General features: G+C 43.2%; 2 protein-coding genes across 4 annotated transcripts; one reads left to right on the top strand and one right to left on the bottom strand.

The window, feature by feature from the left end:
• Nucleotides 1-5,358: 5,358 nt before the first annotated feature.
• Nucleotides 5,359-25,529, bottom strand: SNX33 (sorting nexin 33). Of its 2 annotated transcripts, none has more exons than XM_089538460.1 (3): nt 24,794-25,529; nt 21,566-23,600; nt 5,359-6,707 (listed from the first exon to the last, which is right to left on the bottom strand). In XM_089538460.1, exons 2-3 carry the CDS (start codon nt 23,004-23,006, stop codon nt 6,454-6,456), a joined length of 1,695 nt encoding a protein of 564 aa, XP_089394586.1. In that variant the 5' UTR covers nt 23,007-23,600; nt 24,794-25,529; the 3' UTR covers nt 5,359-6,453. The 2 variants fall into 2 exon arrangements, with proteins under 2 accessions (XP_089394586.1, XP_089394587.1); XM_089538461.1 differs by having other exon boundaries at nt 21,566-23,509.
• Nucleotides 25,530-27,925: 2,396 nt separating this feature from the next.
• On the top strand, nt 27,926-51,261 carry SNUPN (snurportin 1). Of its 2 annotated transcripts, XM_089538459.1 has the most exons (9): nt 28,098-28,178; nt 28,867-29,032; nt 33,020-33,173; nt 37,347-37,451; nt 39,639-39,735; nt 40,121-40,218; nt 40,869-40,946; nt 41,795-41,875; nt 50,328-51,261. In XM_089538459.1, the coding sequence occupies exons 2-9, from the start codon at nt 28,875-28,877 to the stop codon at nt 50,655-50,657; spliced, it is 1,101 nt and encodes a 366-aa protein (XP_089394585.1). In that variant the 5' UTR covers nt 28,098-28,178; nt 28,867-28,874; the 3' UTR covers nt 50,658-51,261. The 2 variants fall into 2 exon arrangements, with proteins under 2 accessions (XP_089394584.1, XP_089394585.1); XM_089538458.1 differs by lacking the exon at nt 28,867-29,032 and having other exon boundaries at nt 27,926-28,178; nt 33,024-33,173.
• Nucleotides 51,262-59,656: the final 8,395 nt, after the last annotated feature.

Raw genomic sequence — 59,656 nt, 5'->3', positions numbered from 1 at the left:
CCGTCTTGGTGCAACCTTGTTTTGGGACTAGGAAGCAGAGCTTGGAAAAGTGACCTTTGGGGACCACAGCTCCCAGTATTGTCCAGTATTTTAATTGTCCAGTCTTCATGGTTACATACTAGGAACTATGGTTCCAAAAAGTAACTTCCCCAAGCTTTTTAGATGTTTAGTCCTCACAGGTGTGTGCATGTGCCTTCAAATCGTGTGTCAATTTATGGTGACCCTGTGAATTTCGTAGGATTTTCTCAGGGAAGGAATACTCAGAAGTGGTTTTGCCAGTTACTCGCAAAATGTAGCCTACAGCATCTGGTATTCATTGGCAGTCTCCCATCCAAGTACTAACCAGGGCTGATCCTGCTTAGTGGTTGCAGAAAGTAAAATTTCCAAGCTGTGTTTAAGTTTCTACTCACCCCAAAGGAGAACATTTTCAAGCTGTTTTTTAAAATGTCTAGTCCTCACCATTTACATTCTAGGAGCTGGAGTTCCCAAAAATAACTGTCCCAAACTGGGTTTCTTTAGTATGTAATCCTCAGAAATTGAGATCTTCAATAGTAACCTTTTCAAGCTTTTAAAAAAGTTTCTACTCCTCATGGGAGTTGTGGTCCCACCCCAAAAAATAACTTCCACATGTTTAGTGCTAATGGTTATATAAAAAGTTCAAATGTATGCAGTCAGAAATGGTGACATGATCCAAAACAAGGAGCGTGAGTCAAAACAAAACCTGCATTTGGTCACTTCTGGCACCTCTTTTATTCTGAGTCAACATACCCTCCAATTGCCCTGATTTTTCCCATTAATCCTTTGCCATCCCACTTTTCCAGCCAGTTTTAAACCATTCTCTCTCCTTCTCCCACCTTCCTCTTTATCCTTGGTTTACATCAGTTGCTGCAAGCTGAGTTCAAAATGCAAAAATAGTTTGTGCTCAATTGAACTCAGTGGATCGGGAGAGGAGAGGAGAGGATGGGGAGACATCTCACCCTTCCCAGTTGGCTCAGGCAAAAGCAAACTGCTGCAGCTCCTCCTAGCTTGTGTCTTTTTCCTTGTTAGTAACTTTTGCTCCACTCTGATGTTGTTCCTAGTTTTAAATCTCTCAAATGTTCAAAGGTATGGCCAGCATGGCGTAGTGGTTTGAGTGGTTATCACTCTAGAGACGAGCGTTAAAACCCTATCCAGACTTGGAAACCCATTGGGTGAACTTGAGCAAGTCACACTCTCTTGGCCACAAAGGAAGGCAATGGCAAATCTCCCCTGAAGAAAGCTTGCCCATAAAGCCCCATGATAGGTTTGCCTTAAGGTCACCATAAGTCAAAAATGACCCAAGAAGGCACACGATAGCAACAACATGGTCCAATAGGCCAATGTTTTCAGAGCCCGCATAATGTGGCGTAGGTATGCGTCAGTCCTGCGTGGTTTATGAAAACGGTATGGAAGCAAACCTTGATTTTTCCCTTTTATATGAGGGTCGCCATAACGACTTGAAGGCACAAAACAACAGTGTGAAAGGGCCCCTAGCGCAGCATCCTTGCACTCCCATTTCGCAGCAGGCCCATGAGAGCATCACTAAGGGCTACACCCAGGATGATAGTCTTTTTATTGTTTCGCTTTCTCTTGCTGGCAACAAGAAGCTTCTTCCTCCCTGCGTCTCTCTTTGCAAACAGAAGGGTCCAGCGTATTCCATCAGAGCAGAAAAATGCTGAAGAAAATGTGGTTTTGGAACATCTGGGGTCAACATGCAGCAGAGGCAAAATAAAACTTCCTCTGGTCTCCCTGGGACAAACTGCATCCCAAACCATGCGCCTCATCATCATCCAGGACGCAAGCAAACCATTAACCCGTCTTGGTGCAACCTTGTTTTGGGACTAGGAAGCAGAGCTTGGAAAAGTGACCTTTGGGGACCACAGCTCCCAGTATTGTCCAGTATTTTAATTGTCCAGTCTTCATGGTTACATACTAGGAACTATGGTTCCAAAAAGTAACTTCCCCAAGCTTTTTAGATGTTTAGTCCTCACAGGTGTGTGCATGTGCCTTCAAATCGTGTGTCAATTTATGGTGACCCTGTGAATTTCGTAGGATTTTCTCAGGGAAGGAATACTCAGAAGTGGTTTTGCCAGTTACTCGCAAAATGTAGCCTACAGCATCTGGTATTCATTGGCAGTCTCCCATCCAAGTACTAACCAGGGCTGATCCTGCTTAGTGGTTGCAGAAAGTAAAATTTCCAAGCTGTGTTTAAGTTTCTACTCACCCCAAAGGAGAACATTTTCAAGCTGTTTTTTAAAATGTCTAGTCCTCACCATTTACATTCTAGGAGCTGGAGTTCCCAAAAATAACTGTCCCAAACTGGGTTTCTTTAGTATGTAATCCTCAGAAATTGAGATCTTCAATAGTAACCTTTTCAAGCTTTTAAAAAAGTTTCTACTCCTCATGGGAGTTGTGGTCCCACCCCAAAAAATAACTTCCACATGTTTAGTGCTAATGGTTATATAAAAAGTTCAAATGTATGCAGTCAGAAATGGTGACATGATCCAAAACAAGGAGCGTGAGTCAAAACAAAACCTGCATTTGGTCACTTCTGGCACCTCTTTTATTCTGAGTCAACATACCCTCCAATTGCCCTGATTTTTCCCATTAATCCTTTGCCATCCCACTTTTCCAGCCAGTTTTAAACCATTCTCTCTCCTTCTCCCACCTTCCTCTTTATCCTTGGTTTACATCAGTTGCTGCAAGCTGAGTTCAAAATGCAAAAATAGTTTGTGCTCAATTGAACTCAGTGGATCGGGAGAGGAGAGGAGAGGATGGGGAGACATCTCACCCTTCCCAGTTGGCTCAGGCAAAAGCAAACTGCTGCAGCTCCTCCTAGCTTGTGTCTTTTTCCTTGTTAGTAACTTTTGCTCCACTCTGATGTTGTTCCTAGTTTTAAATCTCTCAAATGTTCAAAGGTATGGCCAGCATGGCGTAGTGGTTTGAGTGGTTATCACTCTAGAGACGAGCGTTAAAACCCTATCCAGACTTGGAAACCCATTGGGTGAACTTGAGCAAGTCACACTCTCTTGGCCACAAAGGAAGGCAATGGCAAATCTCCCCTGAAGAAAGCTTGCCCATAAAGCCCCATGATAGGTTTGCCTTAAGGTCACCATAAGTCAAAAATGACCCAAGAAGGCACACGATAGCAACAACATGGTCCAATAGGCCAATGTTTTCAGAGCCCGCATAATGTGGCGTAGGTATGCGTCAGTCCTGCGTGGTTTATGAAAACGGTATGGAAATTGCATTGCATAAATAAGCAAATTTCGCTGTCGGTTCTTCCGGTCGCTGTATGTTTTTCACAAGGCTAGCCGCTGACTTCTGGTTTATAATGACACTTTGGAGTGAGTCCAAGCCAGGCCTGGTTTCCTTTCTGTGTTTTTAATTTATTCTCAACATTTCCCTGTGAAAACAAAGCCCACGCACTGGGCCAATTTATTACCCAGCGGGTGTTGACAGTAACTGCTCCTTTATCCCCCTAGGCTCCCCATCCACCGACCGACCAACCGAAGGAGGAAAACAATTTATATTAGGGCAAGGATGGGCCACTCTCCAGCTGCTTTCCCAGAATCCCCTCCTTTGCAATGTTGCTTGAAGAAACACAACAACAAAAGGGAAGAAGAGGTCATGATCCACATACAGACACACACACCCCTCCAGAAGTGCTTTTTGGTTCCCGTTCCTGAATCTCCACCATTACCCTGGATGGATAGCTTTGAATCTGCTGGTTAAAACAAGGTTAACAAAACATGAGGACTAGATACTTGAAAATAGCTTGGGAAGGTTACCTTCTGAGGGTGACAGCTCCCAAAGTATAACCGTGAGGATCAAATGCTTCAAAAGAGCTTGGGAAAGTTACCTTTCGGAAACCACCACTCCCAAAGCATAACCATAAGGAACAGACACTCCAAAACAGCTTGGAAAAGTTATCTTCTGGGAACCGCGACTCCAAAGTATAGCCATGAGGACTTGACACTTCAAAAAACAGATGGGGAAAGTTACATTTTGGGGGACCACAGCTTCCAAAGTAGAACCATGAGGAACAGATATTATAGATTTCAGCTCCCAGAATGGCTATCCATTGGTTATGCTGGTTTGGACTTCTAGGAGCTCAAGTCCAAAATATCTGATGGACCAAAATTGGAGAGCTCATGAGCCAAAATTTGCTGGTCTTTTTGGCACCCCTCCTTTTGTGTTTGGCTCCACCAACCCACAAAATTTGGCTCAAAGGACCTATCTGCACTGGCTTAAGTCCAATGCCAGTCCACAGCATTATGCTCCGGAAACAGCCCCAGATTGACCAAGATGGTGGCCACATCTGGAGTGGTGGTGCAACCATTGGCATGGCTGGCCAATTTCCTGTCTCCAGAGCCACCACTTCCATAATTGCAGAAGCTCCATGGACACGCCACCTTGTGCGTCACCACTTCTCCTGAGGGTAGGCTTGCCCATGCAAACCAACAATAAGAGAGGGTAGAAGGACCTCCAATAACATGGCTAGGGCCTCCAGGACCAGTCTTCGGGGGATCCAGCCATGTCATTGGGGATCCCTCTACCTCCCTTCTCACGGGCCGCATGGGTGAGCCCACACTCAAAAGAAGTGTCAGTGTGCCAGGCAGCTTATCCACAAAGCTCCTGCAGAAGCAGCAGCGGTGGCTCTGGGAACAGGGGATCCCCTTTCCCTGTGCTGCACAACATGGGGAAGCGAAATGGTGCGACACTTGGGTCCAATCCATTGCATGCCACAAAACTGTACACTAACCCAGGATTTGGGGGAAACACCAGTGTTTTCCCTGGCTTTGCCAACTCCAGAACAAAGCTGGGTTAACAGGGATAACCCAGAAGTTGCCATATTACACCGGAAGTCGCTATGCATGATGCAAATGGGCAGCACTGGCATTGGGATGAGGATGGGACTTTCGCTCATGTAGACATAGCCATAATCTTCCCCAGAAATTGAATGTAACCTTCAAGTTGAAAGAGGTTCCCCACCCTTGAGCTCAAAAAAGATGACAGTCTCTCCTTCCCTCTTCCCATGAATACGATTAGCCCAAATATGAGTCAAACCCAGGCTTCTTTGAAGATGAAAGGACGAATTGATAGTGTGTTCAGGGGAGAATTATACTTGAACGGGGATCTTTTCTTTGCCGCTTCTGCTTGTCAACGCATAACACTGACATGTTTGAAACTCCACATTCCTGTCGTTTGTGCCCCATTTCACATTCACGACAGCTTCCAAAAAAACATTCACAACCCGTTCAAAAAGCAGCAAAGAACCTCATCCAGAACCAAACCCCCAAGTCCTTCAGAAAACAAACCAAGTCAAAGACACAAGTGCCGTTTCCAAGTGTTGTTTTGATTTCGGAATACAAAAAATAATTATTATTCTTCAACAGTTACCTCTATGTGCGATTTTTTAAAAAACAAAACAAACACCCAACCACTTACAAAGAGATCAATACCTTTTGTGTGTCTGTGTGTGTGTGTGTGAGTTCCCTAAAATAACCATTTTGGTGTGCCAACATTTAAATCCAACCCCTCCTGCCTCCCTTCTGCTTTCTTTCCTGTTTTTGTTTTTAAAGTTATTACAATCCTTCCAGAAAGCGCTGAAACTGTGCAAAACAATCCTGATTTCATTTATTTGTGGGAGGGGGAAGCAGGAATTATAACCTCTTCGATTTGGATGGTGTAATTCTAGAAAATCAAGCCTGAGAAGAAGGAGGGGAAATCCCAATCGCAAGAAATGTTCTGTTTGTTTTCTACGAGAGATCGCTTTCCCATCTCTCTGTAAACAGTGTAACTGGGGAAATCGGAAGACCCTGTCTTGAAGCAGAAGAAAGTCCTACTTCCCAAAATGTCACTCATATCCCATTTCTTGGCTTGGCATCCTTGGGACTATATGCTGATGTTTCAATGTGTGGTCAGGTCGCTAGGGCAAGAACCGTCCCTTGATTATTATTATTATTATTTGCTCAGTGTTGTAATCTTGGTATGCCTTTAAAAGAAAACCCTGGATGCTCTACCTTACATTGGGAGACACCCCATTTCTGAAGCCCCAACTCTCAGCAGCAGACAGGGGTTTCCACTCCAGGTTGTACTTCAAGGTAATATATCCACTCTGGGTTTTACTCTTCAGCTTTCAAGAAGCCTTCCAAGAAGCTGAACCCTATCCCCAAAATAGGTTCGTCATGTCTGACTGTATTCAAGTTCAGACTATAAACAAGAGCAGATTTACATGTTCCCATGGCAGCTTCTACAACCCTACAAAGATAGGCCTGGATGTCAAACGTTAAGGTACACTCCCCATGTTCAGAGTGTAAGAGCTCACAGCTAATAATCCTGAATTTGGGGCTGGGAGTGAGTTCTTTCTTTTAGACTCAGCTCAGTTCAAAGGACAGACAAGGCAAATGGAGCACCACCCCTCAAGGGATGCTAGAGGTTGTCATACATCTTTAAAGTCTTCTCCAATTGCTGGCTGACCCTCTGGTAAAAGATGATCTGCTGCTTGAGGTAAGACTGCATCATCTTCTTGAAGTCCGATACCCGCCGCTCATGGAAGTGGTTCATTTCCGCCTGCAGGGCAAAACCCACCACGCGGCAACGCTTCCGGATCCCATCCGCCTCGTCCTGGTCCATCTTCCCTTCATCGCTCATCCGCTGGCTCTCCTTCACCTTGGCAAAAGCCCCTGAAAGCAAGGAGAGAGAGAGAAATCAAAATGGTGGACATTTTCCCTGCAGCAATATGTGGAATCAAAGACATAGAACAGCCGTTCTCAACCTGTGGGTCGCAACCTATTTGGGGGTCAAATGACCCTTTCATATGTGTCACCTATGACCATCTGAAAACACATATTTACAATGGTCTTAAGAACCGAGACACCTCTCCTCTATCTGTTGGGGGTCACCACTACATGAGGAACTGTATCAAAGGATCACGACATTAGAAAGGTTGAGAACCACTAATCTAGAACCAACATTGGAGTTTTGCAGTATAAATTTTACGCACCATCATTGTTCTGTGCCTTCAAGTTGTTCCAAATTGCAAACCTGGGTTTTGCCATTTTATATCAGGGGCACTATTTTACTATGCCATTGTATTTAACGGGACTTGGGCGACCACGGATTTTGGGATCCACGGGGGGTCCTGGCACCAAACCCCAGCAGATACCAAGGGACAACTGCATACGGATGTGATGTATCTTCATTGCTTTTTCTAATACTGAAGTTGGTGTGTGGTAAGTGCCAACAGAAGTAGTGGCAAAAATGGAAGCATTGAGAGGGGGGAGTAAGCATAGCAGTGCAAAGCCCCTAGGATTTGCAAAAATACCAATTTTTGGGGGGGGGGGAATCTAAAGTACATTGAGAGCGAGGAGTAAGCATCCCTCTTCAAAGCCCCTAAGATCTGCATAAATGCTGAGTTTTGAAAAAAGTCTAAAGTGCCAAATAACAAACAGTCAAGTTCAATGGCAATAAAACATGTCTGGTGTTCATCCTTCTTATCCGATCCTGACACATTCTTATCTTACACTAAAATAAAGACTTATTCAGAGATGCTAGCATTCTCTGGTCCCATGTTTCACATTCCGGTGCAGTAATGATTAGCATGATGTTTGCAGTGGCTTTAACCGCTTACTGATTTCTCGCTTATTTGTCTCTGTTTTGGAAGCTAAGAATTGCAAAATTTCTATGCCTTGCTCTTGTTTGGCTTCAGCCAGCTGCGAATCAGTTTTGTCTGCAAGGACCTTAACATATGTCCTCTGCTAGAGCTTAGAAAAGTTACTTTTTTGAACTGCCCAGAATCCTGGGCCATGGTGTAAATAATCTGGGAGATACATTTTTAAAAAGTAATATTTCCAAACACTGGTTAGAATATTTGACTATGATTAGAGATCCAATGAATCCCATTATGAACCTTCCAGGCTTCTCTTGGGCCAGTTACTATTTCTCAGCCTAATCTACCTTGCATGGATGCTTAATACACATTTCCGTCAGCTCCTTGAAAGAAATTGGGGGATGTCAAATGTGATGTTTCTCTGATCTCCCACAACACACAAAGCATTCAAAAGTACATGTTAATAACAACTTAACAGCATAAATTATTGCTGTATTTGAAGAAGTGGGATGAAGTCCACAAAAAACTTGTGTGAAAATAAGTCACTCTCAAAGGTACTAGTAGATCCTGCTATTCCTCTTCATTTCATTTATTGAGTGATATAATCTAATCCAACCAGGGACGTAGCCAAGGGGGGGGAGGGATCTTGGGGTCCGGACCCCCCCCCCTTCCATTAGAAAAATGAATGGTGTGTGCTGCTGCGCTGCTGCACTCAAGCCCCATTATAATGGTGGCACTTAGTCTGGACCCACCCCTTCCCAAAATCCTAGCTACATCCCTGATCCAACGCTCAACCAATAACACCACACAAGTCACATTCTCTTTCACATTCAGAGGAAGGCAACTTCTTCTGCACAAATCTTGCCACGAAAACCGCATAATAGTCCGAAAGGGCTTGAAGGGGCACAACAACAAAATGGAAACACACTGGGTGACCCTGGGCAATCCACACTCTCTCAGCCTCAGAGGAAGGCAAATGCAACCCCCTTTTCAATAAATCTTGCCAAGAAAACCCCATGATAGATTCTTAGGTCGCTGTGAGTTGGAGACTTCCTGATTTGGAAGAAAAAAGGCTCTTATATATGGGCCTAATGCAGACAAGGAGCAACAAAAATGATTTGAACCCTGCTCTTTGAAGTCATAGTCCAGTGTTCAAACCACTATGCCATGCAATTACACTCTCTCAGCCTCAGAGGAAGGCAAACCCCCCTCTGAACAAACCATACCACAATAGGTGGGTAGCCATAACTCAAAAACAACATGAGCGCACATGACAACAGCAGAAGACTGCAAAATCAGCAAGTGTGCTTGTCACTCATCTACCAACACTTGCAGAAATTCCTTCTTCTACAAAGTTACAAGTGCCTTCTCTAGTTTTCACTCTGGGAATCCTGCATACATCGCTGGCGACAGGCTGCAGCAAGGTCAAAATAAAACTGCTTCCGGTCTCTTTGGAGGTATGCTATTTAAATGACACACACATTTTAAGAGGTCAGAAGTTGCACCAAAGCTACACTCCAGCCCTTAGGGCTGGACCATGGCTTTGGTATGGCTTCCAGCCTCTTAAAACGCATGCATCATTTAAACAGCAATAGCTCCAAAGTGACCCGAAACAGCTTTATTTTGGCCTGTCTGTATGGGCCCATTGCAACGGTCTCATTCTGTTCGACTTTTCTTGAGATCTTAAGACTTGAACCCAGGGAAAACACAGCCATGAATCCTAAAGATTCAACTGACATCCCCACTAATGCAAATGAAGGAACAACCTAGTTTTTTATGAAAGCAATAAATAATTCAAACAGACCACTTAATGTACCGAGCTGTCACTGCAAACAGACTGCTTGGCTTTCCCCACAAAATCCTTCTACGCCCCCCCTCCTTTGCACACTGGACTTACTCATGTGTAAAATTGCATCTGTTCTGAGTGTGTATGTGTGCAAATGCGCACACAAGAGAGAAACAGAGGAATGACATTGTCAGAGCACAGAATCCAGGTCATCCGCTGTTGAGACCGGTCTAATCTGAAGTGTACTTCCATGTCTATAATTAATTAGCTGCTCTGTTTTCTCAGGGCACTTTGTACTCATTCTGGGTCTGTACACCCTCCAAATGTTTCTATTATATATATATGAACACACACACACACACACACACACACACACACATACGGTATATACTCATGTATGTCTAGAAATTTTAGTCATATAGTGACCCCAAAAACCTGAGTTGATTTATCCATGGGTCAATGTAAGTATTGTACTTTGACTTAAATATATACCATCCCCTAGTAAAAAGCAAGAGAGTAATCTGTCCTGGAAGCACTGACTTCCCTCTATTCTCTCATCAATCCAGTTTTTATTATGAATACAAACAGTTATGCCTTCTGCAGTTTTGTAAGTCTTTTGGCATTGTTTTCCTTTGCTTCATCCTTTGTTGCATGGCCCTAAATTTTGCCCTCGACTTATCCATGGGTCATATCAAAATCCATAATTCTGGCCCCAAAACCTGCCCTCGACTTATAATAATAATAATAATAAATTTTATTTCTACCCCGCCCTTCCATGGAAATGATCAGGGCGACTTATACATGAGATCAAATTATAGTCCAGTATATACGGTACACACACACAAACACACACACACACACACACACACATATATATATATATATACATACACAGACACATTCAATTTAAGTCAAAACAAAACTTTGTCACATACATTCTGTTCATGAATTATTAAATCTTTGTCAATGCTGGGCTATTCAAATTTTAATAGTTTGTATTTTAATATATTATATTTTAATTTATAACTTGTTTTAGTCGGTAAAATTGTTTAATTTTTTAAAAATAATATATTTATGTATTTTAATATTTCATATTGTTTTAAATTGTATTGCTTTATACTTGTTCGCCTCCTTGAGTCCCTATATTGGGAGAAAGGTGGGATATAAGAAAATATGATGATGATGATGATGATGATGATGATGATGATGATGATGATGATGATAAACATAATGGTATCATAAGGATATCATAATGATGACATCATAATTAGACAAATGAAATGTTTAGTTTCCATTCAGCAATCCATTGTGTTGGTTTTCTCTAGCTAGGATTTTAGAGTACTGTACTGCAATTGGATTTAGATAATAATTGGATATAGATAATAATAATAATAATAATAATAATAATAATAATAATAATAAGCCACTCTGAGAGCCTTTAGGACTGAAGTGTGGAGTATAAATACCACAAATAAACAAATAAATAATGTGTGGGAATCCTATGCTGTTGTAACTGCAGCTCCCAGCAGCCCCAGCCATCGTAGCTGATAGTGATGAATGCTGGGAGATACAGTCAAACCACATTTGGGGACCCACATGCTCCAATCCCGGTCAAAGTCTACATTTTAAGTAGGTGTGCAAATAATGCACATTTTTGGCAATGTTATGAAGCCCCTTTAAGACTACTTTGCAACAGACCTTAGAGTTTTGGGCAAAACAGAAGGAAAGCTCTGCTGAAACGTGAAGTGGAATGGATTTTGCAATTAAAATTGAAATGACAAAGCTATCTCCCAGACTTATAAAACCTCTCTTAGACTTCAGACAGTCCTTTCCATCCAGATATCTATGTGTATGTGTGGGTGTCCATGAACGTTATTTATATTTTCTACCATCTGCTGATAGGATATTTAAAAACTTCAGGCTTTATTTATATGCTTTCATTCTGCTAGTAATGGTCTTTGGAATTCCTGGCTCAAAAATGTCCGTAACAGTTTTGATTTGAAGTGGATAGGCTATAAACAATAATAATATATGTTCCAATGCAATAAATGTCCCCATGTATGTACAGGTGCGTTGTCCTCTTGCAATATTTTTACATAGCCTCCTAAGAAGGCCAAAACATGTCAGGCTTTCTAGCTAATAAAAGTCTAATCTTCCAGCATCCTGAAGGATGGATGGATATATATAATTTTATTATTTCCTCTCGTTGTTTTACCTCTCGAAGCCATGGCTGCACAGAGATTTTGTCAGTTGGTCTTTTAATGAATAACAGGCCCATCATTGGAAGGCATGTACATTCGCCGGGTCCCAAAATCACTATGTAGACAAGCTTAATTTGCTTCTGAAATCCCAACTTGGCCAGCCAAGCAGAAGAACAAGGACGCTCCTTTCCAAAATAAACGGCCGAATGTCAAAAAATAAAATGTCTAGACGGAGGAGGGATTGTGTAAGATTTTGCAAAGCCTGGTGATGCTTCCTTGCCATTTTTCGACAAGGATGGGGCAACCCAGACGACAGACAGGGGATGGCGCAGTATGGAAAATATTCCCTCCTGCCACCCTTGTCAGATCCAGCATGGGGTAGTGGACTGAGTGTTGTATGAAATATATACAGTAGCTCCTTCTAACTCACGGATTTGAGATCCGCGACCTCGAAAATCCATGGGGGCTGATTATTTCCAATGGTGCGCGCACCCACCGCGCACCCCAGACTGCATGCATGGGGGGAGCGTCCCATTCAAGTCTATGAGGCTTGAATATGTGTGAACCTCCATTTTTGTGGGGGGCAGAGAGGTCCGGAACGGATCCCTCGTGAAAATGGAGGGCCAAATCTGTGTCTGTGTGTGTGTGAAATATTGTATAAAATTGCCTTCAGGCTATGTGTATATAATGTGTGCAGGAAATATAAATGATTTTTTTGTTGTTTGTTTAGACAAATCTCCAGGATATCTCATTGTGTGGTTTGAGTGTTGGACATCGACACTGGAGACCAGGGTTCAAATCCCCGCTGAGCCATGAAACCCACTGGATAGCTTTGGGAAAGTCACACTTTCTCAGCCTCAGGAGAATTCAGTGGCAACCCTCCTCTGAACAAATCTTGCCAAGAAAATCCTGGGATAGGTACGCTTTAGGGTCACTGGAAGTCAGAAACGACTCAAAGGCACCCAACGATGGCAACAACAAAGCCACCCTTGTCACCTGAGCCACTTTTAAGCAATGTGTGATGCAGCTTCAGCGTCTTGTCCTCCCACTGTACTTCTCCTCTTCTTTCAACCTTGCCTGGCATGTAAACAGGATCTAAGAGTTTATCTCCTCATGCAACTGCCCTGACGTTATAATCCTTTAACCAGGTACTGGCTACAAAGCTACTCGGAGACACTACAGTGGTTCCCTTGCTATCCACTGGAGTTTGGTTCCAGGACCCCCGTGGATACCAAAATCCGTGGATGCTCAAGTACCATTAAATACAATGGGGTGGTGAAATATATAGCATTATATCACTCAATCACTCATGCCTCTTCAACCTACAAATCCCAGGATTCTGTAGGACAGAGTCATGGCAGATGAGGCACTAGAGCTCTCTAGTATATCACCAAGCTACAAATCTCAGGACTCTGTAGGAGAGAGTCATGGCAGTCAAAGCAGTGAATAAATTCCTAGAGCAGATAGCAAGCACCAAGTCCAGAGCAAGCTTCACTAGGGCAGAGGACAACATTCAGGAAAATCAAATGTCTGCTAACTTACGGATCTCAATTCCGCGACCCTGGAAATCCGTGGAGGGACAATCTCTGCTATTTTTAATGGGGTGTGCCCATGCACAGGTGCGCACATGGGCACGCACCCCATTCAAGCCTATGGGGCTTGAATATGTGTAAGCCTCAGTTTTTGTGGGGGGTACGGAACCAATTGAATAAAGAGCTTTCCCAGGCTGCATGGCCAGTTTATATTAGCTGGGAGATTGCAAGAGTTACACCTTGAAGCACAGGAATCTGTGCAATCACAGATATGGCCTCCAAACTTTCTTACATCCTCTGCCCAATGCCATCTTTCATATAACTGCCTGTCCATGTCCTCCATCTCCACTTTTTATACAAAGACAAGACGGAGTTTGCAGTTCCATCTGCACTGATTCATAAAAGGGAGAGAGAGCATCAAGTTACTCCAAACCCCACCTTTAAGCCAGAGGTGTGCCTCATGCGTCATCCCATCACCACAGAGACAGATGAACAATAGAGCCATATAGAGTTGCAGCGAGTCATAAGGAAGTCCATGGGGGGGGGGGGGAATTGTACCACGCATGGTACAGGTTGTGGCTCCTTTATCCGAAATGCTTGGAACCAAAAGTGTTTGGGACTCTGGATTTTTGGATTTTATTTAATGAGATATCTTGGAGATGGAACCCCAGTCTAAACACAAAATTCACGGTCGAGGCAGAAGTGTTTTGGGACAGCAGTGCTTGGGATCCCCCCCCCCCAGATTTTGGAATATATGGATCTACATAATGAGATATCTTGGAGATGTTACATAATGTCATAATGTATATATGTGAAGTTGAAGGCTTTCATGGCCAGCATCCATAGTTTTTTGTGGGGTTTTCAAGCTATGTGGCCATGTTCAAGAAAAGTTTATTCCTGACGTTTCACCAGCATCTGTGGCTGGCATCTTCAGAGAATGCCATCTCCTTTGAGAATGCCATGTTCTCTGAAGATGCCAGCCACAGATACCAGCGAAACATCAGGAATCAACTCTTCTAGAACATGGCCACATAGCCTGAAAAACCCACAACAAACTATAACGTCTATGCATGATGCTTCTTTACCCGTCTCCAAGATGGGTCATTATGTATAGCCAAGTATTCCGAAATCTGGGGGGGAGGGGGATCCAAAATCCCAAACACTTCTGGTGCAAAACATCTCCAAGATATCTCATTGTGTATGCTATATGTATTTGTGTTTCATATACACCCTATACCCATAGCCTGAAGGTTATTTTATACAATGTTGTTAATTATTGTGAGTACACTAAACCATCAGAAAACAAAGAGGTCACTATCTTGGCCACCCATGAAAAAAGTTTTGGGTTTGGGGGTATTTCAGATTTTGACATTCCTGATAAGGAAGACTTAGTGAATTTCACAGAGAGCCAGCACGGCATAGAAGTTTGAGTGTTGGACTATGACTCTGGAGATCAGGGTTTGATTCCCGGATCAGCCATGAAACCCATTGGGTGACTTAAGGCAAGTCACACTCTCTCAGCCTCAGGGGACAGCAATGGCAAACCTCCTCTGAACAAATCTTGCCAAGAAAACCTCATGATAGGTTGACCTTAGGGTCCCCATAAGTTGGAAATGACTTGAAGGCACACAACAACAATCAACAAAGTACATTTCGTACAGTTTCCTTAGGCAAGGAATACTCAGAGGAGTTTCAAAAGAACACATTTATTATAGTTTGATGCCCCTTGAACTGTTATAGTTCCATCCTTTATGATAAGCAGCTCACAAAAGAAATCCGTTAAAACCCAACAATGCAATTTAAAAATAAAATTAAAATCAACTCATTTAAAACAGCCCAAAATTATTTCAAAAGGATGGACAAGTTTTAAAACTAAAGCAATAAACATCCCGATAAGAAGCCTCTCTGGGGGAGCGATTCCATATTGTAAGCCTGCTTAAAACAAAATTGCGAACTTAATTTGATTACATATTTAATTTGATTAAACTGCACAGATTTGCATCCCTGCGCTGAGAAAACAACGGATGGGATGGTGCCGTCGACGTCTAAGGGATTAATCACTTAAACGTTGCAACTCAGACTATATATAAAGATGATTAAAGCAGGGATGAGGATCGTATAGCCTTCCAGATTGTTGTTGAACTGAACTATGGGCATCCCTCAACTCTAATTATGCCACCTAAGGCTGATGGGAGTTGCAGTCCAACAGCATCAAGGTTTGCATGATCTCCCGAATCAGAGCATCTGACCTACCTGGGACAATAGATTCCCAAATTATCCTTGGTCCAAATGCCAAGCTCCCACAGTCAGCATGGCATAGTGGTTTGAGTTTCGGACTAGATCAGGGTTCGAATCCTGGCTCGGTCATGTAAACCCACTGGGTGACCTAGCTCAAGTCACATTCTCTCAGCCTCAGAGGATGGCAATGGCAAACCCTCTCTGAAGAAATGTGCCATGAAAACCCCATGACAGCTTCACCTTAGGGTCGGCATAAGTCGGAAACTACTTGACAGCACACAACAACAACAATCAACAAAGAAAATAAGGAGCCAACACAGTGTAATGGTTTGAGTGTTGGACCAGGACTCTGGAGATCAGGGTTCGAATCCTATTCACCTTAGTTGGAAATGACTTGAAGGCACGCAACAACAACAAGAACCCAGTGCCAAGGCCTGTAACAGGTTTGCAGCAAAGCCATCTCTGCAGCGCCCTGAGAAATCGCCTCACTGCCGTGAATGCAATGCCCTCGCCAAGCCTTGGCACCAGGTCCAAGGATTACGCCAGCGCTGTTCTTTGTGACTAGCACTCTGTGTAACCTGGCTCTGCCATCCCCATGAACGGTCCGTCTCTGTGCAAGCTTTGGGTCTTTCTCTCTCCACATCCAGGCAATGCGCCAGCGAGAAGAAGAAGACGATGATTCTGGAGAATCCTGGCACAGAAAAAGAGAGGGCAGCTCTACCCACTACATACCCACTGGTCTCTCTCTCTGCGGCGGCTAGAATTCCTTTTAGAACTGCTAGCTATAAAATCTGATTTATGCTCCAAAAACCTTTTCCATGGGTGGCTGAGAGAGTGATCCCTTTGCTTTCTGATGGTTCAGTGTACACAAAGTTTTGTTTCATGCACAAAATTATTCAAAACATTGTATAAAACTACTGTTGGGCTCTGTGTATAAGGTGTATAGCAAACTTAAATGTATTTCCAAATTATCTCATTATGCAGCGTAGTAGTTTGAGCACTGGACAATGACTCTGGAGACCAGAGTTCGAATCCTGGCTCAGCCATGTAAACCCACTGGGTAGCGTTGGGCAAGTCATACTCTCTCAGCTTCAAAGAATAGCAATGGCAAACCCTCTCTAAAGAAATGTACCAAGAAAACTCAATGATAGGCTTGCCTTAGGGTCACGACTTGAAGGTGCACAGCAACAAAAGATATTCAGCTTTCTCTGTTAAAAGAGCTCTGGTGCCACAACAAACTACAAATCCCAGGATCCCATAGCAATGAGCCAGAGCAGTTAAAGCGGTGTCAAACTGGATCATTTCTGCAGTGCGGATGCAGCCAAAGGCACATACAGGCAAACATAAATGCTAAGAAAAGTTACTTTGTGAGAGGACAGCTCCAAGGATACCCCACGTAGTGGCCAAATTTTGGGAGCTACAGTATTAAATTCACAGCTAGCTATCCTCCCTGCTGGCAAAATCTCTAATAGGAACTGCTGAAGACAGATGGTAAGCTAACTGTAGGGCTTTTTCCCCCCTTGCTAGCATTTCTCAACTCAAAAGAACAAACGTCTCCTTGGTGTTTAAACACTAGTTGATTTGTTAGCAGCATTTAATTCCACCGGTTACAATGATATAAATAGCCTTTGAATTACCTTGCTGTACTTAAAAGCAGGATTATAAAAATAATTACTATATGTCCAAAGACCTTTTTGCCCATCCTTTTGTGGCCATCGTAGGTACCGGCGATAGAACCGCATCACTGGTTTACCACAATCAAACACCAATGTATTATTTAGGTCTTGGGGAAATGCATGTAAGTAAGTAATAAAATTTATTCGGTCTTTGACCAGTATAAGGGGGGGGGATGCATTGTTTGGACTACAACTCCCAAAATCCTACAGCCAGCATGATCCAGCGGCCACGCTGACTGCAAGATTTTGGATCTCTTATAATAGGATATGCTATATATTTGCTATGAGCCAATGCAGCGCAGCAGTTTGAGCATTGGACTTTTAACTTTGGAGACCAGGGTTCGAATCCCCACTTGGCCATGGAAACCTATTGGGTAAGTCACACTTTCTCAGCTTCAGAAAACCCTGAGATAGGTTCGCCTTAGAGTCATTGTAATTTGGAAACGACTCGAAATGAGCACAGCGACGGCAAAACACTTATTCCTATGGTTTAAAAGAGCGTTTTAATAGGTTGGCTTATTTTTTGGACAGTCTGTTGCTCACCTGAAAGTCAACCAAAGAAGTTGCAAGGCAGACTCCAGGGTGAAATCACTGAAACCAGGAAGTCACTGAAAAGTTTGATTTTATTTCTTTAGGACTCACAGGCAATCCGCATTACAGAAATAATCCAAGTTGGCATCACTTTATTTGCCATGGCTTAATGCTATGGCATTCTGGGAATTGCAGTTTGCTGTGGCACTAGAGGTGTCTGACAGAGAAGGCTAAATACCTTACAAACTACAGTTTGCAGATTTCCACAGCATTGAGCCAAGGCTGTTAAAGCAGTCTCAAACTGGATTATTTCTGCAGTGCAGATGCAGCTCCAGTCAAGAGGAAGGTTCTCTCTTGTGTTTCATGAACTGTGGATCCAGTCACTGACATTTTCCCCTCTCTCTGCTTCTTGTGTTGGGCTACAGCTCTCACAAGAGATGCTGAAATTGGTGTATTAGTTTAAAGGTGGACTACAAACAGCATTTTTCGGCATCTTATGTGTCTCCCACTTCTCTCTTCAATGCTCTCTTGGATGCTCTCTCATTTTTCTTTTTCCTCTTTTTCTTCTATATGGTCTACAACTGTCATCACAACCAGCTGGCTGGGGATGATGGTAGCAGTGGTCAAATGTATCTAGCAAGCTCCAGATTGGGGAAAGTTGGTGCAGAGGACAATGCCCTGCATCTGATGAAATGAGCCATGTATTTATAAAGAAATGGTTCCCAAACTTTCATTCTTCAGATATTTTAGTTTCCAGAATTCCTGACTATTGGTTAAGCTGGCTGAGGCTTTGGGGAGTTGAAATTCCCAAAACCTAGAAAACCAACATTTGGGAATCCCTGCTTTAAAGTATGCTCCGCAGTAAATGTACTGGCCTTTCAGTTGCCACAACAATCTTTCTTTCTCTCTCTTACTCCCAGTTTTTACTGAACTTTGTGTCCTTAACACCCACAAAAATATGTATTCTCAATGAAGATCCAGAGTTGAGCAAGAACATGCTCAGCGCCAATCAAAATCCCACAAAAATGTGCAGACTTTCATCTTCTCCAGAACTTTTCATCAGGCCCCGAATTTTGCTTTGCTTAAGAGCTCTGGAGGACTCAAAAACTTGGGATGGTTGAGTCTCCCTTATCTGCAATGCTTGGCACCAGACATGTTTTGGATTTCGGAGTTTTTCAGAATTTGGATTATTTCCATATACATAATGAGATATCTATGAGCTGGGACCCATGTTAAGCCACCTTGAATCCCATTTTGGGGGGAAATCCGGATATAAATCCCATAAATAAATAAATAAATAAATAAAGCATGAAATTCATTTGTTTCATATACATCTTATACAAATAACCTATAGAGAATGGTTTGAATGTTAGATTATGACTTTGGAGACCAGGGTTCAATTCCCTGCTCAGACAGTAAACTCACTGGATGACCCTGGGCAAGGCACACTCTCTCAGCCTCAGGGCAAGGCAATGGCAAATGGCAAATCTTGCCAAGTAAACCCTGTGATAGGTTTGCCTTAACGTTGCCATAAGTCAGAAATGATTTGAAGGCACACAACAATAACAACAACTGTTTCATACACGGTGTTTTTAATAATTCTGTGCATGAAACTAAAGTACGTTTGCGTACATGGAACCACCAGAAAAAGCAAAGGTGCCACTACCTCAGCCACCCAATTTTGGAATTCTAGATAAGGGAGACTCAACCTGTGTTGCCCAAAGGTAGATTTTGTGCTTTATCCCTAAGAGCTCAACTTAGCTACTTTTGACATTTATTCATGCTCTGTTTCTCTAGGAACAAATTCTTGAGATCAGTGGTTCCCAGACTTTGGTCCTCTAGATGTTTTGGACTTCAGCTCCCAGAATTCCTGTTGGCCAATCTGGTCAGGGCTTCTGGGAGTTGAAGGCCCAAACACCTGGTCTTCAGCGTCATAGTCCAATGCTCAAAACACAACACCATGTTGGCTTCTCCTGTAGCTCCGTTCTATTTTGGGATCCTTTTCTAGGCCAACATTTCTGCCACAAGCTACTTTTTCTTTTCTTGGAGCTGTGATGCATTCCTCAACCACACTAACAACTCACCATTCCCACACAGAAACAGGACCTAAGGTGAGCATCTTGGATGTTTGCAAACATCCCATGTCTCCCCAACCCTCTGATCTCTGCAGAATGTACAGTGGTCCCTCCACATTTGCTGGGATTAAGGATAAAGGACCCCATGAATGTGGAAAAACCACAGATTTAAAAAAAATACTATTCATTTTACAGAAATGAACACCTCTCTAAAAATCCTCAAGTCCTCCAGTGCAACTCTATGGTCAACATCTGCCAGAGGTTGATCATAGAATCATGCTGGAGGACCTACAGATGCCTAGAGAAGGGTTTTCTCTAGAAACATCTAGGTTCTCCAGCACAACTCTATGGTCAACTTCTGGCAGAGTTGTGCTGGAGGACTTAGATCAGTGATGGTGAACCTATGGCACTCAGAGCCCTCTCTGTGGGCACATGTGCCATCATCCCAGCACAGAGTTTGTTACTAGAAAGCCAGAGGGACATGGCACTTTGCAATAAATAAGTGAGGTCTGAGTTGCAATTTGGGCACTCAGCCTCAAAAAGATTCACCATCACTGACTTAGGCGGGTTACATACCGCCATTTGGGACATCCCCAGGATGTCCCAGTTTAAAAAAGGGGCGTCTCTTCTAGACGCCCCTACTCCTGTTACGGACTCTGTCTGTAACAAATGGTGGCAGACGTTCCACACGGCCGCTGCCATCTTGACGTAGCGGACGCTGTGCGTCCGCACCTTGCACGGTGCTTATGACGTCGCGAGGGCGCCATTGGTGCCTCGCGGCATCATAACTGCGACGCGAGAAGAAGCTCCCTTTTGGAGCTTCTTTTTTGCTCCGTGCGGGAGCCGCAGCTCCCTCACGGAGCAAACAGCAGCGCTGGCAGACCCTAGATATTCCTGCAAAAGTCAAAGCCACAAATGTGGAGGTCCAACTGTAATTCTCAGTAGACAGGATTGTCGAAGCTCTGTCCTTGGTGGAAATGGCCCACATCCACCGGGAATGAGTCCAAAAGACCAGCCACAAGTCTTGATTTATGTGCCCTGGATTCTCACCCGTGTCCTGCTCCCACCCAAAGCCTTTCCTTAGGAGATTTATAGAGTCCAGTTTTCCCTTCCCACTGAATTTTCCTTTCAGAATTGTCATTCCCCTTTCATCAGTTAGATCCAAAAAAGAGAGTAGAGGGACTGCTTCCCCTTGAAATATTTAATTTCCAAGGCTGAATACTTACAACAAATGAATAAACGAGTTGTGATTGTGAAAAATAAGATCTCTTATCTTCGCCTGCTATTTCCTCAAATGCTGAGGGATTCAGGAATCTGCATCCTGGAGAAGCTGATAAGATAAACCTTTTCACTGGCCTTAATATTTTTCAGTGTCTTAAGTGAAATAAATAAAGAAAAACTGAACTGGTATAACCCTGTTGTTGTTGTTGTTGTTGTTGTTGTGTACCTTCAAGTCATTTCTGACTTATGGTGACCCTAAAGTTAACATGGGGTTTTCTTGGCAAGATTTGTTCAGAGGTTTGCCACTGCCATCTTCTGAGGCTGAGAGTGTGTGACTTGCCCAAGTTCACCCAATGGGTTTCCATGGCCAAATCAGGATTAGAACCTTGGTCTCCCAGTATCAAAGCTCAACACTCAAATCATTACACCACACTGGCACCTCCTATTTTGGGCCTGTTTTAGATCATTTTAAGGGGACAGAAGATAATGGAGTTAAAAAGCCAAGTTTTCCTCATATTGTTTGGTGGAGATAGAAAAAATCATCCCAAAAACAGTCCAAAAATTTTAAATGGTGGCTTTTGGCAGCTTTGGTGACCCCAAAAGCAGAGTCCAGGGGCAACATAAGGCTCCATGGACCACACTTTGCCCACCCCAGGTGTATGCGGTGCTTACCTTTTTGAAGATGGATGATGTCGGGGAAGTTGGAGAGGAGTCCTTGGTACAAGGAAAGAGTGTCCAACATGAGGAAGAGGTCATTCTTGGGCTGCTCAGCAAACATCTCCCCCACCGTCTCATAGGTCCTCCCCGTGTGCGAGATGGCACCGTTCAGGGCATCCAAGCTGTAGGGTGGGTCCATCTGGAAGGACTGGCTAATGGCTTGGAAAGCATTGCCCAACTTCTGGAACTCCTTGCGGAAACCTCCGATATGCTTCCGCACCAGTTCGGAAGCCACGTTGGTCAACTGTAGGACACTGTCGTCCATCTTCTTGCTGAAGGCCTTGAAAGTGTCCACTCTGTCCTCCACGTCCTGGAGATCCTGGTGCTCTGTCGGGATCTGGAGGGTCAAGAGGAAACTGGCACCTACCATCTCGTCCTTCTCCGCCCGGCGCTTCCCCATCTTCCATTGCTTGTCATCGCGGCAGGTGAGGAAGTGTTGGAAGCCCTCATACTGGGAGAGGGTCGGGTGGCTGGTCATATGGTCCATCCACAAGATCAACCTCCGCTTCCGCTTCTCGATGAAGTCCTCCTCGAAGCGGCCTGTGGCTTGCTTCTCGGGCAAGTGGGGCACAGAGATGACGGTGAACTTGTGCAGGAGGCGGTTGTAGAGCCAGTCAAAATGCTTGTACCGCCGGTAGACAGGAGAGCTAGTGTTGCTGGGGGTCAACCGGTAGGAGATGTAACTCTTGATGCCCTTGAACTTGGTTTGCTTGGTGGGGTCTTCCACGGAGCAGATCAATGGGTGAGGGCTGGGCCTCCATTGGGGTCCCTTCGGGCCCATGTCGATATAATAGGCCTCAGCGATCTTTGACATCATGGGCACGTCTCCCAAGATGAAGGCCTCCACTCCGGACCGGACGAAGCAGGAGAACCGGTTGAGGTTCCTACCTACCACACTGCCCCGTTTGGAAGAACCAATGCTGTCCTGCCTCTCCAGGGACGGTTTGGGACGGTAGCCTTGATGGTTTGGGTAGGCGTATGTCCCGGGATACGACAAACTGGGTGATGGGTGCCCGTTGGTGCCGGGTCCACTCCTGGGTTCCTCAACCACCGTACAACCATCGTCCCAGTCGTCCCAGTCATCGTCGTCATCATCCTCAAAGCTGCCCTGATGGGAGACGCTAGCGTTGGACGGGGGGACAGAGAAGGACGACCCGTTCCCTGGAGATCCCGACGGACTGCTGGAATAATCCGTATACATGGAAGCCGATCGGGAGCGAAGGATCACCACGTAGGAGGCGGGGAACAGTCCCGTCTCTCCTCGGCTGTTGGTCCCTTGCAACCAACCATCCAGAGAGTTTTCGTTGAAGATCACCAGCTCCTCATTCTCTTGAATGCTGATCTCTTCCTTGTTTTCGCTCTGGAAATTGTAGAGCGCCCTCGCTTTCAGAGCCATGGCTGTTCCTCATAAGACCACCTTGGTACGTGTAGCAAACGTCTCCTCTCCAGAGCCTTTGGTGGCTTCTCAGAAGATACTTAAGTCCCTATCAGTAGACAAGCTCTTAAAAGAGAAAGAAAACTGCCGTATGTCCCTTACGCTTTGGCCTCTAGAGAAACTTTATGCTCTAGTTCCTCAGACTTTCCCAAAAGGAACAAAATCAGGATTTTCACAGTCTGGAGGTCCAAAGGTTTAGATGAAGAACGACATGTGCTTGGGGCCGGCCAAACAACATTTTTGACCCTTCGTCATTGGGTTCTTTTTTTCAGGTTATATAGGCCTCGGTCAGATGCACGGATAACCCAAACGTTGTCATCTCTCTGTCGGTTTTTATCTAGCAAACAGGTTATTCCTGAACCATCTGCTTTTTGTGAAACATTATGCACACAGGTTAGCAATCTTCAAGTGACGGGATACATCCACATGCCGGATTTATGCACGGAATTTCTTCTTTTATATCTCTATAAATTAAAACAAAAAACTACAGGGTCGTCTTCTTTTGAATCCAGTCCAGTGAATTAAGACACAACGGCGCTGGTTTTCCAAAGTGCCCTTCAGGAAAAGGGGAGAAGTGGAAGGAAGAGAGGAGAAGAAAAAAATATTGCTGTGTTATTATAGATAGAAAAATGTTTTGCAAGACCGGATAATCCCTTCGGGGCCAGAGACAAAACTCAGAACTCGCCAAAGGGGCGGAGGGGTTTCATGGAAAAATAAAAGCACATTATTGAAAGGCGGCAGGTCAATCCAAACTATGGGTCACGCCTCACGTTTGCACACAAATAAAATACACACCAGACAACTCCTGCTTGATCCTCAGAGGGAAGACAAAGTTCACCTCCGGCTCCTTGTCTTTTTCCTCCTTGGCACCAGGAAAAGAACTTATTATTATTATTATTATTATCCTGCCTTTCTCCCAAGTTGGGACCCAAAACACATTAAAACAACACTTTAAAAAGCAATCACAATAATCCAATTATGTATGAAAGGAAATAAAGCCAAGTACTCAGTCTGCTCTTCCTGGGTTTGAAAATGGAAAGGAGGCTATCTATCGATTATTACCTTTTAATATCTAATAGATATTAGATAGTATCTAATACTATCGATCATTACCTATTATTATTATTATTTATTTTTTATTATTCTCCCTTTCTCCCAAGTTGGGACCCAAGGCAACTCACAAGATATATCTATCTATTATATATATATATATATATATATATATATATATACACACACACACACACACACACACACACTTTAAAAAGCAATTAAAATAATCTAATTATGAATGAAATGAAATGAAGTAGCAGTCTGCTCTTTCTGGGATTGAAAATGGAAAGGGGGCTCTCTCTCTCTCTCTCTCTCTCTATATATATATATATATACATACATATATATACACACACACACACACACACACATATATATATATATTTGGCAGGGAATACAGAGAAATAAAAGTTACATTCCCCCTCCTCTCCTCTCTCTTTCCCCCCTAAAACCTCTCAACCCTCCAAAGTTATTCAGTTCCTCCAACTGAGCGTAAAATCCTATTTTGAGGAAGGGATGAGGATCTCTTTTGTGATTCCTGATCCTTTTCTTCAGGGTCCAAAAGAAAACTGGCCCTCCATCTCCAAACAACTCCAGCCTGAGAAAGAGACAGAAAGAGAAAAGGAGAAAGAAAGAAGGAACGTGAAAGGAACGCAAAGCTAATTCCTTCCTTTTCAAATAAAGCAAACTCTTACCAGAGGGAAAAAAGAAAATGACAGCCACCAACTTTCCAACCAAAGGGACCAAATGCAAGGGAATATATATATTTATATATGAATGAGATTCTTCTTATGAATAAATAAGAGCCCAGGGTCCAAAAAGGAGGAGAAAGGAAGCAGCTGTAGGATTCTTGTTTTGCAAAATGCAGCAAAGGAAAGTTTTCTTCCCTCTTTATTTTCTTTCTGGGGTCTTTCTTCTCTCCTTCTTTTCTTTCTGGGGAGGGTCCAGGACCCCAAGACCCATGGACCCAAGCTGGTTTTGACTCCGATCTGGGCTTTTTCTTGCCTCCTTTCAATTCAAAGGGCTCTTTGAAGGCTTTCTTTCTTGCAACTGTGTATCTTCTTTGGATCCGGTTTGGGATATTATGTTGCAAAGGTGGAAAAGCAGGGGAAGCAATTAAATTTGGAGCAATCCTTCACCCCAAAAGCCCTCTGCCCTGGGTCCTAAGGTGGAGCGCCATCACCACCACCATCATCTTCTCCTTCTTGCAATGTCTTCTGGGCCTGCTTTATGCTGCAATCTCTTTACCTGGAGGGCAGGTGGCCCACTCCTGCCCTCTGCTAGCCCCTTGATCCTCTTTGCACAGGATCCCGGCTGGGTTTCTGCTTGCTTTGCTCCTGTTTTCTCCCTTTGCATCGGTCAAACACTCCTGGGCTTCTTATTCCATGACGCAAAGGAGCCCTTTCTCTGTGTGTGCATCGCCTTGCAAAGTTTTCTTGCAAAAGGCAACCAGGGCAAAGCAAAGCCAAAGCAATGCAATGCAAAGCAAAGCAGGGAGCAGCCAAAGGTGGCGGCGGGTGCCCTCTTCAGGCCGAGGCGAACATTGCAGCCCCCCTTGACTCTTGCCAGGGACTTGAACGCCCCTCTTTCTCTTTTGGTTTGGTCCAGGGTTCCAGTAAACAAGGCGAGGGAGGGTTGAACCATTTCAGCCAATGGAGGGGGGGTGATATCCCAGGTAATGGAAGGCACCTGCCTCTCCAGCAAAGAATATTATGTAACTATACATATATAGTTATATTTTATATATATAGTTATAATTTCTCTCTCTCTCTCTCTCTCTCTCTCTATATATATATATATATATATAAAACATATTATAGTATAGTATACATATATAATATTATATAAATATATTATATAAAATATTATATATTTATATATAATATTATCTATTTATATACTATATATTTATATATTATATACTGATATATTATATATTTATATATAATATTATATATATATATATACTGTAGAAATGGTGCAATTTTTGACACTGCGTTATTGTTTTTTTTTAAAAAACATACTTTTTATTAATTTTTTGTCTCAAACGTAATCCAATACAATTTCCTTTATACATATATAATTACATCTTATTATATTTCAAGCAACGCAGGGAAATGTCAGATTAGCCATTTGTAAACCGCTCCGATAGCCTTTTGGCTGAAGAGCGAGGTATAAAGAAATAATTTATAATAACGATAATAATAATTAAAGTTCTTCCTCCATCTTGAACTTCTTCATATTTAATATTTGTTCATCTTTTTTGGGAATATTATATATATGTGTGTGTGTGTGAATATTTGTTCAGGTTCTTCTTCCATGAGTTATACCACAATTACAACATGTCTAATAATAATAATAATAATAATTACATCTTGATCTTTCACTTTGTATCATACACTCATAATTTATTTGCTGTAAATTACTCTACGTTTGACTTGATTTTTTAAACACAATTTCTGTTTATTATCTTAATTTTTTTTAAGTTCTTCATATTGGTTTAATCCCTTCTGATAGTGTTTTATCCCTATTATTATTATTATTATTATTAAACCGTCTCCTTGAAACCTTATATATTTCTGGACCATCTTTGTTTACACCAATTCGTTACTGAGTCCCAGTCTTCGTTGTTTTGATTAATTGTCTCATCCTTTAACAGGTTTGAGTTTGTCTGTTTCAGTCCTATCTGCCATGCTGCCTTGACCTGGTCAAACTACAAATCCCAAGGCTCCATATGATGGGCGGCCCACAAGGCTGTGGACCACTTCAAGGCTCCTCCGCTGCTCCTCAGCCTTAATAATAATAATACAATTTATTTATATCAAAGCTTCTCCTGAGGAGAATGCCATGCAGAGGAGGAGGAAGAGCAAACACCGGCTCCTCCGTCGCTCAGCCTTCTCAGCCAAGGAGAAGTCCAAGCAGAGGAGGAAGAGGAGGATGGGCAAAGCTCCTCTGCTCTTGGCTTTCCTGGCAAAGGAAAAGGTGGAGGACAAAATTAATATTAATGATTGCTAATAAATAATATTTAATAATTATTATTAGGATGAGGGACACCTAGCTTGACAAGAGTGCATGCGAAAGGGATCTAGGAGTCCAAGTAGACCACAAGTTGAACATGAGCCAACAGTGTGATGCGGCAGCTAACAAGGCCAATGCGATCCTAGGCTGCATCAATAGAAGAACAGTGTCTAGCTCAAGGGAAGTCATAGCGCCACTCTATTCTGCTCTGGATTAATGGGCACCACAATTCAAAATGGAGGTGGACAAACTGGAGCGTGTCCAGAGGAATGTGACCAAAGTGGCGGTGGGTTTGGAAACCATGCCTTATGAGGAGAGACTTAGGGAGTCATTCCATTCATTCTTTCATTTGATTAGTATTTAATTAAAAGCCTTTTGATGGGCAGCCATCAAAGAACTGGAAAAAGGACTGAAGAGCAAAGGCAACTATGCACTAAAGACAGAAAGAGTGAGGCGATGAAATGCGCATGCGCTTCCTGAAAGGCGGGGGAAGAGACGGGGATGGAATGCGCATGCTCCTCCCGAAAGGCGGGGGAGAGACGGGGGATGGCATGCGAATGCGCCTCCTAGAAGGACGGGGAAGATGGGTGGTGAAATGCGCATGCGCTTCTTGAAATGGGGGCGAGAGAGACGGAGGATGAAATGCGCATGCGCGTTCTCAAAGGCGCTGGAGAAAGAGGTGATAACATTCTCTTGCTCAAGGGAAGGGGAGAAAGAGCTGATGAGCGATGACCTGCGCATGCGCCACTACAAGGGGGCGATGACATGCGCATGCGCCTCCTCATAGGAAGGGTGATAATATGCGCATGCGCCCACTCAAGGCAGGGAGGAGAATGGGCGTCTTCCAGGGAAGCGGAGAAAGAGAGAGGCTATAATATGCGCATGCGCTTCTTCAAGAGCGGAGGAAAGAGTCGGGGTTGTGTTCAACTGTTCATTCGTCTTCCTTGTGACGTCATTTCGAGCGACGAGAGAGAGAGTCTGAGTGGCGCTGGTGTGACGAAAGCAGCGAGAACGTTTCCGTTGTTCGTCCGCGGGTTCGAGTCCGGAGAGGGGCGGTTGCGGGTGAGTCGGAAAAGTGGGGAAAGCTTTTATTATATGAGCAACGGTTCGTCAGTCATTATTCCTCTCTCTGTATCCCCTCACAGACTCCGGCGCCACATCCCTTGCGTCCTGGGACGACAAGGCAGCGGTGCCTCTGAGCATGTGCAGAGTTTGTTTCCTCCCCTCCTTGTGCTGGGGCCTAAACGAACTGCCAGACATCCCAGCTCCTGTGAAACTCTGTGTCTGGGAGCAGCCACCATTTAGGGCAGGGATTGAGGGGCCTAAATGCCACAAGGTCTCTCTACGTGTTATTATTATCGTTATCATTATTATTATTATTATGGCATCTGTGTGAGGAAGTTGGCTTAAGTCTAGGAAAGCTGCTACTGCTGCTGCCAACTTCTTTCCTCACAGAGTCTCAAAGGTGCTGCAAGATCTCTCTACATTATCATCATCATCATCATCATCATTGTTATTATAGTCTATGAACTCTCACGCTGCCAACTTCTTTCCTTCAGTCAGTCTCAAAGGGGCTACAAGATCTCTCTATACCATCATCATCACCATCACCATCATCCTTATAGCCTAGGAAAGCTCCTGCTGCCAACGTCTTTCTCCCAGTGAGCCTCAAGGGTGCTGCAAGACCTCTCTCCGGCTCTACCTCCGAATGCTACCGCTTTGTTCCTCTTTCTTCCTTGCCTCCTCGCAGGATCCGAAATGGAGGAGCTGAGCCAAGCCCTGGCCTCCAGCTTCGCCATCTCCCAAGACCTCAACAGCCCAGCCGCCCCTCACCCCCGCCTGGCCCAGTACAAGTCCAAGTACAGCTCCTTGGAGCAAGCGGAGAGGAGGAGGAGGCACCTTGAGCTCCAGAAGACGTAAGGCCAGGGAGGCAGGCCTGCTTCAACCCCAAGGGCTGCGTTTCAGAGAAGGCGGAGGGAGGCATAGTCCAGTGGTGGGTGGTAATGCCAAAGGACCAAAGTAACTGGGTTTATCAGGCTCTGTGGCCGTGATCTAGAAGAGTTTATTCCTGACGCTTCACCAGCATCTGTGGCTGGCATCTTCAGAGGATGCTGGCATGGAAGAGAGTTGGGTACATACATACATATATATACACACACACACACACACTGTGTGATTCTATGTTGTGAGGAGAGATTTCCATGTCAATCTGTGTATTGTTCTCTTGTTGAATGGCAAGGCCTCAGGGTGGGATGATATCCAAAGAGGATTTGTGTCTGCTTTAATCGGTGATCATTGTCTTCTAGGAATCCTCCTGACTCTGGGTGGCTTTCCATTTGCCTTTACTGAGTCCTAGTTGTGCTGTTTTTTTCAGGACTGGTGGCCAAATTCTGTTCACTTCAAAGGTTTCTTCTTTCCTGTTGAAGTTGTCCAAGTGTTTGTGGATTTCAGTGGCTTCCCTGTGCATCCTGACATGGTAGCGGTTGGCATGGTCCAGTGTTTTCAAACAGCGTTTTAGACCCAGGATGCTTTATAACATGTTCTGCTACATTCTCTGAAGATGCCAGCCATAGATGCTGGCGAAACGTCAGGAATAAACTCTTCTAGAACATGGCCACAGAGCCCCAAAAACCCACAAAAAACTATGTTTTGCTGATTTTCCTGGCTGGCCCAGTCTGCAGTGTCTCTCATGTTCCTTGATTCATATTTGAACACTGCGTTTGGTGGTCCCTATGGAGACTTGTCCACAGCTGCATGGCCTTTGATAAACTCCTGCGGCTGTGAGAGGGTCTCTCTTGTCCTTTGCTGACAGTAGCATTTGCTGGATTTTCTTGGTCAGTTTGTAAACCATTTGGAGGTTGTGTTTCCTCACCATGACTCCTTTGATGTATGGTAAAAATACCTTCCCTTTGGGAACCAACATATTTTAGCTGAAAGGTTTTGCCTCCAGAACCTAAACCTTGAGAGAGCCACTTGGTGTAGTTGTTTGAGTGTTGGAGATCTCTGGAGATCAGGGTTCGAGTCCCAGTTCGAGCTAAAAACCCATTGGACTTGACCTTGGGCAAGTCACACACTCTCAGCCTCAGAGTATGGCAAAAGCAAACCTCCTCTGGAGAAACTAGCCAAGAAACTCCTATGGTAGGTTGGCCTTTTGTTGTTGTCGTGTGCCATCAAGACGTTTCTGACTTATGACCACCCTAAGGGGAAGTTATAATGGCATTTTCTTGGCAAGCTTCTTCAGAGGAGGTTTGCCATTGCTACCTTCTGTGGCTGAGAGAGGACCACTTGCCCAAGTTCTTGAGCAACCTGTGGCAGGATATTAAGCACCACAACCTCTCTGGTTTCTCTGTCTTTTGAACTGAAATGCCACTTGCCCAAGGTCACTCAATGGGTTTACATGGCTGAGCAGGGATTCAAGCCCTGGTCTCCACAAAGTTGTAGTCGAAGACTCAAACCACTATGCCATGCTGGTCCTCCTCAAGGTTGCCATTAGTAAAAAATGACTTAGAGGCACACAGCAGCAACAACTAAACCTTGAAACAGTGTGATGTAGTTTTGGACTAGGAAACTGGGAGACCTGGTTTTGTATCCCCTCTTGGCCCACTTTGGGCAAGTCACACTCTCTCATCCCCAGAGGAGGACAAAGGCAATGGCCTTTTGAATAAATCTTTCCAACAAAATCCCATGATAGGGTTGCGATAAATCAGAAACGTCTTGAATGCACACAACAACAACAACAACAACTGAGCCTTGGGAGAAGTGGTGAGGAGAAAAATAGCAGAAGGTGGGAAACCACGAAAGGATGGTGTAGTGGGAAAGAGAGCATAGTCTTTGGGGGGATTCCAGAAAACCACATTCAATCCCATTGTGTGTGTATGTCCCTTCAAGTCTCCTGTTGTCTTATGGCAGTCCCATGAATTTCATAGGGTTTTCATAGGCAAGGATAAAACCTTTTCTGATGACAAGTGAAACATTAAACAACTTAAAATGCCTATTATATAATAAGACATCCAAAACGGGACTGAAAGAAAGTTATATGTTCAGTGTTTTAGTCATAACATTTTCTGAATGGAGACTGGTCTCTGCTTTGTTACTACTGAATGCATTTCCAGTAAGGTACTTGGTTTAACGTCTAGGAAACAACTTAAAGCGGTGTTTCCAGACTTGGGTCCTCCAAGTGTTTGGGACCTCAGTTCCCAGAAGCCCCAGCCAGGAATTTTGGGAGCTAAAGTCCAAAACATCTGGATGACCAAAGTTTGGGGATCACTGGCTTAAGGTATAGATAGGGATGATGAGGGGAAAGTCTGTGCGCCTTTCAAGTGTCACAGTCCTCAGCCATTTGGAACTTGTTCCGATTACAGTACACTGCATAACTCAAAAGCTTGCACAAAGTCATCTAATGATTGTGGGTCCTATTGATGCTCTGGCATTTGCTCTAAGCATATATAATCTTGTAATTCTCACAACAACCTTGTAAGGTAGGCAAGTGCTGCCATTGCCATAATACAGATGAGAGAACCAAACTTGAAAGAAGGTCTCATTTGGATCTCAATCTCTTACCTGCTATACTGCAATGGCTTGAATAAGAGTCTTGGAATTGTTTTACGCCCGTTTTGCACAATCGTTTCAAGAAAGCAATAAACCCATTCTCAGATTCTTAGAAGATGACATTTTTTTCCAGCTCTCATTTGTATATCTAAATCCACCCACGTTTTGGCAGGCGTCATTGGATATTAAATACAGAACATTAATTTCTTTGGGGCTTTAGAGATCATAGCTCAGGGAACAACACTCCTTCTTTCTTGAACAAAGATATTTATTTAGCACTGAGGTTTTCCAAAAAGTGTGGGAGAGTATGTTCTAATGACAGTATGTTCTAAAACAAGTTGCTTCTCATGTCCTTAAGTCCTCTCCTTTTCCCTAACAATAACCCTTTGAGGGTCAATGGTTATGGCCTTTCTTAATTGTTGTAATATTTTGCTTATTTTACCCATTTAAGAAAGAAAATACCCTGCGGCTATTTTTCAGAGACAGCTAAAATAGTCTCTTTTAGACTCTGAAGAAGCGTGCAGTGGTCCACAAAAGCTTATGCTGAAATAAATCCGTTAGGTCTTGACGTTTCCATTAGACCACTTCTTCTTTCCTTTTTATTGAAACAGATTTGCAAATTCGTCTACCAATATAAAACAAAAGCTTATGTAAAAATAAATGAAACACAGTTGTAATACGGAAAGAACAAAAGTAAACTCAGTAGTATCAGATCACTCTGACAAGCCATCCAAAGGCAAAAGCTATTGTCGCCGAACATTTGGAAAAGTTCACGCAAAAGCTACATTTGTTTGTTTTGAACAATTCCCAAAATCTCTGAAAGTTGTCATCCAGAAAAGTAGCTTCACCCAGTTTTGGAGGGAGGTCTGAAACCAGGCTTGTTACACACCTTAAAGTCAACCCTGACTTATGAAGACTCTATCATAGGAATTTTATGGTGAGATTTATTCAGAGGAGATGTGCCATTACCTTCCTCTGAGGCTGAGAGAGTGGGACTTGCTCAAGGTTGCTACGGCTGAGTGGTCAATTTGAATGAAATGGTCAATCAATGAACAGAAACGGAAAAGTGAGTGGGAGAGGTTTAACATGTTAAGCTAAATAAATTATTATTATTATAAACATGGACTAGGACACTAGAGATCAGGGTTCAAATGTTTATAATAATAATAATTTATTTAGCTTAACATGTTAAACCTCTCCCACTCACTTTTCCGTTTCTGTTCATTGATTGACCATTTCATTCAAATTGACCATTCATCCAGCCTCCTTTCCTTTGGGGTTTTTCATGCCGGCTAAAGATGGGGAGGGACATAACAAATGTTTTTGTTTTTATCTCTCCCCCACCACATGTCAAGTAAGCGATTGGACTATATAAACCATGCTAGGAGATTGGCAGAGGATGACTGGACAGGAACGGATGAGGAGGAAGAGAAGGACACTCTGGAGGCAGAGATGGAAGACATGGAAGTAGAGATTCAGAAGAGGTTACCAAAGCGGTATGCCAACCAGGTGAGTGGGGCTTGGAGAAACTGCTGCAAAGGCCTGCTCTTGAAACATAGCCAATCTTTATTGCTTTCACTTTATTAGTATTAGTGCTCACTTGCCTGCATGTGTATATGTTCTATTTTATGCAAATAATATTAATAAATGTAATTATTTGTGTAAATAATATGATTGAACGTCTGCAGTTCTTGAGCAACCTGTGGCAGGATATTAATACACCACAACCCCTCTGATTTCTCTGTCTTGGCAACTGGAAAAAGAAATTATGTATTTTAGTGATTAATTGCGAATCTAAAACAAATGTTATCAACATGGTTTATGTGTGTGTTTTGAATAGCCTATTATTTGTTTATATATTTATTTATGCCTTATCTTTTCTCGTAAGAGCTTAGGGAACGGTCTGCATGAAATGTGGCTCTGTTAACATCATGAATTAGAAATACCTAAAAATCACAACTTGAAAAATGTTTTTAAAAATAGATAACTACTGAAATCTAATAAAAGCAATTTAGAGAAGCTGCAGTAAAACATACACACACCTATCAATGGTTGCTTATTCCCCCAAAACCTATACAGACAGATCTATTTTTAATTGACACCTGAAAGAAAACCATTCATCTAACAGAGGGAGTTTTATACATGGTGCTAGACATCATCATCATCATCATTATTATTATTAAGCTTTATTTGTATAGCACTAAATTTACACAGCGCTGTACATACAAGATAGACAATAGGTGTTGTTTGATTTTTCTCTCTTGCAGTTTGATGGGTCATGACTATGATACTAATTTGGAAACATATTTTAAAAAACCCAGAAAGTTGTGTTTGTGGGTGTTTGTTAATTCGTTCAACTGGGCTGTATTTTACACTGTTTATCAATGGGGAAAAGGTACTGTACATCTGATGGTATACTTTATTCACATGCGTAAGCTTTTGAGTTGGAAAATAATCTGTGATTAAAATTGCACTCGCATGGAGAAAGCTGAATTAGAGCTCCAAAACATAGTTAGATTACAATTCCCAGAATCTGATGTGAAATCGAATTCCCAGAATCCCCCAGCCATCTGAGAGAGCCTGGGTGTTGTAATCCAAACAAGTTACATTTTCACTTACAATATAGGACTTGTAATTCTTTAGCTTGTTTTCTGTTAGTTCCTTTGCTTTATTCAGTCACATCCTTATTCTTTTCTGCTTGTATTGTGCTTCCCAACTTTATCATTCAGTTCCAGTTTCCTCTCATTTCATGCTTATTTTTCTACACTCCCATTTTGTTTTCAGGGGGAGTATGTTAGTCCATTGCAGCCCTCCAAGGTCTCTTGGCCGACTAATGCCTTCCGCAGAATGCCATTATTATCACCAGCAAAATTATCCTCATTATTATTATGATTTTAGAAAACAAGCAATGCATTCCCCCAGAAAAGAAAGTCGGTCTCTTATATGTTTTATCCTCCGTTTCCTCCAGCCTAGCTCCATCAATAATTTCAAGGAGATCCACAGCGTTTTCTCTAAGTAACAAAGTCTTTTATGTTTGAAAGACATCCAAAACTATCAGAGGGCAGAAATATATGGAGCAAGTGGAACTGTGATGAATCTCCCTCCTGGACTTCTTAAATTGATCACACCCAAGATCAAAGCTCAGCAACAAAACCTATTTTATTCATTTGCCTAGATTTCTGGGAGAAATACCCATCCGTGTTTCCTTTTTGCCACTTTCCACTTGTCTTGTAAAGACGCGTTTCAGTATTATCTCAGAAACAGGTGTCATGGGTGCAGACTCATTGTTATTGCGGCCCGGCAGCTGTAAAAAATCACTGAACAAGGTTGTTCTTATCAGTTCACAGGGACTTATCATCCAAGGAGGCCTTTTTTCTTGGATCATAACCAAATGCCAAGGTCTTTTGCAAAGCACGAGTGGTGTCCTAACTTCTGCAGTGATTGCCCACAGCTGGGTTTCTCAATTTCTCATCCATTTTATTTTATCATAGCTGCTCCAGAGTTGGCCCAGTCTGTCAGGTCTTTTGACAAAGCATTATCAGGAAATTGGAACCATATGGACCTGCCTCATACTGAGTCAAGCGTTGGGACTTTGCGTTCCATTTGTGGGCCTTCAAAGGATGTTGGACTGAGGTTGTTGCAGCCAGGAGAGGGACAAAACAAAGATACTGCTCCCCCAATAAAAGTTCTGTCCTCACAATGGAATTTTCTTTCAGTACTCAAATTTCTAGCATCGCAGTAACTTAAAACATCAGCTGAGCATTTAGAAATAGAATTTAGGCATTTAAAGAAAAGGGGTTGGCAAAATGACCAAAGGAATATGCACACAGAAGACTTCTAGGTGTGAACAATTTTCAATGTCTCATTCTCTGCAATGCTAGAAATTTAGAGAAAGAAGGAAAAATTCATTTGGGGACATTCTTTTTTGGGGGGCTCATTTTGCCCCCTCACCATAGGTACACTCTTGCATTGGATTACAGCTCCCATTATGCTTCAGCATGACAGTTTTCCCCCGCTCTTGTGGGTTAAAGACAGAGATCTTCTTTTTCAGCCAAACCTGGATCTCCCAGAGATTGAACCTGAGTCCTAGATGCAAAGGGTATGCTTTACCATGGAGCTATAGCAAGAGTGGCCTTCTCAGATCACTCTTGTTTGCTAATGTATTTTTACTAGAACTCCAGAATCAGCAAAAGATATAAAATCTATTGTTATAAGAATTATGAGTCTAAGGACTTGATTTAAGTACAAGTGATCTCATGAGAATCCACATGACAATCTACTTCTGTCTAACCCAAGCCTTTCAGCCAGAGGTTGGAAAAGTTACTTTTGGGGACTGCAGGGTGCAGATATCCCAGCCAGTGTGAGCATTGACCATGCTATTGGAGGATTTGGGGTGTTACAATCCAAAATAACTTTACCAAGCAATGCTTTCAGCAATATAATAATAATGATAATAATAATTTTATTTGTATACCGCTTTTCCGTCTGATCAAAGCGGTTCACAGCACCATGCAATACAATACAAAACAGTACAATAATCAAGCAATACAATATAATATCAGTTACATCAGCAATATTACACAGTTCAATAAAAATCTCATAGCAAATACAAATCAATTTAAAAACAATCGGTTGTGGTTGGCTATCCAGGTCTTAATTAGCGTAATCTATCTCTAAAGAGAATCAGGGGGTATGCTATCTGAAAAAGATGCGTTTTCAAAGCCTTCTTGAAGGCTTCCAGCATGGAACATAGCCGGATCTTTTCAGGGAGAGAATTCCAATGAGCAGGAGCTGTCGCCGTGTAGGCTCTCTGATAAGTTTTTACTCATTTTATCCTGGGGTATTCAAGTAAATATGTCCCAGATGTTTTGAAGGTGCGGGGGGGATTATGTAGGGAGAGGCGCTCCCTCAAGTAGCTCGGCCCCAAGCCATGTAGGGCTTTAAAGGTAACGACCAACACTTTGTATTGCGCCCGGAAGCTAATAGGCAGCCAGTGGAGAGATTTTAATATAGGTGTTATATGGTCCGATCTACGGGTACCCGTGACCAATCTGGCTGCGGCGTTCTGAACTAACTGAAGCTTCCGAACCTGGTACAAAGGTAGCCCCATGTAGAGCGCATTACAGAATATACACAATATAAGTTAGCAAAGAGGAAAGTCATTTTGCTCACTGCTGACATAAGGACTTTTCTGTCAACTTTGCAAAAGAGTTTCACAAAGTAAGGTGTTGACTTGTATCTCTCATTTTAGACCGGCGTTTGGGACCTGAGCACCTAGGGCCAACGCTATATCCCCTTCCTCATGACACAGTGATTTGATGGTGTCTTAACTTTTGTACACGCTTTTCCCCATTCTAAAGATTAAAATGTCTATCCTAAGGCTCTGATACTGGCATTAAAGTTGTTAAACTATAATATACTGGTCTTGGGGAGTCATATAGTCCCCAAATGTCATCTTTTGAACCTACCCTGTACCTAAAATGATGTATGAACTTGCCGCCTATGGCCCCTAGAGGGTGCAAGGAGCCTTGTCTCAGTTTGAATTGAGTGGGCCATATTGAGACCTGGGGGGCCACATGCAACCCACGGGCCTTACTTCATTTGCCGCTGGTCTAGACCTTCACAGTTTGCTGTGTGTCACGTAACATCTCCTCTTTCCTCTTTCCATATCCCTGACAACAGCTCATGCTTTCTGAATGGCTGATTGACGTCCCCCAAGATTTGGTACAGGACTGGCTGTTGGTGGTGTGCCCTGTGGGAAAGAGGGCACTTATTGTGGCATCGAAGGTAAGCGGTTGTGGCTTGTGCCTTGACACTAGCCAGCCGGATGGCCAGCCCAAGAAGAGGCTTTATCTGATTAGTTTGTCAGCCAGCTTCCTGCAGCTTTCTGAGAATTACCCTTTTTCTCTAGAAAGAGGCAGCCTCTTCACTGTTAGCGGTTCAGCCTTCTAGGATGAACAGCCTGTTTTGCACATTTCTATTCTGTGCTTCATTTTTCCTCACATTTGTTTTGGCAGATGAGGGGCTTTTTAATACTTGGTTTATTAATATGCAAACCTGGCCACTCGACATGAGTTTCTGGGAAGGTTAACACTGAATCCCTTGCATGGGAGCTGGGGTTTATTATTGGTGTGCTTTTAAATTTTAAAAAATGTAATGTTGGTTATGATTAAAAGGCAAACCAACAGCACTTCCCACACATTTGTCCTGTATCCAAGAAGGATGCCGTTCATCACTGAAGATAAGATATTTATTGAAGCGATTAATAAGCAGAACTTTAAAAATATGTATCAAAAGCAAAATGTTTTGGCTTCTGCCTTCAGTTGCCAAGGATGAAACAGAGCTGTTGGACAAAAGGGAAAATTTTTGGATTTATAGACTAAAAATTCTTTAACAGCACATGAGTACAACTTAGTGGATAATACTCTCATCCAGTAATAGTGTTCATAACATTGTGTTCTCAACTGTTGCTTAGTTTACAGCTCAGTTTCATCTTTGGCAGTTGAAGACAACAGAAGCCACAACATTTTGCTCTTGATATATATTTTTTAAGTTCTGCTTGTTTAATCTGTCTCCTCCACTCTCTGTGTCTATATATATATTTATGGAAATACAGGATGAGTCTCTCTTATCTGGAATTCTGAAATCTGCAATACACAGCAGATATTAAAAATTGTAGGTGTGAACATTTTTCAGTGTCCTATTCTCTACAGTGCTACAAATTTAGTATCCCTTATCTGAAAATCCGAAATGCTCCAAAATCCAAAAGTTTTTTTCATTTGTGGCTGAGATAGCGGCACCTTTGCTTTCTGATGGTTCAACATATACAAACTTTGATTCATACAAAAAATTATTTAAAATGTAGTGCAGAAAATTACCTTCAGGCTATGTGTATAATGTGTAAATGAAACAAATCAGTTTTGTGTTCAGACTTAGGTCCCATCTCCAAGTCATCTCATTATGTATGTACAATTGGCCCTCCGTTTTTGTGGGGATCCGTTCCAGAGGGGCCCCCCATGCGAAAATGAAGGCTTGCGCAGATTCAAGCCCCATAGGCTTGAATGGGGCGTGTGCCTGTGCGTGCGTCCCATTGAAAATAGCAGAAGCCGCCCCTCTGTGCATTTTCAAGGGCACGGATCCCAGATCAATGAATTAGGAGGGGAGACTATATATGCAAAAATAAGTATTCCAAAATAATAATTAAAAAAAAAACACCACCACCCCAAAAAATCCAAAACACCTCTGTTCTCAAGAATTTTGAATAAGGGGGACTCCGCCTATACAGTTATTCATGTTAACGTTTAAGTCCAGTTATATTATTTCTTTGCACACACTCCCTTGGAGTGGAGTGGAGTCTCCTTCCTTGGAGGTCTTTAAACAGAGGCTGGATAGCCATCCGTTGGGAATGCTTTGATTGAGATTTCCTGCATGGCAGGGGGGTTGGACTAGATAGCCCTTGTGGTTTATTCTATGCTTCTGTGGTAGAAAGGGGACATATAATTCGAGTAAGTAAATAAATGAGTTGTTTTTAAAATCATTCACCTCATATTCTTAATGACTGTTATTAGCCATTACGGATGACTCCATTAATTTTGTCTCATTTGTTCCTTTAAAAATAAAAAGTAGCCAATCACAAGTACTGACCCCTAATTCCCCTGCGCAATAGTTCTGCCACCTCGACAGCTTCATTAAAGTTCACAATGCAATTTAGAGCAGATTTGCTGCCTCCCTACACACACACAGGTGCAGGGTCCTCCAACCCGTTACATATTGATTTTCCAGACTAAAACGGCTATGTCTTTGAATTCTACCACCATTGATCCAGTTATTAATTCTTTGTGGGAGGGGTCCTTTGTGGTGTGTTCCTATGCAAACACACTCGCATGCACTGACTTCCCCTGCAAGCTAGAATGCACCATCTAGGCTGTAACTCTGCAATACAAAAATGACTTCCTTGTTCTCCTTCTCTTACAGGGTTCCACTGCAGCTTACACCAAGAGCGGCTTCTGTGTCAATCGATTCCCATCTCTCCTGCCAGGGGGCAACCGCCGCAATTCAGCAGCTGGAAAAGGTTATTGTTGCTGTTGTTAATCTGGATCAGTATGAAAGCTGAATGAAATTTGGGGTTGGGGGAGGCAGGCAGTGTATTTATCCCCATATCTGAGATGGCAAGCCCGCTCGGAACAGATCTTACCAAGAAGACCCCATGATAGGGTAGCCATAAGTCAGAAAGGGCTCGACGGGAGCCATCAACAACAAATCAGTAACGGTGCCTTAGGCAAAGTATTTTGTCCTCCTAGAATAGAGCAAAACCTATGCAAAAAAAAAACCTGGGATACTACAAAATCCCAGAGGGCCAGATTAGCTGGAGAGGCCTTGGTACCCAATCTCTGTCCTAGAAGGTTTGCTTGAAGCCAAATATGTGAGTTTATCTCTTTCCTCATCGTTGTGTTCAGACTATACGATCCTGGACTGCATCTTCAATGAGGCCAAGCAGACATACTACATCCTTGACGTGATGTGCTGGCGGGGACACCCCGTGTACGACTGCCAGGTAATGGCATCTCTCCACTCCTGCAACCACTGTGCACGTCCTTTGTCCATGTTTCTTTGTTTCTTTCCTTGATGATGATGCTCCCATGTGTTTGTTTTAAACCTGCCTGGGAGGGCCATCCTTACAGCAAAACGGTCCCACGCCACTGGGGCAAATGGCTGTGTAGAAATACTCTCTGTGCAGAAAAGTCTGTTTTCTGTGCGGAACACAATTTTGTGCAGAATACATCTTGAACTGGAAATAGGTTTTGAAAGCTGTGCAGTTTTCAAAGTCTTTCTCACAGCGGGAAGAAAATTGTTAAACCTGTTGTTTCCTTCTAAAAGCATTATATCCCTATAGGAGAGTCTCATTCCCGCCCCCAGGAAACCAGAGACAGAATATTCCATTGAGTATTGTTGGCCTGTAGCTCCCATCATTCCTAACCAGCAGCTCTGCTGGGTGGGGCTACTGGGAACCAAACCAAACTCCAAAATATCTGGAGGTTACCACTTTGGGGGTTTTACTGCCATGCCAAAGCAATAACATATGAAGTGGACAGAATTGTGGTGATGTTTTCCAAGTTTAAGAAGACTGGATGTACAGAGACAGGGCAAAGGGGCTGCTCAGAAGTTGTCCTCTGTTGTTGTTATTGTCTATTCTCTCTTCGGCAGACGGATTTCCGATTCTACTGGCTCCAATCGAAAATGCAAGAGGAGGAAGGTTTGGGGGAGAAAAGTCGCCTTAATCCTGTAAGTCCCCTCTTCATACCCATCTCCCCAACATAAATGGTGTAAATCAGCATTTTCCAACTTGGCACACTCCACATTTGTTGGACAATAACTGTTATAACTACCATCATCCCTGGGCAGCACATTCAGTCAGCATGGTGTCTGGGGGTGCTGGGAGTTTCAGTCCAGCCTATTTATTAGTCAGGGCATGCAGGTTGTGATGTGAGGGGTTAATTGAGCTCATGCTTGTGATCCCTGCAAGTGGAAGTATCCTAAAGTGAAACAATATTGCCTCTCGGATGTAAACCGAACCTTCCGGAAGTTTCCATCAGGTACCACTCTCCCCACGGCGGATGGCTGCGTGTGTGGTATTAGCTGACTTCATTGTTGCTTTTAACCTTCCTGTTACAAATAGAGATGTAAACGGAAACTGATGAGCTATCTTTGCTCCCCAGGGACAGGTATATTTTTTCCATAAAGGGAATAAAACTAGCTATAGAAGAATCTTGTTGGCATTCAGTGAATCAGGAATGGGTAAAGTGCAGGCCTAGGGCCATATGCATCCCCTGTCGTTCCCCCTCTACACACACACACACACACACACACACACACACACACACACACACACACACACAACTGTTTTCACAGGCCTTGACTTCTCCAGATCTCCCTCTTCCTTTCACAGCTGCCCCTTTCCAGTTCTTATGTCCCTTCAAATCATTTCCTTCTTATGGTGACCCTAAGGCAAACCTATGATAAGGATTTCAATGACCAAGCAGGGATTCAAATCCTGGTCTCCCCGCCGAACTAATGGAAGTGTTAATCTTCTGGTTAATCTGACCTAATTTTCCTCTTTTTCCTCCCTTTAGTTTAAGTTTGTGGGGTTGCAGAGTTATTCCTGTGCACCAGAAAGCCTGTGTGAAGTTTTGAGCACAGATTTCCCTTTTGAGGTAAGCAGACATCTCTCAAAACAAACCTCTCTTTTGCCTAAAGCTCTGAGACTTGCATGGAAACAGAGAAGTTCTCTTGGTGCAAAAGGCCATCCAGTCTTGGAGAGTAAGAGGTCCCGATGGGATGGGGACGGAATTCTGTTTTCAGCCATTTTTTGGTCAGTGACTTGGAATCGCTGTCAAATATTTGAGAAGTGGGGCACAAGTTTTATTTGCTTGGGCAAACTGGCACAGTACAGAAAGTCAGGGATCCTGGCTTTTCATATATGAGGAGTGATTCCTTGGTCTCTCACTGAATTCTTTTTCATGTCTACCTGGCAATGTCAGAGTTTGAGCCTGCAACCTTTTTGCTTGCTGTGTAGGCTCTCCTTCCCACAAAGTGTTTGAAAACCAATGTGATATACTGTTTAGAGCACTGGGCTAGGATATGGAAGGTCTGAGTTCAGGTTCTTGAGCTCCAAAGTTCACTAGGTGATCTTAGGGCAGTCACCATTTCTCACACTAACCAACCTAACAGGATTGCTCCTATGAGGAGGAGGAAGATAGACAGAAATACCACTTGATATTATAAGTAGTAATATCCTCCTCAAGAGCCAGCATTTTGTAGTGTAGGACTGTGATTCTGGAGATTGAGGTTCAAACTCCTATGGTAGTTTTGTCTCAGCTGAAGGCACGTAACAACAACTTATGGTGAACCCCATGAATTTCATAGAGTTTTCTTAGGCCAGGAATAAATCTGCCCTCCATATCCATGGAGTAAAGTATCCGTGGCTTGAACATACTCAAAATAATTATATAAATTCCTAAAAGCGAAGCTTGATTTTGCCATTTTACATAAGGCACAACATTTTACTATGCCATTGTGTTGAATGGGACTTGAGCATCCATGGATTTTGGTATCCATAGAAGGTCCTGGAACCAAACCCCAGTGGATACCAAGAGCCCACTGTACTCAGAGGTAGTTTTGCCATTTCCTTCCTCTCAAATATAGTATTTATTGTGGTCTCCTATCCATGTTCCAACCAGGGCTGATCCTTCTTAGCTTCCAAGATCAAACAGGATCTGGTACCTTGCTCCAAACTCACGTTGATGATGGAAGCAGAACTAGGTTTCAATCTTTAGGAACTATCTAGAGTTATGTTGGTTTGAATGTGATGCTGGGTCATAGTCCATAAGAAACAGAAGTGGGGGATTAATTTGTGGGGGAGAGTCAGAGCGAGGAGTGTGCCAAACCATAAGCCTCTCCCAGTCACTGAGCCTGGGTTATTTCTCTGGTCTGTCTGTCACTTTAATAAGATAGCAGAGTGACAGGTGATTAGAAAATGGCTGTACTGCAGAATTCAAATGCATTTATCAGTTGCATGTTGTCTTCCCAGGGTGTCTGGTATGCAAGGGCAGGAGTCTGGGATCTCTAATGACATTTTCAGCTCCTGCATCAAACTGCCGTTCCCAGCATTATTTGCAGGAAATCATCTTTCAGGCCTATTTAAATGTGCACAACAGTCTTTCAAAACAAATTGTATTGTGCTATAATTCATTATAAATTAGAATGAATGAATTATATTTTAATTAACTAATACTGTACAGTAATTAAATAACTCTTATTAATTGATAGTTCACAATTCACAATAATCCTGACCTTGCTAACTCATTGCCTGTTAATGCTGATGAGATGATAGGAGTTGCAGTTGAATGCCTGCCTGCTGGCTTAAAATAATGAATGTTACATTCTGATATACCTTAAAGGTGCTAGGTTGAGAGAGGTGAATGGAAAGGATATGGGGTAGGGATGATAGGAGTTGTAGTCTGACACATCTGGAGAAGGGCTAGGTTGGCCAAAGCTGCTGTTTAAGGCCTGTGGGGGTATCTGTCATAGGAAGGAAGGCACTAGGGATGGGGTGTGTGTTGTGTGCCTTCAAGTCATTTCTGACTTACGACAACCCTGTAATGGGGTTTTCTTAGTATTGTTCAAAGGAGGTTTGCCATTGCCTTTCCCTGAGGCTGAGAGAGTGTGACTCCCCCAGGGTCATTCAATGGGTTTCATGGCAGATATGAAGACTAGGAATCAAACCCTAGTCTTTAGAGTCATCATCTAACACCCAAACCACTATACCATACAGGGTTTCAAAATACCCATGTAGGAACTGGAGCATTTAGAGTAATCATGGTTCACTGAAGTCCTTCGTTTGCATCTTGACTGAATAGAGGCACTTCAGTCTTCCAGCTCTGTAGGTTAGGCCAGATGCAAAAGAGGATAGAGCTACTTTAGCAATCATGAAGGAACAAGGATTTCACCAGAACCATCCTGCAGATGACACTGGTGAAGCTCTCCTCTTTTGCACTTCAGGGGCAGTATGGAGACCTTCTGAGGCTATTCCAAACCTTGGTTCGCTCAGAGAGTGAACCGTTGATGCGAGTGCTTCCCAGTCAAAAATTCCCAGCCTGCATGCAGACAGTAACTTTAGCTTCCTTTCCTGATTAGGGTGGCGTCAGTGGCATGACTCAGTTTGCAAGGAGGCAGACGGGTGCATTAAATAAACACGAGCAGCTAGAGAAGATGGGAGTCATTTGGGCTCCAGGAATTTGCCTCTCTTTCACATCTCCCAGCTCTCCCACTGTCTTGGTTTTGTTCCCCTTCACATGCTGGAGACACAAAATGGGATGATGAGCGAGAGTCCTTTTCCTTTTGGAGTGGGATTCAGCTTATTAATTTTTGTTACAAATGAGGATAACCTATTTCTTTTTTTATTGATATTTCATATATGTATTACATTTCTGTCTCACCTTTTCTCTTAATTTTCTCAGAGTGGCCCTCTGGTACTCTGCTTCATTTTCACAACAGACCTGTGAGGTAGGTCAGGGTGAGACAGCGTATGTCATTGATCCAAAGTCACCCCATGTATTTTATGGTACCATGGGGACCAAAACCAAGATTTCCAGCAGTCCAACACTGAGTGCTACACCCCACTGGCTCCTTCTGTAAATGAAATGGGTTTTCAGTGCTGTGGCAAAAGGCAGTTCTGGTCTTCTCAAGGCTAGATATTTACAATCCTGGGAGAATTTCTCCAGTTTGCAGATGGTGTGCTTAGGAATTCTTGTTCCAAATTTTAATTTTTAAATGAAAAGAAAAAAGTGGTGTTCTCCACTGCGGTTCTGGTGAGTCTCCCTGGCGGCAATTTATTCCGAAAGTTCAGAAAGCAGATGGCAAAGATGATGTTGAAACAGATGACTTTGTGTGACTGGCGTCGGGCAGTTTTTATATATTGTATTGCTAAATAAAGTTTGGATTCTGCAAGGGCCAGGCTGGGTTGCTGAGTCTGGTTTTTAAGGAGGCAAAGGAACTTCCCAAAGTTCATCAATCTAGCTGGCTAAAAACATCTTCCACTGTTGGAGGCAGTCTATCTTAAGGATACCAGTTGCTGGGAGACTCAGTTGTTACCGGTTTCCCTGGGGGGCACCTGATTGACTATTGAGCAGAGAGAACACTGGGCTAGATCAGGCCTTTGCCTTTGTCCAGTATGGCTTTTGTCATGTTTTTAAACACTTTTAGAATAATGGGCATGAGAATTCGTGGATGAAAACACCTTTCTTCAGCATATACTGCATTCAAAGAAGTGGTTTTATATCCACAAAAGCTCACACTGAAATCAAAACCAGTTAGTCTTAAAGGTGCTGTTGCATTTTTTCTTCTCTTCTCCCCACTTCCTCTTTCTTTATGCTGCAAAGGAGCCAATGCGGTGTAGTGGTTTGAGCTTTGGACTAAAACTCTGGAGACCAGGGTTCGATTTCCAGCTTGGCCATGAAACAGTGACACTGGGCAAGTTACGTCCTCTCAGCCTCAGGGGAAGGCAATGGCAAAACATGTCTGAATAAATCTTGCCAAGAAAACCCCAAGATAGGGTGGCCATAAGAGGGAAAGGATTTGAAGGCACACAACAAGAGACTATTATGGCTACTTCTTTTAAAACTAATGCCACTATATTCTGCTCTGGTCAGGCCCCACCTGGAATATTGCGTCCAGTTCTGGGCACCACAATTTAAAAAGATGTGGAGGAACTGGAACATGTCCAAAGGAGAGCGACTAAAATGGTGAAGGGTCTGGAAGCCATGCCCTACAAGGAACGACTTAGGGAGCTGGGAATGCTTAGCCTGGAGAGGAGAAGGTTAAGAGGTGATATGACAGCCCTGTTTAAATATTTGAAGGGATGTCATATTGAGGAGGGAGCAAGCTTGTTTTCTGCTGCTTCAGACACTAGGACCCGGAACAATGGATGCAAACTGCAGGAAAAGAGATTCCACCTCAACATTAGGAGGAACTTCCTGACAGTAAGGGCTGTTCGACAGTGGAACACACTCCTTCCTCGGAGTGTAGTGGAGTCTCCCTCCTTGGAGGTCTTTAAACAGAGGCTGGATGGCCATCTGTCGGGGATGCTTTGATTTGATTTCCTGCATGGCAGGGGGTTGGACTGGATGGCCCTTGCAGTCTCTTTTAACTCTATTATTCTATGATTCTATGATTCTAATAATGTGTGTCAGAGAATTTGTGACACCCCGTAACTTGCTTCCCCAATCCAGTCATGTTCTAGAAGTGGGGGACTGCAACTCCCATCATCACCACCAGCCACCTGGCTGGGAGTGATAGGAGTTACAATCCCCCACCTCTGGACCTTCTTCCACCTTACAGTCTTTGTATGCAGGGAACCCCAGATTCAGCCCTTTGAATGCCGAAAACTCCAGATTCAGCGCTGTGAGACTTTTTTATCTGGCATGGTGGAAATTTGCCAGTCCTCAAGGTTGGCTCTTCCTGGGCTTCAAGATATCGACCCAAGCTGCTGCTGCTATTTTTCTTTTCATTCAAGGCTTTTCTGCCTGCTCAGTGCTTTTGAGGAAAGCTGATGCCACCCGTGAGGTAAAACAGCTGAGAGAACAGAGATGCTGGCAGTCAGTGTTGAAGCAACTGATACCTTGCATAGCCCATGCCTTTCTCATCGTAGTCTCTTTCCCATCACCATCACCATCATCCCCCTTGCCGCCGCCGCCTCCTCCTCCTCCTCAGCTTCCGGTACTTTTTCCCCCCAGTCATCAGTTCCTTGTGTGCAAATGGCCTTTTTAAAAGCCAGAGCTAATTTAGCTAAAAGCAAGGGCTGGAGACTTAGGAAGTCTCTTGCAGTGCCGGGGAAGGATGGGGGAGTGCATCTCTTTGTAAAAACTCTCCAACTCCCCCCTCTTTCCTCCTGCCTTGGAGACTATAGCAATAGGGACATCTTTTTTTACTGCCTGGATTTGGGGGGTGGGAGAGCCTTAAGTGGGAAGCAACTAACCCTGGGGGTGGCTTATGAGAACCAGCTGCAGCCTTTTGCAGAGGAAGCGATGACGTTGAGGCAAGGTCTGACTTCGATGGAGCGTGGAGTGGCCTTAATTCCCATTGATCGTGGGAGAAGGCTGGGCCTTGTGGGATTCATAAAAGAGTTTCTTTTTTTCTGCCTGCGAAGGAAGGGGGGGGTCTCCTTCCTCTCCCTCCCTCCCTATGAATCCCTTTTGGAGACACTGGTCTGGAAAAGGGTATTGTTTGGCCAGCAAAAGTGCAGAACCATCCAAACATGGGGCCAGAGCATCCCCCCTTTTAGCCTTTGGGGCTGGTTTTGCTTAGGAAGGGAAGGAAGGGGAGATGTCCCAAGGGTCTGCAAAATTGTTCTTGAGGTGGAGAAAGTTGACAGGGAGAGGGTTTTTTAAATCTTTTTATTGCTAAATAAAATAAAACAGATATTACTTACAAACCATAACTCTGCTTACACTAATCATTTAAATCATATCCAATTCAGTTTCCGTCATCTTCATCTTCTTAGACTTCCTTTGTGAAAAATCATACTATATAAAATATCTTCTTCCTTACTTTGTCCTGTATTTCTCCTAGTACTTAAAAACTTAATATTTCAGAGTCGGACACGAATTGACAACCTTGTCAAAGGAGAAACTTTTACCTTTTTATTATTATGGTTATTAAATAGGATCGCATAATAAGTTGCAGTATCACATAGTTGTATAAATCGCTTTCCAACCAATACATTAAGCTTTACATCCTTACAATATTAATTAATATTGTGTTGATCTTCATTACCTTTTTTAAAATTTCAGGGTACATGTATAATCTGATTCGTGTCTCCTTTGCCTACCTAGAAACCTCAGTTTCTCTAGCTTGTTCCCCCACCGTCACTACCTTGCTGTTTGTGTTTGTCTTTCAGTTGCTTAAATCTTGATTTGTATTTTTTTGTAATCTATAAAGTCGTGGTTTGTACCAATGGTGCCTTTCCCCCCTTCTTTTCTTCCCCAATTAAGTTAAAGAAGGGCTTTTTAAATTCTCCAAATACTTTCCCAGTACATTTACAATGGGTTGCCAAATTGCTTCAATTTTATTAATCAGTCTGTTGTTTATTAGCTGGGTCAACTTAAACATGATCCTGTAGTGCTTAATAGGCTGCATTGGGATAGGGAGAGATTTTTCTCTTTCATTCAAAACAGTAGAAGTCTAAAGGGTATTTTCTGAATTAAAAGAGTGTAGGATGCAAGACAGAGAAGATGCAGGACATCCCAAGAAACAGACTGATAACCCCAAAAGCTCATGCTAAAATAAATCAGTCAGTCTTAAAAGTGCTAGAATCACAGTGTTGGAAGAGACCTCAATTGCCATCCAGTCCAACCCCATTCTGCCATGCAGGAAATCCAAATCAAAGCATCCCTGACAGATGGCCATCCAATCTCTGTTTAAAAACCTCCAAGGAAGGGGACTCCGCTACACTCTGAGGGAGTTTGTTCTACTGTCAAACAGCCCTTACTGTCAGGAAGTTACTCCTAATGTTGAGGTGAAATCTCTTTTCCTGGAGCTTGCATCCATTGCTCTGGATCCTGTTCTCTGGAAACAGAACAGAAAACAAACTAGCTCCCTCCTCAATATGACATCCCTTCAAGTATTTAAACAGGGCTACTTTCCTCTTTGCCCTGCCTTTCTCTTTCATTTTTAGGGAAGACAGAAGGAAAAGTTACACGAAGCAGTTGTGTCGGAGTGCATCTGCACTGTAGAAATAATGCTTGGATACTGTATTATGCCATTTCTGGAGGGCTCCATTCCAATGTTCCTCTCTTCTTACTTGTTTTTTCCCTCCAACAATATTTTGGTAGCCTTTGGTCAGTGATAAATATTCTCAGGGTGCATCTACACTGTAGAAATAATGCAATTTGAGACCATTTCAACTGCTATCACACTTTTCAGTAAGGAATATTTTGATCTTGTTTCACAGTTATCTTCAACCCAGCAGGAAGCTTGACTTGGAAATAGTGTTTTTATTGGAGTACTTGTAAATAATTGAAGTTGCACCAATTCAATAGCATCCTCTTGCCTAACATCATTAACATCATGGCCTGGAAACATTACTCTGAAAGCTAATACATTAGAGTGACTTTGAAATGTAGTTTGCTGTCATTACTTGATTTTTTATTTTATTTTTACACACATACAAATATTTGGAAACATAATGCATTATTTTATTTGTTGACGGTCAGTTAGTAGTGCATTGATTTTCACTTTTTAAAATGTCATTTTAAAAAATACTAAAACTGGCCCTAAGTAATCCACATTGTTCCCCCACCTCAAGTTGCATGTTGAAGTAATAGGAAATGTACTTGTGATTCATAAATATTATGTTTTTGCACAGCAAGTAGCTATGATGTTGTTGCTGTTGTGTGCCTTCAAGTTGTTTCCAACTTAGGGTGACCCTAAGGCGAACCTATCCTGGGGTTTTCTTGGTAGCTTTCTTCAGAGGTGGCTTGCTATTGCCATCCTTTGAGGTTGAGAGAGTGTAGCTTGCCCAGAGTCACCCACTGGGTTTCCACGGCCAAGCTGGGATTTGAACTCTGGTCTCCAGAGCCATAGTCCAACACTTAAGCCACTACGCCATGCTGGATCTCTAGAAAGTAGCTCATTTTTTAAAAAAAGCAATGTTTTTACTTTCAACATGTTGCTTCCGTGGTTTGATTTAAATTTCAAGGAGCGGGAAGCCGAAAATACATTTGCGGCTTTGACTTTTGCAGATCTGTTTATGCACAGTTTTGATTAATATATTCTCTCTAGGAACCTCTAGTTCCTGCAGCGTGATTCTATTGTCATTGGGGGACCTAGACATTCCTAGAGAGAACACTTCTCTAGGGATTTGTAGGTCCTCCAGAACAATTCCATGTTCAACCTCTGGCAGATCTTGGCCATCGAATTGCCCTGGTGGACCGAGAGATTCCTAGAGAGGTTCTTGTGGAGTTTATTTGCGGTTTTTCCACTTTCACAGGAGTCTTGTGCCCCTAACCCCAGTAAATGTGGAGGGTCCTCTGTACTTCATTAACTAAGGCACACCTGAATAGTACTTAACCTGCTCTCCTCTCTCTTCTTCCTTGGTGACTACTACAGGTAGATGGTCTCCTCTTCTATCACAAGCAAAGTCACTACAACCCTGGCAGCACTCCACTAGTGGGTTGGCTTCGCCCCTACATGGTTTCAGATATCCTGGGTGTAGCTGTGCCCATTTGCCCACTCACCGCCAAGCCTGAGTATGCCAGGCACCAGTTGCAGCAAATCATTGAGCATAAGAAGAGTCAAAAAGAGACCGCCAATGAAGGTTCCCCCAACGTTAACTGGGCTGCCCAAGATGGCCGCTACGAACTGGAACACTTGTCTACACCTAAACCAGAAGGGTCTCCTTCATCATCGAGGGACGCTGGGAGCAAGATGGAGAATTAAGAAGACAGCCTGGCATTTCTCCATTCACTCCATGAAGATGGTCTCCAAGGTGGAGGTCATATTAACAGGAATGGCAGCTCTATTTTGAGGTGCTTTTAATAGAACGGGGGCAGCTTTCAGCCTGCTTTAACAGGTGGTGCCCATAACAGTATTAGGACCAAGGGTTTCAATGTAAAATCCTTACACACTGGTGGCCAAGTTTGTTAACAAACCACAGAGCAATCGGTGGAGACTTTGAAATCTGTAGAAGATGTCAGTTGACCTGCTCTAAACCAGGAGAAGCTTTTGAGGCTCCTCAAAGCCTAAGTTTCACAAGAAATAAGAATTTTTCAAAAAGAGGTGTTCTGTTGAAGGATGGGTGAATATAACAAGAATTTGGACACATTAGATTTGAGTAGCCACATATAGCCAAGACGTCACACCTTCTTTCACTTTGAAGTGGATCACTCTCACTTCCACCAAGCTGAGATTTGTATTCTTAATTCCTGAGGAAAGAGTTGCTTTCCATCTACAATTGTTGCACATTGGGTAATAATAGACGGATTGCTTTGTAATGTATGGGTTTTGGATGCACGAAATAAAGAACTTCTGAAAGAGCTGAAAAGACTGGTGTTGGCCATGAAGACTGTCTATCTTTCGTCACTTTTCCTTCCACAGGCACCCGTTGTACTTCATAATAAACCCAAAGTTACATTTTCCATAGAGCTTGGGAACATTGCTTTTCATGACAGGAGCTCCCTGACCAGTTGGTTGGGAGAGTCGGGAAGCTGTTATCCATTAAAAATACTGTAACTTTTCCAAGCTCCAGTCTTTGATTTCACCCAGTCGTCCTTGTGTTTTGTGCCACTACTGTTTGCGAGCGCTGTTTATATTGCTGCTTGTATCTTACACATTCCAGTGATGGTTCCCGCATCCCCTCCCAAGGTGCATTTTTGAAGCCAAGAAAAGTTCATTTATTTCGAAGCATCAGAATTGGAAATACAGTATTGCAACAGAGGCCTGCAGAATCCTGAATTCATTACTAAAGGTAAGAAGCCGGCGGCTTTCAGGCTTGCTTGGGGCAGTAGTGAATCTGCTCTGGATTTTAGTCCAAATGTTAAACTTCAGCAAAATTTTTGGTGGGTTTTTCAGGCTCTGTGGCCATGTTGTAGAAGAGTTTATTCCTGATGTTTCGCCGCCATCTGTGGCTGGCATCTTCAGAGAATGCATTCTCTGAAGATGCCAGCCACAGAGGCTGGCGAAACGACAGGAATAAACTCTTCTAGAACATGGCCACATAGCCTGAAAAACCCACAAAAAACTATGGATGCCGGCCATGAAAGCCTTCAGCTTCTCATTCTTCAGCAATAGCTCTAAAATGAGTTGAGCACCTTGGATAATTCCTTTAAAGTTCAAACCACAACCTGGAGTAGAAACATTGTCCTACTGACATGGGAGGCATCAGTCATCCCTGCCAATACTTGAGGAACTATATTTACATGTGGCTGTTTCTGGTCTAGTTTCTTTTTTCTGCTACTTTTGAGATGGAAAAAAAATCACTTGTAATCTTGGAGAACTTACCCAACATAGGATAAGTGGACAGCATCGTAGCGGACCCAATGCTCTCAGGCTGGATGCGCTGAGACATTTGCATTTGTGGGAACCATTATGCGACTTTCCTCACCACCTCAGGCAACTCTCACAGTAAGAGAAGTTAGGAGGGCTTTTTCTAGCAGAATTATGTGCTATTTCTGTTGCATTGATTGCAGTATATACTCAAGTATAAGCTAACCTTATGTATAAATGGAAGGCAGGGCCAAAATTATGGATTTTTATATGACCCGTGGATAAGTCGAGGGTAAAACCAAGGGGCATGTAACAAATGATCTAAGGGATGATGAAAAGGAAAACAGTGCAAAAAACTTACAAAATCCTAACAGGCATGAATGTTTATGCTCACCCTAAAGGCTGGATGGATGAGAAAGTTAAGGGAGGCCAATGCTTCAGAACAGAATGAACTCTGAGTTTCACCAGGGCATGATTCCTTTTTGGATAAGGCTTCAAGTACAGTGCATACATTGACCTGTGGATAAGTTGGCTCAGCTTTTTGGGGTCAGCTTTTTTGACTAAAATGTCTAGACTTATACATGAGTACATACAGTGAAGTGTTTTGGAAAGGCTTGCTCTTAAATGAGAAAGCAAGGCCTTTTGGCTTTACAGAAGACCTGCCCTTATGGAGATGGAGAGACGGTTACAAGTGGCTTATTGATACAGACCAGCAAAAGGGCTTCTGTTTTTGGACTGTTCTTGGAGTCAGGGCAATGAGGCTGTCATGGTAAGCATTTGTGATGCAATGTTTATTTTTAATATGTATGTATGTATATATATACCCACCCCCACAAAGGCTCTCATAGTGGCTTTATAGCTGGTTTTGGATGGAACAAGTGGGAGAAACAATCCACAGGTCTCATCCTTTTCGACTTAAGTCATTCCACCAACTACCCGCAGATTTCTAAAACAGCAGGTTATCCCCCCATTTCTCCCAAATTGAAGTTCTGCACAACATCTTTTTTCCCTGCATTGGTGAGAAAGTGGTGCAGATTGATTTTGTAGCTAGAATCTTTTGTCCTAAGGGGCAGGGGGTGGATACTTTTGCCATGTTGCCTGCAATACAAGAGAAAATGGCTTGGGATGGATCTGGTCCAATTCTGAACAAGAGTTATTTTTGGCTTTGCCCATCCCACTAAAAAAATCAAAGCGTTTGGAATGCATGGATTTTGTGAGAAGAAAGGCAGGAATTTTTTTTTGTGTAGATTATGAAAATGTGCATGATTGCTTTTATCTTGTTTCTTTTGCTAATTCTGCCAAGAAGGATGGAGCTAAACAGCCGGTTCTTCTGACTTCTAGATTTTGCCAGGCAAAAATCACATTTGCCAGCTGTTAAGTTGGCAGAATGTAACCCTGAGGTCACATGCGGTCCCCTTGAGGCTGTTTTTGTGACCCTTCGTCCTTCCACAACCACCTTTTCTGCTGCCAGAAATGGAGCAGAGTCAAACTGCCACTCCTAAACATTTCCAGGAGTTTTTGCTCACCTTTTAGCTGGGTTACATGTCCCCTGTACTGTTTAACATGGAGAAAAGCATTGCTTTCCAAAATCAGATGATTTCTGACCATCTCCATGTTTGTTTTATTCCTTTTGGGCATCCCTGTGCAGAGTGACCAGACATCCTCCTTTTCCAGGACCTGTCTTACATTTCTGTCCAGGAGGAATTTCCAAATATCCTCCATTTTGAGCATGACTTAGAACAGTGCTTCCCAAACTTTGGTCCTCGAAGAGTTTTGGACTTCAGCTCTCAGAGGCCACAGTCAGCTTGACCAACAATCAGGAATTTGGGGAACTGAAGTCCAAAACATCTGGAAGACCAAAGTTTGAAGACCTCTGACGTAGAAGCATAAGTATAGCTGGCCCTCCATATCCACACATTTTTTATCCACTGATTCGAGCATCCACAGATTGAAAATACGTATTCCAAAAATTATAAATTCCAAAAACCAAACAGTTTTGCCATTTTCTATAAGGGACACCATTTTAATACTCCACTCAATTTAATGGAACTTGAGCAACCTGGAACCAAACCCCAGTGGAGAGCAAGGGCCTATACTATATTAGTGTTTTTAGCTTTTATTTTGCAATGTCCTACATTTTTCTTGAACGTCTCACATTTTGTAGGGTTTTGTCCTCTTTGTGGTAGTGACATTTGCTCACCCTTTCCTGGGTGCATAATCTGACCCCTAGACCAAATCAGCTATTTAAAATAGATGAAAAGGGAGACAAGATCTCAGGAAACCCAATTCTGTATGACTGTTCCTCCATTTCTTTTAACAATATTGGAGCATTACAACAGCTCTGAACTCACGGAAGTTAATTTGGTAACAGATTTTCCCACCTGTATTGTATCCCATGGGGAGTCAGTGTGGTGTAGCGGTTTGAGCGTACAACTCTGGAGACCTGGGTTCAAATCCTGAGTCGGCCATGAAACTGTCCTGGGTGAGTCACTCTCTCTCACCTTCTCATGGGAAGGCCATGGCAAACCTCCTCTGACCAAATCTTGCCAAGAAGGCCCCAGGATAGATTTGCCTTTGGGTTGCCATGAGTCAGAAATGACTTGAAGGCACGCGACAGACAAAGAACACTTTTTGTGGGTTCTAGCAGAGTTTGTTCCTGATGTTTCACCACCTGTGGCTGGCATCTTCAGAGAATGCTGGCATGGAAGTGAGTGGGGTATATATATATATACTGTGTGACCCTGGGTCGGGAGGAGTGATTTCCATGTTAATCTGTGTATTGTTCTGCTTTATCTCGTATTAAAAGGCACATGTTAATAGAGTATTCTGGAGCCTGGATAAGCCATTTGAAGAGTGAAACAGAAGGGAAAGCGTTTGTCCTTCCCCCATCCCCAATGCTATAAATACTGCTGTAGCCTGCCTCCATTTCTCTGAATGACTCGGAGTGGTTTTGAAGAGAAATTACATCATGTCCAATCCACAGTGATACAGGCCCAGATAACCAGGAGTTTTTTCTCTCGCCAGCAGACAGAAGGGCCATTTAAATCCCTCCTCTTCCCCCACCCGCCGTTCTTCTCAGAAAACCTTGTTTTCTCTGCCAAGAATGTAGGCGGCTCTCCAGCCATTTGATTTCTGATAGCACCAGCGAGCAACATCTGTGGCCGAGGACACACAACACCGAGAGCAGATCATGCAACAAAATGGGAAGCGGGAGGCTGGGTGCAAGGAGAGAAAAAGGATCGATTCTTTTGTTGATAAAATATATGCAACCAAATATATGCAACGGACATCTGCAGGCCAAAGAAATGGTGGGGAAATAGAGGAGAAAATACAGAATGTAGCTTGCAGAATCCTCTGTTCTTATGCCTTTGGTGCTTTGCATGTCTGCTTAAGTTTCTAGTCCTTATGATGGCAAAGATAAAGTAGAAAAGGCAGGATGTGGGTGTGTTAGCACACAGCGGCCATTGCATAACCCAGCCTTATAGGGAGAGAGGCACAGATACCCCCCAAAGAAAGACCACGAAGGGAAAAGAGCAATTCTAAACGGTTTCCAAGCCGACGGCAAATCTGACATTTCTTTGGCATTTTCTGTTCCGCCTCCCCAGCGTGAAGAGTGGCTCAATTGCCGCATGTGGGGCAACAGAAGCCATCATCGGCTGAGAAGCACAAGGCATCTATCACATGGGCCCAAACATCCAACAGTTGAGAAGTCAAACTTCGTATCTCTCTGTGTTTATCTTTGAACCTTTCCTAAACTCGTCGGTATCAAGCACAGATTGATTCCCAGGGTGGGAATTCTTCTAGAGGGCTATGAAACAGGGTATTAAGAGCCTCCATTGGCCAAATGCCCCCTGCTTTTGGATTTCAACAGCATCCTCCAGCTGTTGCCAAACTACAACTCCTAGCATTCCTTTTTAAAAATATTTTGTTGTTAGCTGCCCTCGAATCAACACCAGCTCCTGGCAACCCTGTGGATGAGACATCTCCAGGAATCCCTATCTTCCACTGCCTTGCCCAGATCCTCCAACCCTTGTCCAACACACCACTGACCACGTCTATCCATCTGGTTTGTGGTCTTCCTCTCTTTCTTCTACCTTTCCTGGCATTATTGTTCTCATGATGTGGCCAAAGTACGATAGTCTCAGCTTGGCCATCTTTGCTTCCAAGGAGAGCCCTGGTCTGATCTGTTCAAGAACCTATTTGTTTGTCTTCTTGGCTGTCCATGGGATCCTACATACTTTTCTTCAGCACCACATTTCAAATGGTTTTCTTTCTGTCTGCTTCCTTCATTGTCCAGATCTCATACCTCTACATGGTGAAGGGAAATGCAATGTCTTGGATGATTCTGACTTTAGTGCTGAGTTGTATATCTTTGCTCTTCAGTATCTTTTCCAGTTCTTTCATAGCTGCCCTTCCCATTCCTAGTCTTCTTCTTATTTCTTGACTGCAATCTCCATTCTGGTCAGTGTTTGATCCTAGATATGGGAATTCTTTAACCATTTCGATTTCCTCGTTGTCTAGATTGAATGTGTGCATTTCTTCTCTGGTCATTGTTTTTGTCTTCTTTATGTTCAGCATCAGACCTGCCTTTGCACTTTCATCTTTGGCCGGATAATAAAATTAATGGATACAATATATATCATAGAGCAGATTCATCAAATCAGAAAACAACATCATTCCGTCAATTGAAATGCTGAGTTGGTGGCAGGGGAGGGTGTTCTAAAGAACTAAAGGAAGTCAAAAAGGGTATGGCGTGAAATGGGGCTGTTGATCCTGTCCTATAACCTTTCCATTTATAAGGTGTTCCAGACCATTTTGCCACCGGTTTTCCCTCAGCAAACAATCCCATCTTTCAAGTCTGTACTATCGCCAAATGAGTAAAAGCAAAACGGAAACCAATTATGTATTTATATTTTAAGTTCTCATTGTTATCAATCAATGCGGACAAAAGCCATAACCCAGGGCAAGGAACAAGGCTTGAGGTTTGCGATTCTTGCAATAACTGAGAGTACTGAGAACCAAAAGAGAGAGATCTTATCACAGTGTAACCATATGTGTATAAATGTACCCGTACAATCATAATCCCTCTACGACTTACAAGATTTGTTGCTTTTAATTCTCCCAGTGTTCCTGAACATTGAGATTGATAGGAACTGCAAGAAAGCAAGACCTAGAGGGTCATTTGGGGTAGTCACTAGGTTTCACACAGGGATCAGGGGACATCAGGAGGTATGGCCCAAATACAGGTTGGTAGGATGGGACATTTCTTCCATCCACCCAGAATAGATTCCTTATCTCTGCCCTATATTTTTCTTTGCCATTCCTGGAGAGGAAAGATGGCATTTCTGACCCACCACAGAGTGGGATGCAAGTCAAAAAAGCTTGTGGTGATATGTTGTGTGCCTACAAGTGGTTTCCAACTTATGGCAACCCTAAGGCGAACCTATCCTGGGGTTTACCTGGTAAGATTTGTTTAGAGTAGGTTTGCCATAGCTTTCCCCTGAGGCTGAGAGCATGTGACGTGCCCAAGGTCACCCAGTGGGTTTCATGGCCAAGCAAGGAATCGAACCCATGTCTCCAGAGTCATAGTTCAACACTCAAAACCACTACACTCATGCTGAATCTTTCCCAGCCCTCCAGATATTTCAGCTCCCAGGATCCTTGATTGTTGGCCAACACAGCTGGGTGCTTCCGGGATCTGAAGTCCAAAACAGCCAAAGAACCTTTGCTGTAGCTTGAAATGCAGTACTTTGTTGTGTGCCTTCAAGTAGTTTCTGACTTATGGAGAACCTAAGGTGAAACTATCCTGGGGTTTTCTTAGCAAGATTTGTTCAGAGGAGGTTTGCCGTTGCTTCCCCCTGAGGCTGAGGGAGTGTGACCTGCCCATGAAACTGTTTCATGGCCAAGCGGGGAATCAAACCCTGGTCTCCAGAGATGTAATCCAGTGCTCAAAGATAGAACATCCCTAGCAGAGAATTCTAAGCACTGAACTACCAATCCCATCATCCTGCAAAATAGTGGCATTGTCAGAGTCAGTGGTATGAAGCTGCTATGACTGTATTAATGTAGACAACTCTGTGTGAGGATGCAAAGTAAGATTTATGGGGCCTTCTTGGTCCAAATGACCACAGGGCCCAGAACGGCTGCCAGAAACCAAACCACATACGGATGGCGCGTCATGTGCTCTGAGGCTGGGACATTGTGTCCTACTTTCCAGAGGACAGGCTTTCATTGGAAGGGCTCTCTGAGGACAGCTTTGCCTTATTGAAGCCATCCTCCCTTTGAACTGCTGTCTGGTCCAAGTCTAGTTTCAACCCAAGGAACCCTAAGAAAGGAGAGCCCCTAAGAAATTGCTCACCAACAGTTGGGTAGCAGAGAGAGCAGCCTGGCAGAGAAGTCACTTGGGTGCACCTCTTCCATGTACCATGCGCCACGCTTCATGTGCAAGAAGTGACACCTTTTCCCTGATGACCATCATTTTTAGCTGGGGAAAAAAGGCTTTGAGAAGGGGGAGAAGGCAAGCCACTCTGCCTATGTGCAAGGGTCCCAAAATCATGCCCAAAATGGAAGGCATGGGATGCACAGTGGAGGACCATCTAGGACCACAAAAGTGAGGTGTGGTGTGGAGGCCATATGCAGCCCATTCCCAAACCCTGGTCCTCCAGGTGTTTTGGACTTCGGCTCCCAGAAGCCAGAATTATGGCAGCTGAAGGCCAAAGTTTTGGAAGCACTAGGCTATACTTTCCCCTCCATGTTCTTTCCACCATGAAGATGCATCCTTGAAGGCACCCATCCACCTCCAGCTCCCTCTCTTCTTTCTGACATAGGTCCAAACCACACTGCAGAAATGATCCAATTTGAGACCAGTTTAACTGCCCTTCCTCAGTGCTGGGGAACCCTGGGAAATATAGTTTACGGTGGCACCAGAGCTCTCTGACACAGAGAAGGCTAAATTAGAACACCGATCTAAAAACACAGTCCAGGTGGGGACTGCTTTAATGCCAGGGGACTATAGTTTTGTGAATTCAAACAAAAATTCTCCAAGCAGTGATACCTTTATTGGCCAGCCAAAATGCACAATATACTTGTTGCATCTTAACTAAACCTAAGGACAGAAACAACAAAAGGCAGGCAGACCTCTTCCATGTACCATGCACCATGCTTCATGTGCAAGAACTGACATCTTTTAGCTGAAGAAAGAAGGCTTTGGGAAGGGGAAGAAGGCAAACTGATGATACCTTCATTGGCCAGCCGAAATGCACAATATACCTGTTGCATTGTAACTCACCATCTTAACTAGGTCTTAACTGAGGACCGAAAAAACAAAATGCAGCCATTGTACACCTCTTCCATGTACCATGCACCGTGTGCAAGAAGCGACCTCATTTTCCCCACCGATCATCATCTTAACTAACCATCTTAACCAAGTCTTCACTAAGGACAGAAACAACAAA

The sequence above is a fragment of the Sceloporus occidentalis genome, unplaced genomic scaffold (assembly GCF_023333645.1).
Source record: "Sceloporus occidentalis isolate IW3139 unplaced genomic scaffold, rSceOcc1.0.p SCAF_9, whole genome shotgun sequence".
Classification (NCBI taxonomy): Eukaryota; Metazoa; Chordata; class Lepidosauria; order Squamata; family Phrynosomatidae; genus Sceloporus; species Sceloporus occidentalis.
Note: the sequence above shows the minus strand (reverse complement) of the source record. Positions and strands in the feature narration are given on the sequence as shown.

What these genes read in the sequence shown, in the direction of transcription:
- SNX33 (XM_089538460.1), bottom strand. Translation starts at nt 23,006, where the DNA reads ATGGCTCTGAAAGCGAGGGCGCTCTACAATTTCCAGAGCGAAAACAAG. An exon ending in CATCATCCATCTTCAAAAAG is followed by an intron (nt 6,708 to 21,565) that starts GTAAGCACCGCA and finishes CCTTGCTTTCAG; the next exon opens with GGGCTTTTGCCAAGGTGAAG.
- SNUPN (XM_089538458.1), top strand. Translation starts at nt 27,993, where the DNA reads ATGCGCATGCGCTTCTTCAAGAGCGGAGGAAAGAGTCGGGGTTGTGTT. An exon ending in CCGGAGAGGGGCGGTTGCGG is followed by an intron (nt 28,179 to 33,023) that starts GTGAGTCGGAAA and finishes ATGTCAAGTAAG; the next exon opens with CGATTGGACTATATAAACCA. An exon ending in GCACAGATTTCCCTTTTGAG is followed by an intron (nt 41,876 to 50,327) that starts GTAAGCAGACAT and finishes TGACTACTACAG; the next exon opens with GTAGATGGTCTCCTCTTCTA.